The sequence below is a fragment of the Cynocephalus volans genome, chromosome 10 (assembly GCF_027409185.1).
Source record: "Cynocephalus volans isolate mCynVol1 chromosome 10, mCynVol1.pri, whole genome shotgun sequence".
In the NCBI taxonomy this organism is placed as follows: Eukaryota; Metazoa; Chordata; class Mammalia; order Dermoptera; family Cynocephalidae; genus Cynocephalus; species Cynocephalus volans.
In genome coordinates this window covers 102,835,851-102,894,531 of record NC_084469.1, presented here as the reverse complement: position 1 = coordinate 102,894,531, position 58,681 = coordinate 102,835,851, and the positions used below count along the sequence as shown (strand labels likewise).

The following is a 58,681-nucleotide window of genomic DNA, read 5'->3' as shown; positions in this document are numbered from 1 at the left end:
TAAGGCCACCAGAACCACTCCCATGATTCCAAGAATGGATCAATCCATTCACAAGGGTACAGTCCTCACAATCCAATCACCTCTTCAAGGCCCCACCTTTCAATTACCATAATTAGGACTTCCCAGCCTCTTAACAGTCACAGTGGGGGTCAAGCTTCTAATACATAAAAATTGGGGGACACAATTCAATCTTATCACCCAGAAACAAGGAAATCTAAATACATATGTTTTCCAATCTTGTGCAAAAATGCTCTATCATACAGACTTCTACTCTGTATCTTGCTTTTATTTTATTTTTCCCATAATAGGGCCTGGAGATGGTCTCATATATCAAGGCATACAGTTTCTTCGTTCTATTTTAGGTTGTGTTGTAGTCTATCATTTCAGTGATAGCCACACGCATTCCCAACTGGTGTTCCTGTAGTTGTTTCCAGTTCTTTGCCGTTTCCATGATGCTGTTGCAGTGAGCAGCCCTGAATATACACATTTCACTCACGTGCCAGGGCACCTGTAGGACAAATCCCCAGCAAGAGTAACTGGTTGCAGGATCTGGTCCCCCCCAACCTCTGACAACCACTGATCCTTCTACGGTCTCCATAGTTCTGTCTTTTCAAGAATGTCACAGAGTTGGGAACACACAGTGTTCAGTGACCCTTTCAGATTGGCTTCTTAGTAAATATCCATTTACGGTTTCTCCATGTCTTTCCATGGCTTGATAGCTCATTTCTTAGTGCTAAATAGTATCCCATTGTCGATGTGCGAGTTTATCCATTCACCTTCTGAAGGACATCTTGGTTGCTTCTAAGTTTTGGCAATTACAAATAAAGCTGCTAGAAACATCCATGTGCAGGTTTTTATGTGGGCATACATCAGTTACCTTTTTAATCCTTCTATTATGGATGATTTAAAGTATATTCAAAACTAGACGGACTGGGGCTGGCTGCTTGGCTCAGTTGGTTAGAGCGCGGTGTTGTAACCAAGGGTGTTATAACACAAAGCCTGGATCCTTGTATTGGCCAGCCACCAAAAAAAAAAAAAAAAAAAAAACCCAAAACCAAAACAAACAAACAAAAAAACCTAGAGAGTCTAATTCAACAAACCTGCACTTAACCACCAGACAGCATCAACAGCTTTTTGTGGGTTTTTTTGGTGGCTGGGCAGGTTTGGGGATCCGAACCCTTGACTTTGGTGTTACAACACCATACTCTAACCAACTGTGTCACCAACAGTTTTAAACACCCATGGCCATTCTTGTTTCAACTCTACCCCTGTCCCAATCCCTGCCACTCGATAATTTTGAAGCAAATCTTAGACCTCATATGGTTTAATCTGTAAAACCTTTACTACGTATCTCAAAAAGATATAGTCACAAACAAAAACCACGATGTTATCACACCAAAAAAGCTCAACAATAAATCCTCAGTGTCATTGTATAGCCTATGAGTGTTTAGATTTCTCCAGTTGACTCTTAAATATTTGTATTCTGTTACTTTGCTTATAGTTTTTTTAAATAAAAATACAAACAAGGTTCACAACTTCATTTAGTTGAGGGCAACTTCCTTTAAGCCTCAGTCTCTGGGTTCCTCTTCTGGTTTTTTTTTTGTTTTGTTTTCCCTTCTTGCAACATGTTGATAAAACTAGATGGTCCTGTAGACTTTACCAGTCTGATGTCATCTCTGTGGAATAGTTTTAGCTCATGCCTCTGTCCACTGAACTTGACTGACTGTAAATTGTCTGATTTCGGTTTTGATTTTTCAGAAAGATTCCTCCAACTGGAGGAATTGTGCTATCAGCAGGAGGCACCCAGGTCTGTCACTCCTTTCTTTTGTGACATCAGCAGCTGCCCACATCCAGCAGGGGTGCAGTTTTTATTTTCCAACATTTTATTTTGAAAGTTTTCAAACATACAGAAAGGTTGGAAACATAGTACGGTGAACACCCCTGGATTCTAAAATTAACATGTTACCACATCGGCTTTATCGCACTGTATCCATCCATACATCCATTCCTCTGCTTATCCGTCCATCCACCTCATACTTTGGATACAAATCAAAATAGGTGGATGTCTTTCTTTTTTTTTTTTTATTGTGGTAAAATATATAACATACATTTACCATTTTAACCATTTTTAAGTGGCATTAAATACATTCACATTGTTGTGTAACCAACACCACCATCATTTCCAGAAGCTTTTCATCTTTGCAAAAAGAAACTATTCCCACGAAACACTAACTCCTAATTCCCCTCTCTCCCCCAGTCCCTGGTAACCACCATTCTATTTTCTGTCTGTATGAATTTGCCTATTTTAGGTACTTCATCTAAGTGGAATCATAAAGTATTTGTCCTTTTGCATCTGGATTAATTCATTTAGCATGATGTTTTCAAGGTTCATCTATATTGTAGCATGTGTCAGAATTCCTACTTAAAGGTGAATAATATTCCATAGTATGAATCTATATATCCCATATTGTGTACCCATTCATCTGTCCATGGATGCTTGGGATGCTTCCACCTTTTTTATTTTTTTATTTTATTTATTTATTTATTTATTTATTTATTTATATTTTTTATTTTTATTATTTTTTTTAAAAGATGACCGGTAAGGGGATCTTAACCCTTGACTTGGTGTTGTGAGCACCACGCTCAGCCAGTGAGCGAACCGGCCATCCGTATATGGGATCCGAACCCGGGGCCTTGGTGTTCTCAGCACCGCACTCTCCCGAGTGAGCCACAGGCCGGCCCTTTTTTTTTTTTTTTTATTTTATTGGCAGCCGCATGGGGGATCCAAACTCTTGATCTTGGTGTTATCAGCGCCACACTCTAATTAACCAAGCTAATCAACCAGCCTACTTTGTTTAAATAATGGCCATCCTGATGGGTGTGAAGTAGTATCTCACTGTGGTTTTGATTTGCATTTCCCTAAAGACTTTGAGCATTTTTTCATATGCTTGTTAGCCATTAGTTTATCTTCTGCGGAGAAGTATCTATTCAAGTCTCTTGCCCATTTTTAAATTGGATTGTTTTTATTGTTGTTGAGTTGTAGGAATTTTTTATAATCTGGATGTTAATCCCTTATCAGCTATATTGTTCACAAGTACTTTTGATCTGGGTTTTAGTTGCTCTGTCAACACTGGGTGGGAGGGCTGGCTGGTTAACTCAGCTGGTTAGAGTGCAGCCTTGTAACACCAAAGTCACAGGTTCAGATCCGCCACCAAAAAAACCCAAACAAAATTAAGTGCATGAAAACTGGGTGGGAAATGGATTGATTGGGGGCAGAGCAGTAGAGCAGCTGAGCAGAGACCTGGTCAGGGAGGACACTGTAGGTGAAAGAGGAGATGGCATGACCTCAGGGATGGGCAGCTGGAGGAATGCTGGGTACCATCAAGGTCCTCAACAAGGTTCGTCTGTGGAGCTCAGATTAGAGGCCCAGGAGGCAGGTCAGAGACTGAGAGATGGGGAAGAGGGAGGTGGGAGTGCCCTCCTGCCCCCCAATCCCTTCTCTTGGAGGGAAGAGACCAGCTGCCTGGAGGGGGACAATGGGGGCAACAGGACATGGGCAAAGGCCACTTACAAGTAGCATCCTAGAGAGACAGTGGCTCAGGACTCAGCTGTCCCCAAAACACTCTGCCTCTGCACTGCATGCAGGGATTGGGGGGATCCCCAAGATCTTCAGAGGTAGGGGGGGTGTCCTCAAGATCCTCAAAGGGAAGGACCCTACATGAGCCCCTTGTTGATCAACACAGGTCCTGGCACACGTGCCCAGCAAGCGTGGGCTCAGTTCATCTTCATAGTTTCACTCATCTTAGGGCTCCCTCAGCATCACTTCCAAATCTCTCATTTGCCCCCTGGGAATGTGGAAACCTCACATAACGCCCTTGAGACTTTTCCAAGAAATCCCCCCATTGTTGTCCCAGTGAACTGTTGCCTTGAAATCCCACATGCTCACCTCAAGGACATTGCCTGGAGGTCCCCCATTAATTCCTCTCTGAGGACAGAACACCCCCACTACCTAAGTTCATCCGGAAGGAGGTTTCTCAGCAGCCCCCATCCCACACAACCCCAAGGCATCCTAGTGCTGAGAACAAAGGAAACCGGGTGTATGAGAGTTTCCTGTGAGTTCATTTGGGGGCTAGCAGTGTAACTGAGGCCAGGCCTGCCCCTGTTGGAGACTCCCAGTGCCAAGCCACCTTTCTGGGTACCACTTGGGCCCCTGACCCTTGGCCCCAGGGGCTAGAGCATCTTTTCCACCCCCCAGGCTGGGGCCAGGCGCAACCCCTGGATTTCTGCAATCTTAACCACGGCACTTCCGTCCCCTGGGTGCCCGCCTCCTCCCCTCCGCCCTATAGGGTGCCTTGTGAAGTCACCTTCCTCCCTGAGGCTAGCCACCATGGTGCCCTCCTGGCCGCTGCCCGGGGCCTGCTGGGCTCTGCTCACCTTCTGCTGTGTGCTGCCCTCAGGTGAGGCTGGTCAAGCAGGGGAGGGCTGGGGCTGGGGGACTGGTAGGATGGGGGGATGGAGCAAAGCTCCCCACATCCTGCTGCTTTAGCCACCGGAGCCCCTCCGTAAACTCAGATCTGACAGGGGGCACCCCAGTATCCTTGGGAGAAAGTTCTGGCTCCTTAACTCAGCCTTTGGGTGGTCAGGTCCCTGAATGTGACTTGCACTCTGTCCCCCAATACACACACACTCTCTCTGCTGCATCTGGACCCCCAATCTTTGCCTGTGAGGGTCCCCCTGCCAGGATCACTCCTCTCTTTCACCTGGCTAATTCCTACTTAGCCTTCAAAACTGGCCATAGTTGTCCTCTCCTCCAGGAAGCCTTCCCTGACTCCCCTCCTTCTATAGGCTGGGTCAGAGCCTCTCTTGGCCTCTGTCTGAGCTCTCCTCTGTTCCTCATCCATCTTCTGTCTTCCCTACTGGACTAGGGGCACCATGAGGGTGGGACCACTCTTTCTCAGCAGGAGGAGGTGTTGAATGGTGGGCTTGCTGATGGGTGGGTGGGAAACACTGAACAACAGCAGAACTTGCCCATGTTTCTGAAGGTACCCAGGGGCAGGAGTTCCTGCTGCGGGTGGAGCCCCAGGACCCAGTGCTTCCTGCTGGAGGGTCCCTCCTGGTAAACTGTAGTACCCGTTGCCCCCATGCTGAGCTCATCAGTCTGGAGACGTCTCTGTCAAAGGAATGGGCAGGTAATGGCCTGGGCTGGGCAGCCTTCTGGCTCAGCAACGTGACTGATGACAGCCGCGTCCTCTGCTCCAGCTTCTGCAATGGCTCCCAGATGATCAGCTCCTCTGGCATCACTGTGTACCGTGAGTGGACATGCCTGGAGGTGGGACTGGCCTCCCTAGGACAGTGGTGGGGTCAGGTGGCCAATGGCTCAGGGGAGTGGGCACCTGGAGTTTGCAGGAATGGACCAAGGTTCTGACCCAGAGCTCAGACCTGTACGTATGCGTGTAAGACAGCAAGAGACAGACACAGAGATAGACAAGATCCGTCTGAACCATATGCCAGGGCAGCAGTTATGAAATCAATTTATGTAGGTCCCAGGAAGCATTTTTAAAATGTTATCTCATGTCTTTTATTTATTACTTTTCTTTTTACGGCTGGTAATAAATGCATGTGGTTTAAAAATCAAAAAGTATGGGCCGGCCCGTGGCTCACTCGGTAGAGTGCGGTGCTGATAACACCAAGGCCATGGGTTCGGATCCTATATAGGGATGGCCAGTTTGCTCACTGGCTGAGCGTGGTGCTGACAACACCAAGCCAAGGGTTGAGATCCCCTTACCGGTCATCTTTTAAAAAAAAAAATCAAAAAGTATCAGAAGGTGTGAATGTAAACTCCACCTAATGTTGGTAGAGAGTGGGCAGTTTTAAGTGTTGACATACAGGGGCTGATTTGATCCTTACAAAAGCCCCAGTCTGGGGCAGGTACAGTATGAGCCTCACTTCACAGATAAGGAAACTGAGGCTCAGTGGATAAGGTCATTTATTAAGGTTCGCAGACCGTGAGTGGAGAAGCCGGCAGTCTGGCTCCCAAGTTCCTGCTTTTAACAGGTGAAATCTGGGGCTAGCTGTTTAGCTCAGTCAGTTACATCGCAGTGTTGTAACAGCAAGTTCAAGGGTTTAGATCCCCATCCTGGCCAGCCGCCAAAAGAAAACAGGTAAAATCTATGGAGGTCCTTCCAGAGTTTCTCCGCATGTAAACAAATAGAATGAACCATAAAACAGCAGAGTACATCACTCGTGGTGATTTCTGATTTGTGAAGCCTTAGTAGATAAGTGAAGGTTACGAGTGTGATTGCATGTATGCTGCTGTGCATGCTGCTGTGTGTGCGTCAGGGTCTAAAAGCATCTGCGTTTGTGTACCTGTGTGTGTCCGTGAGTGTATGTATCTCTGTACGTCATTCTGTATCAGTATGAGTGTGCCTGTGTGTTAGTGTCTGTGTGTGTTTATGTGTATGCCCATGTCTGTGCATATGTGTGTCTCTATATTTGTGTGTGGATGTCTGCATATGTCTGTGCCTGTGTCTTCGTGTGTTTATCTCTATGAGCATGTGCGTGTGTCCATGTCAGTATCTGTGTCTCTCAGTGTGTGAGTGTAGGTGGATGTCTGTGTCAGTGTGTCTCTGTACCTGTGTTTCTGGGTGAGTACTTCTGTGTGTATGTATCCTTTTGCCTGTGTGCATTTCCTTGTCTCTGTGTGTGCCTGTGCGATGTACCATGACCATGACCTGGGGGTGTACATGCCTGTGTAGCCCCCAGCTGATACTCAGTGGGATGCATTTGTCCAAGTGCTGTGTAGGAGCCTGCTTGTCTTGGCTTTTGAAAGTCAACGGTGCGGGCCGAGCCCGTGGCGCACTCGGGAGAGTGCGGCGCTGGGAGCGCGGCGACACTCCCGCCGCAGGTTCGGATCCTATATGGGAATGGCTGGTGCACTCACTGGCTGAGTGCCGGTCACGAAAAAGACAAAAAAAAAAAAAAAAAAAAAGTCAACGGTGCTCCCAACTCTGCATCACATTGGGTAGCTTAAAATTAGTCAGGGCTCCTCCTGCCCCAACCCTGAGATCCCAACTACTAGCATTACCAGCATACCACAGTCCCTGACCAGTGGTACCCAAGGTTAAGGTGGAGGCTTCCTCCTTGTTAAATATTCTGAACCACTAAGGGGACCCGAATTCTTGACTTTGGTGTTATCAGTACCACGCTTCACAGGGTGAGCTGACCGGCCAGCCCTGAATCTCTTTCATAGCAGCCAGTCTGTGGGCTTCTGTGTGACAGCTCAAGATCAAGGCTTGAGTTGTCAAGGGTGGGAAGTGCAGGGTTTTGTAGATATGCCTGTGATGGGCACTGTAGCTACAGCGAGTAGAGGACCCAGACTGGGGCACTGAGTTCCCTGTGACTGTCCCAGAGCACCAGATGAGGCTGTTGCTTGGCAGGTGGACCATGAAAGCCTTCAGTGCCTGGGACTGATTGGAGAGAGCTGAACCACTCTCTGGGAGAGGCCAAGGCAGGAGTCCAGGTCTGAAGCTGGGAGGTGGGGCCGAGGGAATCTGTAGACATGACATCAAGGAGGCAGGTCTGCAGTTTGGGAGACCCACATTCTAACTGGGGCTCTGCCACTTCCTGGCTGTGTGTCCTTGGGCAAATCACCTCACCTCTCTGGGCTATATGTTTCTTCATCTATACAAGAGAAAAATAATAGAGGAGATTTCACTAGGTTGCTGTGTGCATGAAAGTGGAAGACACTTGGAAAGTCTAAGGAAAGATCTAGATAAACAGGAACTTTTGTGATTAATATAAATGGTCATAAACGTTTGTCCCTTCCTTCATTTGTTTCCTCTGACTGTGATGTACTTGGAAACAGAAAATCTGCCTTTTATTTCAGTGCCTGGCAAGGTGTCTGACAGCACAGGAAATAAGAATCGTGATGCTAATGACAATAGCCCTCTAAGTTTATTAACTCAAAGTTCACGGTTCTGCCCAAGGCTGCCTTCTGTTTCCTCTCCAGTCCCTGAGGTGGGGGTTGCAGAGCGGCTGACAATGGCCATTCTCCCCCGCTCCCCCAGGGTTCCCGGAGTCCGTGGAGCTGGCGCCCCTGCCCCCCTGGCAGCCCGTGGGCAAGAACTTCACCCTGCACTGCCAGGTGGTGGGCGGGGAGCCCCGGGCCCACCTCACCGCAGTGCTGCTTCGCGGGGAAGAGGAGCTGAGCAGACAGCTGGTAGTGGGGAAGCCTGCCAATGTCACGGCCACGGTGCTGGCGAGCAGAGGTGATCACCGCGCCAATTTCTCTTGCCGCACAGAACTCGACCTGCGGCCCCTAGGACTGGTACTGTTCCAGAACACCTCGGCCCCCCGACGCCTCCGAACTTTCGGTGAGGGAAAGGGCTGCAGATGGTCGGTGAAGAGCTGAACTAGAGTAGGGGGTGCCCTAGCTGTGGGGTTTCTGAAAATGGGGTGGACTGGACCTCAAGGGCTTCTGGGAGGGCATGCACTTGGCCATTGGGCAGGGTGGCACCAGAAGGAAGCCCGAGGCCACGAGATCTTTTGAGAAGGCCGTGTTCATGGCCGTGCGGGTGTGTCCTGGGAAGAGGGGTGATCCAGATCACTTTGTATCCTTGGAAGAGGAGGTTCTTTGTGGGGGGATGAGGGTGTCCTAGGGCAAGCAGCGTCCGTGGCTGAGTCCTCCTGCTCACATATACTCTTCTCCCTAGTCCTGCCCGCGACCGCTCCACGCCTCGAGGTCCCCCAGTTCTTGGAAGTGGGAACATCATGGCAGGTGGACTGCACCCTGGAGGGGCTGTTCCCTGCCTCTGAGGCCCATGTCCAACTGGCGCTGGGGAACCAGATGCTGAAACCTGTAGTCAAAAGCCACGGGGACACGCTCATGGCCACGGCCATGGCGCGTGCCGATCAGGAGGGTGCCTGGGAGATTGTGTGCAACATGACCCTGGGGGGCGAGAGTCGCGAGGCCCACAGCTTGACAGTCTTTGGTAAGAAGGGGCGGGGCCACCACAGCCCGAGGGGCGTGGCAGGTAGGGGCGGAGACTAAACCGAAAAGCTGGGCCTGAGCTCCCCAAGTGGGAGAAGCAACGTAGGAGGGGCCTGAGCGCCCTAGAATTACAGTCTAAGCGCCCAAAGTCGCGCAGGGCCCGCAAGGAGGGCGGAGCTGGAAAAGTCGAAAGGCGCGGCGCAGGTGCATCAAGAGGTCCAGCGGCGTGCAGAGGGTGCGGCTTGACCCACCGGAGGGGTCGTGGTCAGTAAGCTCCTAGGCAATGCCCCACCTTTAGGTTTCCTAGGGCCCATTCTGAAGCTGAGTGAGCCCAACGTCACCGAGGGGTCCACAGTGAATGTAACTTTAGAGGCCGAGGCCCGAGTCTAGATCATGCTGGACGGGGTTCCACCCGCGAGGCCGGGGCAGCCCGCCCAGCTTCAGCTAAATGTCACCGAGAGCGCCGACGGGCGCAACTTCTTCTGTAATGCCACCCTCCAGGTGGACGGGGAGATCTTGCACAGGAACAGGAGCATTCAGCTGCGTGTCCTGTGTGAGTTAGTCACTCAGACCTTTAATCCCTCGCCCCCCTGACCTGGAAAGACTTGACTCGTCTTGGCCCCACTGTACTTCAGGTGTGTTGGGTGTCTAATCACATGGTGGTTCCACAGACGGTCCCAAGATTGACCAAGCCAAATGTCCCCAGCGCTTGGCGTGGAAAGATAAAACTACGCATGTCCTGCGTTGCTAGGCCCCGGGCAACCCGGTCCTCCAGTTACGGTGTTTGCAGGAAGGCTCCAGTCTTGAGTTGCCCGTCGGGATCCCATTCTTCGTCAGGCATTTATCACTGCTGGGCGGGCCGGGCCCGTGGGCACGTACACCCTGGTCGTGGTGACAGATGTTCAGGGTAAGCCAGCGCGGGGCCAGGACGCGTGTGTTTACTTCGCGCTTCTCTACCTAGATCGGAACTCTCGCTCCGTCAACGTCGTCATGGGGGTGTTGGTGATCCTGGGAGTGGTGGTTGTCACAGGGGCCTTAACGTACGTCTTCGGGATGAAGCGGAGCGGCATCTACCACGTGAAACAGGAGAGCACCTCGCTGCCCCTCACGTCTGTACAATCCAATGGGGTGGGGGGGGAAGAGCCGTCCTGAGCTGCGGGAAACCTGGGATCCTGAGCCAAAGAGGAGAGTACCTCGCTGCCCCTCATGTTTATTCAGGCCAACGAGGCGGTGGAGCTGCGGGACCCCTGGGATCCTGAGCCAAAGAGGACTGGGGTTTTGGCTGTATCCCCGGGTTCCGCATCAATAAAGCCTTTAGACTCCCTTGTCTGTGGCTTGATTCCACGCGCGTCCCGCGACAACCGCCCTGCGCGTGCACTGAATGGAACCGCTGAGGCGGAAGGGGGAGGAGCTTATAGCGCCCAGACGGGACTTGAACTCTGACAGGAGGTCTAGACCTCAGCCAATGGGCTGAGGGGGTCGGGAGGGAGGCGGAGCTGCTCTTGGCCAATAGGCAGGCGCGCCCTCGCCGCTCTATGCCGCTCCGCCCCGGCTCGTTGGTCCCAGAGGCGCCGGGTTTCCCAAGATGGCGGCCGACGTGTCCGTTACTCACCGGCCCCCACTGAGCCCGGAGGCTGGGGCCGAGGTTGAAGCCGGGGATGCCGCGGAGCGCCGGGCTCCCGAAGAAGAGTTGCCGCAGCTAGATCCAGAAGAGATCCTGAAACGCCTGGAACATACCGAGCGCCAGTTCCGTAACCGTCGCAAAATACTGATCCGGGGCCTCCCGGGGGACGTTACCAACCAGGTATGGGGGGGCGGTGTGTGAGCGTGGCGGGAAATACCACCGTGCACGGGGGGAAGTGGGCGACACCAACGTCGGCGTGCGAGGGGGGATGTTGGCGGGGGCGTCCAAGCGCGGGATCCACGCGGGGTCGGAAGAGACCAACAGGGGGATGTGGGGGGGCCGTGATGAAGGGAGAAACCAACTTTGGGCTGAGGGAGGACGTTGCTAGGGGCGACCACAGGCTTGGGCGCGACCAAATGACTTAAAGGGGCGGGTAATGGAAGGGGGCGGACAGTTTTACCCTGTTGGGGTGTTGTGAATGGGCCGCTAGATTGGGGCGCGTGGACATAGGGACGCCAGTTGCCCCCTACCCGGATTGTGCTTTTACCCACGGGGTGGCAGGACCTCATATCGAGAAGTTTCCGTTTTGGCTAGAGTACATCCCTCCATATCACGCGTTTATTCACTTCTCAGAGATAGATCCGGAAGTTATAGCAGCCCCTGGGGTCTCATCTCCAAAAGTCCCAGGATTTAATTTGGAAAAATGGGGTCTCCTGCCCCCAGCTCCCAGATCTACAGGAAGCGAGTAGGGGCTGGGTTCTCTGGAGCCCCCTTGGCTAATCTTCCCACCAGGAGTGCCCTTCTCTTGGGGCCTACATGGGGCAGGGCTTCCCAATGCTCTTTGGACCCTGGGAAATGACACCTGTACCGCCCCGCCTAGTGGCGGTGGGATGGGTTCTCTCTCCCCGCTCCTGAGAGTCCTTGCTCTCTGGTCCACCAGCACATCTGCCACGGTGCCTCCCCCCTACCCCCCATGGTTGGGCCCATGGCTAGTGGCGCCCCAGGAATGTTGGGAGGGGCATGGTTTGGGGAACAGACCTGGGTCAGGTGCCACGAAGCATGGTCTGGTTTGTTTCTGGAGCTGATTTTCCTCTGAGTCTCCACACTCTCTCAGCTGGGGAACACGTCCCTCCTGCAAAGTGCACAGCGTGCCTGGCACAAGTCAAAGCTGATTTGCGAGAGGGTGGTCCTGTCAGCAGGAGGGAATTGGGAGGCACATGAAGCCACACAATGTGGGCTTATGAAAATGTGGACTCCCTAGTCAGGTACCCCTGGGTGGCATTCCTGCTGCTGCCCTGGCCGACTGCACGATCTTCCGCAGATCCCTTCACCTCTCTGAGCCTCAGATTCCTCACGTACAAAATGGGTTTGTTAATACTTAACTTGGAGAGTTGGAAACAGTTTTGCAAACGGAGGTTCAGACAGTTTAAAAGACTTCTCTAAAGGCATACTGTCTAAGAGTGTGTTGTGTTGGTTAATAGCACAGGGTCTGCAGCCAGGCCATGAATCCCAGCTTTGCCAGGTATGGGCTCAATGGCCTTGGGCAAATAATTTCATTGAGTCTCAGTTTCCCCATTTGTTAAATGGGGTGGTAATTGACCTGCCTTCAGAGTTGGTCCACATGAAGGTGGCACTGAGTTTCTCCCTTCAGTTCCTGGTGACTCTCTGTCCTTTGGCTTCTGTCTCCACAGGAAGTGCATGACCTGCTCAGCGACTATGAACTCAAGTACTGTTTTGTGGACAAATACAAAGGGACAGGTTTGTGGGGTGATGGGGGTGGACCAGGGCAGGGGGTGACAGCCCCTGAAGATGGGAAGATCTTGGCCTAGCATCTTCTCTCCTGAACTTTGGGTGGAATATATCACGCCAGGCCAGTGCAGCAGGTTGCACTGTCCCTTGTCCTAGGTGTCCATCTTGGGGTAGCCTTGATGTTCTCTTCCTGGCTGCTCAGCCAGTGCTTTGGCATTGGGCTTACCCTCTGCCCACCTCCCTCCCCCAAACCAGCCAGTCAGTCACCCAGGCCTGTCTGGTCTTCTTCAAACCCTCAAAAATAATCGGTGCCCCTCCATTCCCTTGGCTTCCACCTGGGCCATGCTCCCTCTATCTCTGCCTAAATGGCAGCCTCCCTTCCCCTTCTCTGCCTCCATGATTTCGCACTCCTGTTTGTCCCCCTGCCTCCCAGAAAGCCAGCTCCCTATCCCTTTGCAAATCTTCTCAGACCTGATCCTAACCCATTCTTCTTTCTCCTCAAACCTGTCTGAGGCTCCTTTGATGCTACCTGCAAGGATGTGCCCCAGCTTCACCATTTTCCTGGGCCCCCTTTAGGTTCTGGGCTGTCCCTCTTCCATCCAGGTCCATCCAGGTGGAGTCAGGCAGCTCCCTGTCATAGCACTGACCACCCTGGGCTGTCGTTGTTGGCTCGCCCATCTGCTTCCTGCACCGAAGGGTCAGCTCCATGAGAACAGGGACAGGTCTTGTGAGCCTTGGCACCCATGCGGGAGGCCCTCAGTCGATGTCTGTACCTCCAGGCATTGTGCCAGGCGTTAGACCTCCCGGGGCCTCATTTGCAATCTGTAACATGGGTGGGAAGGAGCTGAGGACAGGTGCCTCTTAGAGACCCACCTGGTGGGCTACTGTAGTGGTTAAGATCTCGGGCCCCTTGCTGGCTGGTTAGCTCAGTCGGTTAGAATGTGGTGTTATAACACCAAGGTCAAAGGCTCTGCATCCCTTTACCAACCAGCTGCCCAAAAAAAAAAAAAAAAAAAAAAAGAATCCTGGTCTGTCCTGTCCTCACTCTCTGCAGCCACAAGCAAGAGATTTATTTACCCTTCCTGAGGCTCAGTTTTCTTACTAGCAAATTGAGCATGACCATAACATGTACCTTATCTGCTTGGCATGGCCATGGAACCAAACACATCAAAATACCTAATAGAGGGTTCAGTTCCAGCCACCAGGAAAAAAAAAAAAAAAGCACCTAAAGGCTGTGAGTGCTGGGCGCTTAGTGACAGTCAACAAGTCAGCTATTTACTGAGCACCTAGAGCATCAGGGATCCAGATATTGAGTGACACTTCTGTTCAAATGGTCTTTCAACAAATATTTATTGAGCACCTACTATGTGCTGCTTTGTGCCAGGGATATAGCTGTGAACCAAACATTCAGTCTAGTCCAGGGAGGAGGATGTTATTCAAACAACTCCAGATGCGAAGGGGAAATGGTCTTGGGGACTAAAAGCTACTGGGCACTGTGAGACAGCCGGGATCTAAAACAGGAGCAGTTGGGGTAGGCTTCACGGGGGAAGAGCTGTTTGCACTCAGACCTGAAGAGAGGGTTGGGGCTAACCAGGTGAATAGGTGAGGCTCAGTGTTCCACACTCAGGGAATGGCAGCTGCAAAAGCCCCAGGCAGAGTGTGCCTGGCATGTTGCAGGGAGCAGCTACGAGAGATGGGTGAGGAGGCCATGAGCCTGGGCCATGCACGCTCCAGTGGACCCTGTGATGAGAAGTCACTGGACAGGGGCATGGCACGACCTGATTATCATTTTGAACAAAGCTTCCTGCAGCTGCTGGGTGGATTGTGAATCAGGAGTGGCAGGGGCAGCAGGGCCGAGGCGCATTGGTGTCCTGGAAAGGCGGTGAGGGAGGCATGCAGAGAGGGGCCCTGGAGCCAGACTGCTGGGCTTCAAGTTCTGGCTCCTCCACTTGGGCAGAGGGTGCTGCTCTGGGCCCGTTTCCTCGCTGTCAAAACGGTGGTTATGAGGATTAAGCTCTTCCCAGATGACAGATGAGGAAACTGAGACCCCAAAGCCACGTAGTGTTTGGGAATTAACCACTACCCTATGAATCACCCGAGTTTCACTCGTAGGTCTTAGGACAAAGCTGGGTGCACAGTGAGTGAGTGCTGCTGTGGATTGCAGGTAGACACAGGAGACAGCAGGGAGCTGGCCTCATAGAGCCCCTGAGGGTCACCTGTGCCAGTTGATCAACAGTCACCTGAGGTGACTGTTCCAATCGGCTGGTTCCTGAGATATCCTGGTGGTTCCTTATTCTGAGATCTCACATGGGGTGGAGGGGCAGGCCCTCGGGGCTCCTGCTGACCTCACACCCCTCCTGCCACCGTAGCCTTCGTGACCCTTCTGAACGGGGAGCAGGCTGAGGCAGCCATCAGCACCTTCCACCAGAGCCGCCTGCGGGAGCGGGAGCTGTCGGTGCAGCTGCAGCCCACGGATGCCCTGCTGTGCGTGGCCAACCTGCCCCCTAGCCTCACTCAGCAGCAGTTCGAGGAGCTGGTGCGGCCCTTCGGGAGCCTGGAGCGCTGCTTCCTGGTCTACAGTGAGCACACCGGCCACTCCAAGGGCTACGGCTTTGCCGAGTACATGAAGAAGGACTCGGCTGCCCGCGCCAAGTCAGATCTGCTGGGCAAGCCGCTGGGCCCACGCACTCTTTACGTGCACTGGATGGATGCTGGGCAGCTGACGCCCGCCCTGCTGCACTCCCGCTGCCTCTGTGTCGACCACTTGCCTCCTGGCTTCAGCGATGTAGACGCCCTACGCCGGGCGCTGTCGGCCGTCCACACTCCCACCTTCTGCCAGGTGAGCCTTGTGCCTGGTGAGGGGATGTTGGGGCACATTGCCAGGTCCAGAACACCTAACAGGTCCTTTGGAGTAACCTGCCTTCTCTAATCTCCTAGTTCCCTTTGCAGTAAAGCAGCACCGATGCAGCTTTGAATGAATGAGTCTCTTATTGGAGAGGCCACGAGGTGCTGCTGGTGAGAGCCCAGATGGGAGCTAGGGTTCCCTGTGCAACCCCAGGCCTCGGTTTACTGTCAAATACCGGCAAGGCTGCCTCTGTAACTGCTGGTGCTGAGGCTCACACACCCCATCATTTTGCACACTGATTGGGTATCTGTTGAGCACCTGTGGAGTGCCAGCCTTGATCTAGCACTGAGGTCCATCTAAGCTTTGAGGTCAGAAAGTTGGGCTTGGCGGGCCAACCCCGTGGCGTACTCGGGAGAGTGCGGTGCTGGAAGCGCAGCAGCGCTCCCGCCGCGGGTTCGGATCCTATATAGGGATGGCCGGTGTGCTCACTAGCTGAGCACGGTGCGGCCGTTCACAAAAAAGCCAAAAAAAAAAGAAAAAAAAAGTTGGGCTTGGCCAGATCCCAGCCCTGCTCTGTACCCTGAAAAAGTTGCTCACTCTTGAAGCCTCAGTTTCCCTTCTCTGTAAGTGGGGATTCAGTGCTCACACATTGGGTTGACAAAACAATGCCTTGCTCATTCAAGTGAACAGAATGTGCCTGGCACTTCTGTGTGTACTTCACCCATGACTGGTGCAGGGGGGCAAAAACAGGCTGGGCCCAGCTCTCTGAGGGACCCCAAAGGCCTAGTCCACAGATTCCCAAAGGGGACATTCCTCCAGCACTCCCTATGAGTTTTGAGTATGTTACCTGTAAATGCTTCATTCCATAACAACCCAGAAAGGCAGGTGTCATCCCTCCACCTGTTTTCAGGTGAGGACACCAAGGCACAGAGGGGTCAAGTGACATGCCTAGGGTTATACTCTTAGGGCCTTGCTCCAAAGCCCTGGGTCAGCCCAGAAGAGGCCAGTGTGTGGGCTCAGATGGGATCATCCTGGGCTCAGACCCCAGTTCTGCGACCTTGAGGGGGTCCCTGTCCCCTCCTATAAATGGGGTCTTGGTGCCCCATTGAAATCGGGCATCTGTAGGAGCCCCTCTCTTTATCCACTTATCACCCATTCATTCTGGGGCACACTTTCTATTTGCTGGACCCTATGCAGGGCTCAGGACACAAGGTGAATTATCTCAGTGGCCACATCCTCTCCCATGGAAAATGAGGACTGCAGGGTCATGACCAACTACGGTTTTCTCTTGAGCCTCAGTTTCCCCATCTGGAAATGGTGCTAGCAGTGCATCGTGATCAGGTTGTTGTGAATGGCTGCTCATTCTTTTCTCCTCTTATGCATTCACCAGACATTTATCAAGTACCTGTTGAGTACCAGGTGCTGAGGCCTCTGAGAAGCTCACCGTCACGTTAGGTGTCCTGGTTGAATGGAGGATGGGCTTGGGAGTTAGGCTGGTCAAAGTTCGAGCCTCCATCTTCCTATTTAGGGACCATGTGGCCTTGGTCACCCTTTGACCCCTCCAAGTCTCTATTCATCCCTACGATAGGCATGATTATGAGAAGATGTGCATCCAGGCACCTCTGTGTTAAAAATTCTTGAGTTAAAAGTATAAAAAAGTATTTACCATAAATTTAAGTAAATGTATTTACTGCATGTAATGTAAACAAAGTTTTTATATCAATAGGTGTTCTTTTCACAAGCTCCTTATTATCTTTATGTATTTTTTTGTGACTGGCTTATACGGGGATCCAAACCCTTGACCTTGGTGCTGGTCTAATTATTTCAGATGAAGACAGGATTTCTTATATAAAGCAATTTCTTTGAATGGAATTTTGTTTTTTTTCCAGACCTCACATCATTTTCTTCTAATGGGGTATTGTGTATTTCTGCCTGTTGTCCAAGTCCTTTATTTTCTTATCCAGCTGTTTCTTATTCTTTTCTAGTTGCGAAGTCTCTTGCTCTAATGAGTTATTTTCTTTATCTAGCTTTTCTATTCTTTGCTGGATATTTTTAACTTTCACAATGTTTGATTTCCATCTCTAAGTCTTATAGTTCAGTCCAGAATTGTTTTGTTTTGTTTTTCCCCTTTTTTCTATTGCTGTTCTCTAGGGCTTTCCATAGCCTTGATTTTCTGTACCTGCATTCTGGTAGCTAACTTCGTTTTTTTTTTTTTTTGGCAGTTGGCTGGTACAGGGATCCAAACCCTGGACCTTGGTGTTATCGGCACTACGCTCTGACCAACTGAGCTAACCAGCCAGCCCCCACTGGTAGCTAACTTCTGAGCATTCTGTTTTCCTGAAAGATGCTTTGGTGAACTCTAAACTCTTCTAAAGTTGCTATTTTTTCCTTTCCAATTCTTTATTTTCTAGTTGTAGCTGATCACAATTTTTTTTTTTTTTTTTTTGGTAGCTGATGACTACACTCGTAACTGGGCACTCCTGCATCCCAAGAAAGCCAGATGGCAAGCTAGGAGTTTGTTGTCCTCACGGGGGGCACTTATTTTCTACATAATCAAGATGAGAATGCCAAGGAAATCCATAGACACCCCCTCCAGTGCATTTTGCCATTTATTTACAGGCAAATGTATGCATCTTAATTGCTTTATTTTATGTCAAAGTTGCTTAAAGACATTTGCTATAGAAATGTGTAAATTAGGAATCACAAGACCTTAGTGTCAATAAAAAGTCTATTTTAGGGCTGGCCAGTTAGCTCAGTTGGTTAGAGTGTGGCCTGGTAACACCAAGGTCATAGGTTGGGATCCCTGTACCAATCAGCTACCAAAAGAAAAAAAATAAAATCTTTTTTTTTTTTTTTTTTAAATTTTTTTGTAGGGCCCAGCCCGTGGCTCACTTGGGAGAGTGTGGTGCTGATAACACCAAGGCCATGGGTTCAGATCCCATATAGGGATGGCCGGTTAGCTCACTTGGGAGAGTGTGGTGCTGACAACACCAAATCAAGGGTCAAGATCCCCTTGTTAGACGTCTTTAAAAAAAAATTTTTTTTTTATGATTGGGCAGTCCAGTCCCACTTCAAAATTCAGCATATCCAGAAAGGTCAGTGGGAAAGGCTCCATCCAGTCCCCGGCACCTTCTCTAGCTGTCCTGCTCATATCAGTTGTGTCTCATTTCATCGAGATTGTATTATGCATTTCAAAATATGTTCTTGCTTTCCCCTTTTCTTGACGCCATATTGCTGTGCCTAGTTTGGTTTTGTTTCTCCATTGGCTTTGTCTCTGGCATCTTTCTGTGTTTGGACGCAAGATCTTTCGTGTTCCTTTTGCGGCTGCACTGTGTTCCATCTTATGGACACTGTGCTAGTGCTAAACCATGACACAGTGATCAGTGTGTCATTTGGGACCAGGAGGTGGCTGGTTCCATGAAGGGCATCTGCGTAGCCTCTTCTGATCCCAGTTCTAGCTCTGTGGCCTGGACAGAGTACTGCCCCTCTCTGAGCCTCATTTTCTTTGTCTGCAAACAGGGGGTGCTCTCGGTGCCTTTGCAGTGCAGCAACACGACGCCAGTGGTATCCAACCTGCAGGTGTGAAGGGTGATCCCTCTATATCAGGCAGGGCAGGGGCTGGGTGCCCTCACAGTACCCACCCACAGTTTCAGCACCTGAAATGCCCTGAAGACAAGGAGGTTTGTTCCTTGAGTCTGTGGCAGGCCCATTTGGTGGCAAAGCCTGCTCTGAGATGATGTAGGCTGTTAGTGGCTTTTGTCTTCACATCTTGCTGCAGAGCTATTCATTTGTTTGAGGTACAGGGAGCTGCCCAGACCCTGCTGGGGGTGACTGATATGTGGTGTATAGTATGTGCAACATTCCACTTCCTGATCTCCATTCTTCTCCATTTCTGATCTCCAAACTTCTCAATTCTGGAACACATCTGGCCCCAAGGATCAGGAGAAGGGGCTGTGGACCTGAAGAACCAAATGGCTGCTGGCAAGGGCAGAAGGACCTCCTTGGCCTGGCCATACCTCTGTTCTTGCTTCATGTCCTCCCACCCACCTGGCACCGTCAGCCTCAAACCTGAGCTTGGAGGCCTCCTGCCTCACCCACAGGCTGTGCAACCTTCCCAACCCCAGCTGCAGTGTCCCCAGCCAGAGGCTTGTCGTTGGGTTGTGCTCCAGAGCCACCACCTCTTCCCCACATTGTGCCGTGGTGTGCTCGGGAATCCCAATTGAAGTCCTTTTTTGTGGCACTGGCATGAGGCCCAGAGGAGTTGACCCCAAGTGTGAGGTGGGTCCCAGCTCTGCCCTTCTGCCAGCTGTGTGGCCTGGGCCACGCCAACCTCTCAGTTGCCTCCTCTGAAAAATGGAGACGATGCAGCCTCCCAGGGCCGTTGAGAAGATTGGATGAGTGGATGCAGGAACAGGGCTCAGGACGGTGCCCAGCTTGGAGTCCACCCTCTCTGGGGCATGTCACTATCATGATCGGGAGCCATTTCTGGTCACTGTGGTCACTTCATGTGAGGGCTGTGACCCTGGCACTCACGCCTGCCCCCTCTCCCCAGCTGGCGTGCGGCCAGGACGGGCAGCTGAAGGGCTTCGCTGTGCTGGAGTATGAGACAGCCGAGATGGCAGAGGAGGCGCAGCAGCGGGCGGACGGCCTGGCCCTGGGGGGCAGCCACCTGCGCGTCTCCTTCTGCGCCCCTGGGCCCCCTGGCCGCAGCATGCTGGCCGCGCTCATCGCTGCCCAGGCAACTGTGAGTGTGTGCGGGAGGTGGGTCAGTGGGGATGGGGGAGCTCCCTCAAGATGCCAGGACCCCTGGCAGAACCCACTGTGGCCGGGGGCACTCTGACTCTGAGCTGTCCCTCCATTCCGTTCCTCCCCTCAGGCCCTCAATCGAGGCAAGGGGCTCCTGCCTGAGCCCAACATCCTACAGCTGCTCAACCACCTGGGGCCATCTGCCCCCCTGCACCTGCTCCTCAACCCCCTGCTGCATGGCAACGCAGGGGGCAAGCAGGGTAAGGAAACCCTTCTCACCTGAGAAGGAGAGTGAGGTCACTGGAGGGAGCTGCTGGTGGCACGAGGCGATTGGTCCTCCCTGGGGTGGACCCTGCCCTTCCAGCACAGCAGCTGCCCTCTGAGTGCTTCAGTCTCCTGCTTCCTCAATAGGCTCGGGGCTGTCTTAGTGGTGGGGAGGACACTGGGGGTGCCCATCCAAGGACCACTATCCACCTCCCTGTGTCTCCCCCTAGGCCTGCTGGGCGCCCCCCCGGCCGTGCCACTGCTCAATGGGCCCGCCCTGTCCACAGCACTGCTGCAGCTTGCCCTGCAGACCCAGAGCCAGAAGGTAATGACCATGCCTGTGGCCGCCGGGCTCCCTCCTGATCCGCACACACACCGCAGCCCCTTGACTTCCCTTCCAAGCACTGCTCATTCTGCCAGTAGCTCATGGGATGTCTGGCTATGTCCCTGGGGCCCAGGACTCGCCACCTCCACCCCACACAGCAGGCTTTGCCTTTCCCTCTGCTCTGGAGAAGTCACCTGGCCTTGCTGGCTGGGGTGGCGTCAGGGGACCTGGACACACCCATTTATAGCCTGAAACTGGGTGTGGGCTGGAACACTGCTAGGCACCAGGTTGTGAACAGACCATGCCCAGCAGCAATTCTGTGGGAGAAGGTCCAGGCCACACCCACTCAGTGCTCATGCACAGACACATACACACAGGCTCTCAGACATACACATAGATTCCAGACACACAGGCTGTCAGACAAACACACACACAGACTCACAGACACACAGACATAGACTCAGACACATACACAGAAACACAGAAATAGACACAAACAGCCAAGCAGACTCAGACAGAGACATACAGGCTCTCACACACACACACAGACTCAGACACACACAAACTCTTGGACACACAGGCTGTCAGACAAATGCACACACAGACATAGACACAAACACACGCAGACTCAGACACAGAGACATACACACATAGGCTCTCAGACACACAGATTCAGACACACACACAGACACACAGATATAGACTCAGACAGACATAAAGATTCAGACACACACACACAGATACACAGACATACATATAGACACACACATGCACACATCACCCTGTCTGGTTTGGCTCATGGGGGCCTAGTCAGTGACATGGGGGTGTCTGATAGTAACTGACAGTGTGAACTTGTGGGCTTGGGCCCCTGTGTGACTGAGCATGACTGAAACCCTGTGTGGCTGTCACACGCTGTGTGGCTGCAGTTGGCACTGTGCTGTGTGTTTTGGGCACTGCTCCATGATAATCAGCAAGGGGGCTAGGTGTTGGATGGTGAGTGTCTAAGAAGGTCTGTTACCATGTGTGGGGGGTGGCAGGCCCTGACACTTTGAGTGGTCTGTGTTTCCTGCGTTTCCCCAGCACCTAGGATGTGGCCTGGCGTACAGGAGACCCTCGGTCACCATTGGCTGACCAGATGGGTGGTGGATGAGGTGTCGCAGGCACTGGGGGACATTATGCATGTCTGCTAAGGGCTGGAGTGTGGGTGTGCTGGGTGATGTGACCACTGAGACTCTGGGCCACTTCATCACCGTTCTCCAGCTGCCTGTGCTCTGTTCCTAGAAGCCTGGGATCCTGGGAGACTCACCCCTGGGCGCCCTGCAGCCTGGGGCCCAGCCGGCTAACCCCCTTCTCGGGGAGCTGTCCGCAGGTAACACAGACCCCAGCCAGCCCATGTCTCTCTGGGCACCAGCCCACTTCCCCCTCCAAGCCCCTTTTCTTAACTGGGAGTGGCAAGTTCCCAGTTGTGTGGCCTGGGGCAAGTGACCCAGCCTCTCTGGGGCTCAGTGTCCTTGTCTGTAACGTGGGTTCCCAGCTCACGGGGTGGCCATGAGCGTCCTAGGAGTTGATGCCCTTAGAGGGCTTTGTAGTTGGCCTTGGCTACTGGGCCCTGGGAGGAAGGGTCCTGCCTGGCTGCTGATAGCCTCCTTCTCTCTGTAGGGGGGGGCCTGCCCCCGGAGCTGCCGCACCGGCGAGGGAAGCCACCGCCCCTGCTGCCACCTCTGCTTGGCCCCTCTGGGGGTGACCGGGAGGCCATGGGACTGGGTCCCCCAGCAGCCCAGCTCACTCCACCCCCTGCCCCCATGGGGCTCCGAGGCAGTGGCCTCAGAGGCCTCCAGAAAGACAGCGGGCCTCTGCCCATGCCCCCTGGAGTAAGGCCCCACCCTGCACCCAGCACCCTGCCAGCCTCCCACCCGGCCAGGTCCCCTCTGCCTGGGGCCCTTGCAAATCCAGCCCTCCCATTACAGGTGTCGCTGCTGGGGGAGCCCCCCAAGGACTACCGGATCCCTCTGAACCCCTACCTGAACCTACACAGCCTGCTCCCAGCCAGCAACCTGGTGGGTAAGGAGGCCAGGGGCTGGGGAGGCACCGGGAGAAGCCGCCACCCAGCTGACGGCCCCCTGCCTAACCCCCCGGCCCCCGGTGGTGGTGGTGGAGGTGGCAGTGGCAGCAGCAAAGCCTTCCAGCTCAAGTCCCACCTGCTCAGCCCCCTCACCAGTGCCCGCCTGCCCCCTGAACCAGGGCTGCCCGACAGCTACAGCTTCGACTACCCCTCGGTGAGTACCTGGCTGCCCTGTGGTCAGCCAGCTGCTGGGGCGCTTTGTCCCCTGAGGGCAAGTCATTCTCCAAACTGATGTTTCCCTGGTACCGACTGTGCCAGGCCAAGCACTAGGGAGGCCATGGGGAACATGCCAGGCACAGTCTCTACCCTTAAGTCTACTATCTGTCTCTGCACATCAGACCTTGCTGCTTGTCTGTCTGTCATTCCCAAGACCTGGATGATCTCACCCTGCATCTGTCTGTCAGTTTGCCTTTCTTTCCAAAGAGGCCTTAGGCCACACCCTTTTTCTCTCTAGAGACGGAGCTCAGTATCCTGTCTGTCCTGTCTGTCCATCTTTCTTGGCTTTGATCCTGTCTCTGTCTCTGGAGAGTTGGTCCTTCTATGATCCCAGCTTCCTCCAGGTCAAAAATTGCAAACTGGCTGCGCACGTGCCTGTGTCCCAGCTACTCAGAAGGCTGAGGAAGGAGGATCACTTGAGCCCAGAGTTCTGGACTGTAGTGTGTGCTGTGCCGATCAGGTGTTCCCACTAATTTCGGCATCAGTGTGACCAGGGAGTGTGGGATCCCCTGGTTTCCTAAGGAAGGGCGAAGTGGCCTAGGTTGGAAACGGAGCAGGTCAAAACTCCCATGCTGATCAGTAGCAGGATCGTGCCTGTGAATAGCTGCTGCATTCCAGCCTGATCAACACAACTCTTGAAAAGAAAAAAAAATGCAGACTGGTCCTCCGCAGGCCACCTGTGTTGTTTGGCCTACACTGGGTTTAAAATAACAACAGAAATAAATGCCAACATGTAAAAATTGTGAGAGTACACCCAGCTGGGATTCCTAGCTTGCCTTGGAAACTCCGCACACCTGGTCCCATGAGGGCCACACTCCTCAGCAGCCATCATTGGGGCCGAGGGGTAGCCACCCCCTGGGACGGGGCCCACATCTGGTCTCCTTTCAGCTGCTCCATTCTCTTGTGGCCCCTGCAGGCTGAGTCTGCCCCCTCCTGGGCCCAGAGTGGAGGGGACAGACTTCCCTGATGACACCATGCCCTGGAGTTCAGCCAGGGGCAAGCTTGGTAGAGACCCCAACCCAGCATGCTTCTCCTGCTTCCTCTCAGGAAATGGGACCTCGGCAGCTCTTCTCCCACCCACGGGAGCCAGCCCTCGGGCCTCACGGAGCCAACCGCCACAAGGTGAGAGCTACCTTGTGCACCCACCTCCTGGGGCCGGTGATTAGCTTTTGCTGTGGAACAAGCCATCCTGTCATTTAGTCATTCTGGGGGCACTGAGCAGTTCCCTGTAGCCACCTGGCAGCTTGATGGGACTCCTGGGTCCACAATGGCTTCTCTCACATGGCTGGGGGTCAGCAGGCTGTGTAGGGACTTGGGCTGGGGCAGGTTGTCTCTGCTCCACATGGAGATGGCTCATCTTCCAGCAGCCAGAAAGCCCAGAATTGTTTGGGGGGATCCTACGCACGTGGGTGGACACTACTTTTTTTTGTTTTTGGCGGCTGGGTGGTACAGGGATCCAAACCCTTGACCTTGATGTTGTAACACTGCACTTGAACCTACTGAGCTAACTGGCCAGCTCAGTACGGTTGTCTGCATTGTTCAGCCAGCCCCTTCCCTGCAGATGTCCCCCCCACCCAGTGGCTTCAGCGAGCGGAGTGGTGGGGGCAGTGGGGGGCCCATGTCTCACTTCTATTCGGGCTCCCCCACTTCCTACTTCACCAGCGGCCTGCAGGCTGGCCTCAAGCAGAGCCACCTCAACAAGGTGAGGAGCTCCCTGCCCCAAGACAGATCCCCAGGGACAGGCAGGATGTGGGGGGTGGGGAGCTGACATCATAGCTCTGTGACGCTCAGTGCCTGGGCCAAGGCTGGGGTGGTGGCAGGGGTCAGACTTGCTCAGTGCGGAGTGGAAACAGCCCATTGTCCTCCCCCTGAGTGTGTGTATCAAGCACCTGGCACCGCCTAGTCTTCCAGGTGGGCAGCCCAGAGTGTGGGTGGGATTTGCCCCATTTGACAGATGAGGAAACCAAGGCTCAGAGAAATGGAGTATTCTGCCTCAGGTCTCATAGTCCCTTGAGGGGATAGTGCGGACACTTCCTCTCACCCCAGGAAGTCACCTATCCCACCTCTCTCCCATTTCTCCTAGGCAGTCGGCTCCTCCCCACTGGGCTCTGGTGAAGGGCTCCTGGGCCTCGGCCCTGGGCCCAATGGTCACAGCCACCTACTGAAGGTACAGGCAGGGGGTGGGGACATGCAGGGCTGGGGAGCCCCAGCCCTTAGGTGGCCCCTAACCCAGCCCCCCCACCCTCTGTCTTCAGACCCCACTGGGCGGCCAGAAACGCAGCTTCGCCCACCTGCTGCCCTCACCTGAGCCCAGCCCGGAAGGCAGCTACGTGGGCCAGCACTCCCAGGGCCTCGGCGGCCACTACGCAGACTCCTACCTGAAGCGGAAGAGGATTTTCTAGGCGCCAGCGCCAGAGATGCTCAAGGGCCCACACCAACCAAATCTCTTCTGGGTTTTCTGCTGTTTTGTGTTTTTGTTTTTTTTCCTTTCTTTCGGTGATAGAAAAATCTCTGAAAGACTTTGCTGACCAACCAGCCAGAGCCCGAGGAGTGTGGGGGAGTCTGGGGGCCTCACTGCACCTCTGGCCTGCTCCCGGCACTGGCCCTGCAGCCTTAAGAGAGAGGGGCCCCGGCCTGCTCCCTCTCCCGCCCCGTCTCCTATCCTCCGCCTGTGCCCATCTTTTCTGGGAGTCCCCTCCTGCCTCATCACTCCTGTATTTTGGCCTTTCGAGTGCCTTGGAGGTTTCCCTGACCTCCTGTGAGGATCAGAGACTGTGCCCTTTTTTTAACTTTGACAATTGACTTTTATTTCCTTTTCTAATTTTTATTACTTTTTAAACTGTCCAGGGCGACCCCAGCTCTGATTCCGTCAAGGTCTGGTCTGTCTGGGCCTGCATTCCACATTTTTGTTTTGAAACAGCTCAGCCCTTTTCTATTTCCCATGTCTGCTGTAGGCGTGGCTGTCTCCTGCCCCTGCCTGCCCACTCTGGCCTGAACCCCAGCCTTGGGTCCCCGGCTCCCTGCCACAGTCCCCTCACTTTCTGATGCCTTAAAGCTGGGCCCCAGGCCCGGCTGGCCAGAGCCTTTCAAACACCAAGCTCTGGAAGCTTGACTAAGGACCAAACAGCTCTGGCCTAGGGATTGGGCCCCTCTACCCAGAATCTTCACCCTGGGGACAGTAGAAGGCCAAAGTCTTGGCCTTGGCAAACCAATCCCACCATCCTTTCTGCCCAAGCCTAGGTGCGGAGACGGGCCTTCTCTGCCAGCTTAAACCAGTTCCCTTGCTGTCTGTGGGAGCCAGGCATGGTGCCCATCTCAATGAGCCTCTGCCGTGCCCACCTTGTTGAAGATGAGCTCCACCTCTCCATCCCCAGGCCAGATCACTGGGAGCGGGCCTCCTTTTGGCCCAGTGCTAGGAATGACAACTCCATGCAGATAAGCTCTGCACTTGCCCACCAGCAGGACCTGTCGACCTGAGGTGCGCCTAGGCCTTGCCCCGGGCCAACTGGGCCACCAGCTTCCCTCTCCTGACTCGCCCGCATTCACTCCAGAGGGTATCCTATCCCTGATCTTCCCACACAGACCTTTGCTGAATTAAAGTTTGTAAGTAAATGGTTTTAAAGAAATCAGAACTGGCTGGTTCTTGGGACAAACAATGGGCCTAGGTGGGAGGTTTGGGAAGGCCCCGCAGGTTTCTGTGCACCGGACCTTTCACCGAGCTCTCCCACTCGAAGTTCCCAGTGGACTCCTTACAGCCTTAGGCCCCATGAATAGAGGGCGCTTATATTCGAGTATTTACGCTTTGCTCCCGTGGCCGGCAAGGCGCATGCTCGGTCGCCGGGTCACGTGGTGCCTGTCATGGCCGCTTCCGTGTCCCGGAGCGGCGTGAAAGCCAGGGTCCTGTTGCAGGCTGCTAGGGGCGCCTGGTGGAGCAGACCAGGGGGTTGTTCGGGGTCCGAGGAGGCAGCGGCGCCAGCGACAACGAGGAAATTCCGGACGACAGGTACCCGGGATGGCTGGGGTGGGCATCATTAACCCGTCGAACGCCGGCAGGGCGAGGTGCAGCCGCTCACCGAACCGTGTTTTCCAGGCTCACGCCCGGCGGGAGAAGAGGAGGCCGGGGGCCCTGAGCGGCCCGAGGATGTGTGAGTGCAGGAGGCTAAGTCCCCCGTTCCTCGTCCCACGAGGTTGCTCCTTTCTCCGCCTTGCCTTGCAGCCACATCCCGAGGTCCCCTTTCTGTCTCGCCCTATTCAACCCCTGTCCGTTAAGCCCCAACCGCGACTTCCTGACCCTAGATTCTACCTGGCTCCTGCACCTGTCCAGTTCGGCATCCTTACCTCCATCTGTCCCTAGGGTGAATGTAGTGTTCGTAGACCGGTCTGGCCAGCGGATCCCAGTGAGCGGCAGAGTTGGGGACAATGTTCTCCACCTGGCCCAGCGCCATGGGGTGGACCTGGAAGGTAGGAGCTGGACACAGGGAACTGGGGAGGCCCTTATCCATTCGTCCAAAAAAACACAAACTAGATAAGTCTCTGCACTGCTTAACCCACTCATGGCTTCCCACTAAATATGGACTAAAATCCAAACTCCTCACCCTGGTCTCATCCCTTGCTCAGCTCTTACTGAGAATTAATCCTGCCCTCCTTCCCCTTTCCTCTCTCTATTCTAGCCACACTGGCTCTCTTGCTGTTCCTCAAATATCCAAAGGCTCATTCTTGCCTCAGGACCTTTGCATTTGCTGATCCTTCTGTCTGATGTGCTTGCCCAGCAAATACTCTATCTCCTCCTCAATGTATGTCAGTCTCTCTGACAGTCCCTTCCCCCTCTAACCAACCAGCTAAATCCCCCACACCCCAGTCCCTCTGTCATATCAGTGTGTGTTATTGTCTTCATCACACTTCTCCATGTTTTGTTTCCTTCTTTGTCATTTGTACCCCAGTGAGATCAGAGACCCTTGTTCACCTGTTCACCTGTCTGTTGCCTATGATGGTACTTAGATGTAACAGGCATTATGTCAATGTTTGTTGAAGGAAAGATAATAATTTTAAATTTAGCAGAGCTTAATTTTTTTAGAAAAATAATAATAGCAGAAATTACTTTAAGCATGTTAATACATATTAACTGATTGAATCTTCATGACAACTTTATTCAGTAGGGGAGACTGTTATTCCATTTCATAGATGAGGAAACTAAACCCCAGGTTAAGTAGAACTGAACTATAAAGGCAAGGGCCTTATGTTCAAATTTTGCCTCTTACCAGCTGTGTGACCCTGAATAAGGTACTTAGCTTTTCTGGGCCTCTGTTTCCTCATCTATAAAATAGGAATAATTTAGTTCCTGTATCACTGGGTTGCTGTAAGGATTAAACAGTGTTTAGTAGTGCCTAGTGTCTGGCAGGTGGTTAGTGAATAGTTGGGATTATTATACTGGATGATCTCAGTCTTTCTTTTGTTTGTTCTTTTGTGTGTTTGGTTTCTTTTGTTGTTGTTGTTTTTGGTGGGGTTTTTTTGGGCAGCTGGCTGGTATGGGGGTCTGAACCATTGATCTTGATTTTATCAGCACCACATTCTAACCAAGGTTAGAATTGAGGTCATCTCAATCTTTTTTTTTTTTTTTTGGTGGCTGGTCAGTATGGGGAACCAAGCCCTTGACCTTGGTGTTATAAGGCTTCACTCTGATCAAATGAGCTAATGGGCCAGGCTGATCATCTCATTCTTACATGATAAAGATGCTAAGAAGGTGGGAAACAGCACGAGGAAGAGATGCCTAGGGCCTACAGTATTTGGAGTTTCAAGGCCCAGACTGTTTCTCCTCAGGAGCTAGCATAGGCAGATCACAGAGACATTTGAAGGCAAACGGGGCTGCTGGGTCAGGAGGCTGCCTTTCAGCTCCACCCTCACTGTCCAACATATCTGGAAGAGGGAGGAGAATTCTGAGCTTAACATCCTCCTGTGCACTTATGACATGTTTCTTGAGCATCTACAACATGCCAGGCTGAGTGCAGAGAGAGGAAGGCAGCTTGCCAGGGAACAGGTAAACCCAGAGATTAAGATGGTTGCTTCACAGTTGGTTAGAGCACAGTGTTATAACACCAAGGTCAAGGATTCAGTTCCCTGTACCAACCAGCTGCCAAAAAAAAAAAGGCTGCTTCAGGCTGTATAAATGCTATACAAAAATTATTATTATTATTTTTTAAAAAGATGACCGGTAAGGGGATCTTAACCCTTGACTTGGTGTTGTCAGTACCATGCTCACCCAGTGAGCGAACCGGCCATCCCTATATGGGATCCGAACCCATGGCCTTGGTGTTATGAGCACCACACTCTCCCGAGTGAGCCACAGCCAGCCTCAGCTATACAAAAATTAAAGGTGGGAGGAGATAACAAGGGGGCAAGGAAGAAGAGGTGGGGGGATCAGCGGACAGTTGAGTTGAGTCCCAAAGATGAAAAGGATCCAGCTGTGGATTGAGTGGAGAAATCATTCCAGGCCATGGGTACAGCAAGTGCAAAGGGCCCGTGGTGGGGCCAGTGTGGCTGAAATGGAGTGAATGAGGCAGGGGGGAATCTCAACGACTGAGTGGAGGAGTTTGGGTTTTATTCCAGGTGTGAAAATCCTTTGGAAAGTTTTAGGCCAGGAGGGACACCAAGATCACCAAGAACTTCTACAGTAGTCAATCAGAGGGTTTGGGAATGTGTCCAAGGGCAAATGGTCAACAGAAAACCCCAGGTTCTGTATCATTCTTTTTGGGAGGGGTTGAGAGGGTCGGTGTCTGGCCAGTAAGGGAATCCGAACTCTTGACTTTGGTGTTATAACACCGTGCTCTAACCAACTGAGCTAACCGGCCATTCCGTCTGTATCTTTCAACCCTGATTCCCCTACTACCCTGGGTCCTGAATCAGCCAGCCCCTCCTTCAGGAGCAGCAGGGAGGTGAGAACACATTTGCCCAGCACAGTGATAGGGTTGCAGCAAGGGCTCACAGGCTACAGGGAACCTGGCTGGCCTTTCTCCTGTCAGCGACCCTGAAGCCAAGTCCATGCTCGTTAATGGTTCCACGTACCCATCCAGGTCCTTGGGCTGGTGGGGAGTCCTTGGGAAATGGGCCACTCTGGACAACTCTTTGTAAAGCCTGTATGCAGCTCGGGAACAGCTAGCTGAGTAAATGACAGGGTGCAGAATGGACACGGGGTGTGCAGGCCTGGGAGGGAGGACAGAGGCACATAGTGAGACAAAAGGCTTCTTCTTTTCACGCTTTGCCGCATGGCACCTGCCTGGCTGTGCCCCTCAGCGAGACTCCACTTCCTGCCCGCAGGGGCCTGTGAAGCCTCCCTGGCGTGCTCCACCTGCCACGTGTACGTGAGCGAAGACCACCTGGACCTCCTACCCCCTCCTGAGGAGAGGTGAGTGGGGCAGCTCCAGCCAGCTCTGAATGGCAGGGCTTGGCCACTGAACTTCTGGACTCCCACTGTACAGAGGGCCACCTGGATGGCAGGGGAGGGCTGCCCAACTCTCCATCAGCCGGGCCAGTGTGCCCGCTGCTCACTACCACCCTCGTTGCCCCAGGGAAGACGACATGCTGGACATGGCTCCCCTCCTCCAGGAGAACTCGCGATTGGGCTGCCAGATCGTGCTGACGCCAGAGCTGGAAGGGGCTGAATTCACCCTGCCCAAGATCACCAGGAACTTCTACGTGGACGGCCATGTCCCCAAGCCCCATTGACATGGGCAGCTGGACTGTAAGGGACTGCCATGGCCCCAGAGCCAGGACTGAAGGAATAGCCAAGCTGCCAGCCCCGCCCAGAGCACGGGCAAGCCCGAGAGAGACGGAGAAGCACCTGCGCAGGCCAAAGCCCCTGCTTGGGAGAGATCCGTGTCCAGGCTCTGGTGGGGACAGGGCCCCTACTGGGGTGGCCTCCCCCAAGACCCTGGGAGTCAGGATGTGAATAGAGATGGATGGACCTTAAATCAGATCTGCAATAAAGCTGTGTTACAGACCTCCTGCATGTCGAGTGTCCTTGGGGGGCAGACCTCGGGCTTACCACCACCTCTGCTGGGGCCCCAACTCTCCACCCACTGCAGTGATGGGGTGCTGGGGAGCTGAGGCAGAGGCTAGGAACGCACCTTCCTAGGGAAGTTGGCCAGAGAGACAAGGCCCCGCCCCCGCAGCTGCGGAGGGATTTTGGAGGGGTCGAGCCGTGGTGTGCAGGGGACCTAAATAGAGTCCGAGAGCAGGAAGGAAACGAGGCTGGCGTGGGTGCTGCGACCCCGCTGGCCCCGCCCAGCGCAGGTGGGGCTCATTGCACCCTCTGGATCAGCACCGCCCCCTCCCCAGGTGGGGCTCATCGGTGGGCCGCGGGGGTGGGGCCAGGTGAAATCAGGGAGGGCGCTGGGCGGGGGCGCCATGGAGGCCGAGCCGACTCCAGACTCTTCGGATTCCTCCTCGATGCTGCCAGATCTGCTGGCGCCACCTTGGCTGGACCCTGAGCTGCCCGCGGGACTCCCCGCCCGGCAGGAGACGAGGACCCCGGAGTGCCTTAGACCCGGTAGCAGGTGCGTAATGCGCGGCCTCTCCTCCCAGGCCTTCTGACACTTAACCTGGCCTGGTGGTCAAGGGGTCATGATCTCTGGTTCCTGGGGTTACCCAGGGGTCGCAATGTTAGTTACTGGTATTTACAGAGAAGAGGTTCTGGCCCTTAGGGACACTTGGGGTCATCTAGGGGTCAGAGGCCATGCAGTTCCACACTGCCCCATGTCTCTGAGGTCATGTAGGCACCATCCAGGGGTCATCCAGGGGTTATGGGTAATAATAATGATAATGATAGCAAGCCATTCCTTGACCCAGCAGCCAGAGGCTTGAAATCTTGACTTGGTCACCTGGGGCAATCCTTGCCTGGGTAAGCTGCTGGGTGGATTAGTGATTAATCAATGTGGAGGGCTGAGAAGGAGGCCTGGCACGACGCACACAGTAGGCAATTACATTTTTGCAACTTTTAAACCTTCAAACAACCCAGCATCAGGAGTGATTCTGAGCCCCAGGCAGACATGTAACCTACCTGAGGACACACAGCTGTAACAGAACAGCCACAGGTTGGAGCCTTCCCCCTGGGCCTGCTGGACCCAGGAGTCACCCAGGGAAGAGGGTGACCACACTGCCTCTTGTCCACCAGGTCCTTCTGGTCCTCATACCAGGACTCAGTCACTGCCCTGTGCTTCCTCCAAGAGAGAGCAGACAGGCTGGCTGAGCCCCCCGCCCAGGACACCCAGGCCTGGGAGCCCTGCTGGGAGCCCATGGCCCTGGGGACTCTAGGCCCCCTGCCTCGGGCCAGGGATTGCAAGAATATGCAGACCCCAATCAGCCAGAAGTGCCACAGCCTGGAGCCCCCGGAGACTCCCCCAACCCCACACCAGAGAAGGCCCCGGAAGCAGCTGAACCCCTGCCAAGGCAGCGAGAAAGTGGACCCCAGGTTTGAGGGGGTGACTCTGAAGTTTCATATAAAGCCGGATTCCAGCCTACAGATCATACCCATATACAGGTAGGGGCTGGATGGGATGAGGGCACCCTTTACACAAGTAATAATGAGAACACCACTGGTGGGGGACAGAGGCCTGGGGATGGGCACTCCCAGGCATCCGCTCACGGACTCCCACAGCAGCCCCACATTACAGATGGCCCAGTCTCTGATGGGGACCTCAGCCCCGTGCTACTGAGTTGGTCACCTCCCAGTCTGAGACTTGGTTTCCTCTTTATGAATCAGGCCTGACCATACTGAGGGCTGCTGCTCCTGTTATTTTTGCCAAAAATGATGATAGCTACCATTTATCAGTAAGGATGACAACAATAAAAGGTAGCAGACAGCTCTTCATGTGTATAGGCTCATTGAAGCCTTGTGAGGCCCATTTTAAAGATGAGGAAACTGAGGCCCAGAGGATGTGATAACTTGTCCAGGGTTGCACAGCAAAGACATGAGAGCACTGGGATTTGAACCTGGCAGGCTGGCTGGCCCCAGGCCTTCTTAAAATAATAATAATATTATTACTGATGAGAGGCCTTTCAGACATTCAGAGCTGCCTCCTCAGGGGGATGCCTGATCCTTGATAGTAAATCTTCATTTTGGGGGGCTCTCAGGGACAAGATACAGATCCCCCAATGCTAACACCTTGTCTACTCTCCAGCCTGGCCAGTAGCAGCCGTTCTCAGACACCTCCTGCAGGCCCTGCCGGGGACCCTGCAGCCCATCCTGAAGGCAGCGAGGCTCTGGGTGAGTCCTGAAGACCTGAGAGTTATAAATATTTGGGGGAGCCAATTTCCTGTCGTCTCTATCTTTCTCCCTGTCCCCTTTTCCCCATCCTCCTTCCCCATTTAGACTCGTCCAGGAGGAGTCATGGCACCCCCCTTCCACTCGGGCTTAGTCACGCCCACCCCCAGCTTCCTCCTCTGCCAAGTTTGCCATCTGTTTCCCTTCCTAGCTTTCCCTCTGTCTTAGATCTGGCAACACCCAGGGCTGGCCCAGAGCCAGGTGGGGACTTCACAGAGACCTCCCCTCAAAAAAAACGCCCCACCCCACACAGGCCTCCTGAGCTCAGACTTGGCCTCTGACCCCTGCCTTTTTTTTTTTTTTGGCGACTGGCTGGTACAGAATCTGAACCCTTGACCTTGTTGTTATAACACTGTGCTCTAACTGGGTTAACCAGCCAGCCCTGACCCCTGCCTTTTGACCTCTGATGCTTCAGGGCCCCGGCGCTGTGCCTCCTGTAGGACCCAGAGAACCCCACTCTGGAGAGATGCTGAAGATGGGACCCCTCTCTGCAATGCCTGTGGTATCAGGTCCTTAGAATGGAGGAGGGAGTGTGGGTGGAGGTCCTCAAATCAGTCCGTGCTTAGCCAGTGTGGGGTATTGGGGAGGAAAAACTCCCACCTCTTGCAGAAAGTGGTTTTCTCATGGCGGTTTCTGGGCCTCTCTTGCATCCTGAATTGTGGTTTCTTGTACCCCCACCCCAGGTACAAGAAATACGGCACCCGCTGCTCCAGCTGCTGGCTGGTGCCCAGGAAAAGTGTCCAGCCCAAGAGACTTTGTGGCAGATGCGGGTTGTCCCTGGATCCCCACCAAGGCCCAGCTCAGGAAGGGTAAGCCCTTCTTCACCGAGCCAAACCAGTTCTGCCTCAGTTGCTCCAGGCAGAGAACGGACAGAAGCCCTCCTAGGAAGAGTGGGAATCAGCCTGCCTCCTCTCTCCCACATCCCCATTTAGGGGTCCCAGCTTGGAGACCCAGCTCTCAGGCCCCAGAACCCCTGTCTCGGGGGCTCACCAGCCCCCTGCTTGGCCCCTTCTTCAGTCAGGCTTAGCTGAACCCCCTCCCGGAAATGCTCTCAGAAGTGGTAAACGTATTGTAACAACAATAACAATAAAGAACCGCCCAGAGAGAAAGAGTAGTGTGGTTTGGGGGATCCCATCTCGTGCACCCCTACCCCAGCCTGGGAAGGTGGGGGCAGGTGTTTTCTCATTGGGGTTAGGAGGGGCACACACAGACACAGTCATATGTACAGGCGACAGTCGGACACCCAGGGAATTAGCCACATTTAGCCCAGTGTCCCACAGAGAGAAACAGCCACCACCCGCAGTGACAGAAACACGCATAGAAAGACAGACATGTGTGCAGACAGACAACCATGCATGCTGACAGACACAGGCAACCCTAGGCAGCCGAGACACACAGGCCACCTGCATTCACTGGTGGGTGGAGAACCAAGAATGGTTGGGGGCTGGCCGGTTAGCTCACTTGAGACAGTGTGGTACTGATAACACCAAGGTCAAGTGTTTGGATCCCCAAACTAGCCGTCCACCAAAAACTAAAAAAAAAAGAACAGATGGGATGCAGTGAGGGTGGGGATGGGACCTGCTGTGGGGGAGAGAGCTACATGCCCCTGTGAGACCCTCCTTGTCTCTCCTGGGTGAACTTGTAGGGGAAAGAAGTCCTGGGGTCCAGATTCCTCACACTGGAAGATCCCTGAATCATTCAGTCTCACCCTTCTTCTGCCAGAACACTCTCCCCTACATCTCCCATGGCTGCCGCCTTCTTGTCATTTGGGGAGGTTCAACCCCAACATCATCTCTTCAGAGAAGCCTTCCTTGACCACCCAGCCTAAAATAGACATCCTCATGAGCTGGCCGGTTAGCTCAGTTGGTTAAAGCATGGTGCCGATAACACCAAGGTCAAGGGTTTGATCCCGAGACTGGCCAGCCACCAAAAGAAAAGGAAATAGACACCCTCACTCCCACCCCATGTCAGGCTCTAGTTCAGCTCCTTGTTGGTCTCTCTCTTAGAACCTACCAGAGCTGACCGGTTAGCTCAGTTGGTTAGAGTGCAGCCTTATAACACGAAGGTCATGGCTTCAGATGCCTGCACTGACCAGCCAAAAAAAATAAATAAATAAATAAAAAGAAAGAAACTACCAGAATTGTCAATTCTCTATTTGGCCCCTGGTTTCTTCATATTTATCTCTCCCACTGGATTATGACTCCTCAGGTCCTAGGTGGCCAGTCTATGGCCTTGACCATGATAGGTCTCCCCAGTGCCCAGCATGGAGAAGCTCTTTGGGGATACACACTGACCCCATGAAGGTCTGGGACTGTGTATCTGCAAACTCGTGGCTGTTTTTATCCATTTATTCACTTATTGAACAACTACTATGTGCCAGACCTCAAGGGGACCCTTGGTGGTGAGTAGAACAAAGATCCCTGCTCTATTGGGGATGACATTCTAGACTGACAATAAAGAAATAAAGAATTAAATGTCTAATAGAATATTAAGTAGTGATCTAGGCTACAGAGAAAAATTAAAGAGTATTTAAGGAGATAAAGATTTGGGGGTGGGCTGGCCAGGTAGCTCAGCTGGTCAGAGCGCAGTGTTATAACACCAAGGTCAAGGGTTCAGATCCACCTACTGGCCAGCTGCAAAAAAGAACAGTTGGGGGGCAACCTTAGCCATGGGACTGAAGGTGACATTTTCCTAAGAGGGTGACATTTGCATAGAGACCAGGATTTTGTGGGCTTCAAGAAATCTCAAGGATAGTGGGAGTGGAGAGAGATGATTAAGGGGGTAGGAGATGGGCGGAAAAGATGTGGGGTGGGCATCAGGGTCTGCATCTTGCTTGTACCTTGTCACCGTTTGTACCTGGCACCCAGCACCGGCTTGCCTTCCTGTGCCCTGTTTCCTGTTCTCATCTTTCCTCATTAAGTGTTTGCATGGGACAGCCAATGGAGCTTGGAGCTGTCCAGGCTGACTTCCTTCTCTAGGGCTCTGTGTTCCTGCTTTTGAGGGAGGAGGAGGCTGGGGGGAGGACGCCCAGCTGTTCTCTCCTTATGCTGCTGGGGGGTGCGGGGAATGGTGACGTGCTGCTGATTATCCTGTGTGTCTGTTCTGAATCACGATGCACCGAGTCAGAAGGCAGATTGGGGGTAAACTGAGGCATGGTGGGGGGTACCAGATTGAGGAGATATTGAGGGTGGGGAAGGGGTGCACCCTTTACCAGGAGGGACATTCTGAGGGTTGACACCTGTAGCTGCAGCCACTGACCTCCTTTAACCCACCCTTGCGAGGTCTCAGGGCAGGGCCCAAGGCTCAGCCCCCCACTGCCCATCCTGGCAAGACAGCTCAGGCTCTGCCAGTAACCAGGCTTGGGGGAAGCACCTAGCTCCCACCTCTAAGAGTTAGGCGGTCAGAGGGCAGCAATGGGCGGAAGAGATAAGAGTCAGGGAGAAGGAAGGCTTCTGGTCCCCACCCCTGCCCAAGGGGAGAGCAGGAAACAGGGCACCAGAAGGCAAACTCCAGGTCACACCAAGAGGTCGGGATTCGAACCCTGGGCTTGTTCCACATCGCAGAGACAGGGAATCCTTTATAAAAACTTTATTGGGGGGGTAAAAAATAGGGGTGACGACCCTGGAGTTGAATAAATAAATGAATAAATAGAGCAATAAATAAGCCCCCCTGTGCGTCTGGGGGTGTCCCCGGGCCCGCGGGGAGCGGGCTCAGGCTGATGTCAGCTGAATGGCGAAGACCTCATCTCCCGCCGGCGACTCGGCCGCGCCCACTGCCTCGGGTCCGCCTTCTGCTCCCGTGTCCCCACCGGCGCCACCTCCCGCGCCGTTGAGACACACGGCCTCGCCCGAGCTCTCGGCCTCTTGCACGTTGTATTCGCCCTTCTTGCAGGCGGTGGACTGCACGTAGAAGGCCAGGCCGGCCCCAGCGGCCAGTAGCGCCGCGCCCCCCGCAGCGCCGCCCACGGCGACCCACAGCCACGGACCTGCGGGGTGGAGGTCCTCACGGAGGGTAGACAAGCTCGGGGCTCCCCTCACCCCGAGCCATCCCTGTCCCCTCCCCACAGACACCGAGTCAGTCCTCATGCTCCTGGCACAGGAGAAGGGAGAGACCCCAGCAAGACCACTCCCAGCGCGGTGCGACCCCAGACCCAATTCACACCCCATGTCAGCCCATGAGGATATGAGCCATGACCATCCCTAGACCCAGAGAAACCCTGGTGACAGTCAGCTCTCCCCAGCCCCAAAAAGATCAGGATCGGAGGAACCAGGTCAGGCTCTCTCCAGGCTAAGAAGACCTCGGCCCCAGGAGCAGCACGAAGTGGGAGGGGGAGATCTAGTTGCCCTTCCCCATCATCTTCTGTCCTTGGTCCCTCTCCAACCCCCTTTCCCCAGAGCTACACAATGGAGGGTGAACTGGGTCGTCTCCCCCACGCAGAGCCCACCCCAAGTTAATAAGTCCCTCCCCACAGCGGTCATAGCCCTGAACCGTCCCTCCCCTTAAGCTCCAGGCAGGCCCCTCTGCCTCCACCTCCCACCCCCACCCAACCTGCCATCAACAACCCCACCCATCAGGCACCCTTGACTTCTACACTGACCCACTTTGGTCTCATCTGTGTGGGCCGAGAGGGAGGCAGAGACCCGTCAGGCGCCCCAAGACCCAGCTCACGCCCCCCTGCAGGACCCTCTACCCCCCCTCCAGCTGCCACTTACCGGCCACGCGCACCGTGATGCGCCGCGCGTGGCGCCCGTGCGCGTTGGTGGCTGCGCACTCGTACTCGCCGCCGTGGCTCCCCATGGCACCCGCCACGCTCAGAGTGCTGTTGTTGCTCGACAAGCCGATGTTGAGGGCCCCCGGGGGCGCACGCCAGCTGATCTGGGCTGGAGGCCATGCCTCGGCGCGGCAGGTCAATGTGAAATTCCCGCCTGGCCGCACGCCTCCAGGAGGCGAGGCGGCCAGCTCGGCCACCACTGGCCTGTCTGCAGGGGACAGGGTGTCAAGGAGGGCTTAGCGCCGGCCCAGCCGCTGACCAGTGCCCTCAGGCTCACCCACCACTAATTTGAGACCACCCCTTCTAGGATGTGCAGGAGAGCCCCCTCCCCCCACAATCTGGCTGTTGCTGGGACTAAAATTCTGGGCCCTTCTTCACTGAATGGGGGGTGGGGTGGGGTGGGGAGGAGGGACCACGCCAGTGTCCTTCTGATCCAGGATTTGAGAGGGACCAGGCTCCTGTTACCTAGAATTGTCATTGCCCCCAGTTAGGCCAGGATTCCCTGCCCCTGAATGTGACTGGGAGAGGTGACCCTGAACTCCCGAGGGCTCTCCCACAGCTGCAAGTCATTTTTCCGGGGACTGAGTCCCCTCAATTTGGTGCTGCCCCACTCACATTCCACGCCCACGGTGACGGTCCGAGAGTCTGTGCCGTGCGCGTTGGTGGCCACGCAGACATAGGTGCCCGCGTCCTCTCGGGATATGCGCTGCCGCTTAGGCCGGGGTGCGCCCTCCCGGGAACAGCGCACTCCTGGGAAGGGGCGACCCCGGGCGGCGCAGGCCAGCGCAGCAGCCTCAGCCCCTTCCAGCCACGTCTGGTGACTTGGGCAGGTGGACTCATCCATCTGCGGCGGTGCTGCAAAGCAGCCACGGGGGGCGTGAGGGAGGGACCCCGACTGTGGGACACCTCTACTTCCCACCCGCCTGGGCCCCGCTCACACTCCGCGCTCACGACGACTGTTTTAACCATGGAGCCGTGCGCGTTGGTGGCATTGCAGATGTAGATACCGGGTGTCAGGTCACTAGAGATGCTGGGGACGCTGGGACTAGGGTCTGGGGGTGCCAGAGGCAGCAACACCCCCTCATTGGCGCCCTCAGATCCCATGCACTCCACGCTTGGCTCTGGCTTCCCATCGACCTCACAGGAGAAAAGTTGTCCAGATCCTTCCACCCAAGTCCAGTTGCTGGGGCAGCTTGGCTCTTCAAATCTGGGGCCATCTGGGGAGCAGAAGAACAGGGGTTCACACAAGGGACAAAAAGTCCAGCCGGGGTCCTGACAGACCCTTACCCCGTGCTGCCCCCCACTCACATTCCACCGTGACAGCCACATTTTTGGCTGCAGAGCCTCGAGCGTTGGTGGCTTCGCAGCGGTAAGTGCCCGCATGCTCCCGGGCCACACGCAGCAGTCCCTCGACGAAGACCCCAGCCTCCCCAGAGCGCACACAGCTCACGGTGGGCGGCGGGACCCCATGCGCCACGCAGCTCAGCGAGGCCTCGGTTCCCTCCAGCCAAGTAATGCGTTCAGGGCAACCCACGCTGTCCAGCGCTGGCGCATCTGTTGTGTTGGGGGGTGTGTGTATATTATTGGCTTTTGGATTTTTGGACCAGTCTAACGTCCCTAGACCCTCTTTCGCGACTCAGGGTCGCCATGAAGTGTTGGGCAGGCTATGCCCCGTCCAGGGACACCAAGCCAAGGGTGTGTCACGCTAGTCAAGCCATGCGCTCTGTTTTGGAGATCTGTGAGCCCCGATGGGAGCCTTTTTCTGATTTTCCCAATGCACCCACAGGACCTTCCCCAGTCTCCAGTCCAAAAGATTGCTGGACTGCCTCAACCGCCCACCTTTGCAAGACTCCACCCAAACGGCACGCCCCAGCCTATGGACACACCTACCCCTTCCCCACCATCCTTCTCCAAGGTCTTTCCCCGTCCTGCTCACCATCCACTTCCTTTCCCTAAAATCCCGCCCAAAGTCACACCTCAGACCCTGTTTCTACTCTTTCCAAATAGTCTGGGCATCCCCAGACCCGGAGAACCAGTCCCCGTGCACCCCCACTCACACTCCACCGTCAGCGTCACGTCCTTGACCGCCTGGCCCTGGACGTTGGTCGCCCTGCAGCGGTAAGTGCCAGCGAGCGCGCGAGTTACCGGACCCAGCAAGCCCAGAGCCAGCACGGCCCCGCCGTCGGGCCGCGCGCAGTGCACCGAGGGCTCTGGGTTTCCGCGGGCCTCGCAGCGCAGCGTCTGCTCTGGGCCCTCGGGCCACGTCCAGGTCCTGGGACAGTCCGCATCGTCCAGCCGGGGGGCATCTGTGGGCAGGGGCGTGGAATACAGAGGCTGGACGTGGAGCGTGAGGAAGAGTCCCACCTCCACGACACGGCCAGGGACCAGGCAGGTCCTTGAAGATCACGAGGAGGGGGATGTGGGGCTGACACCAACTCACATAGGACGCGAAGCTCGGCGCTCGCGTTCTTGCTCAGGGTCTCCCCGTCCACCTCGAGGGTGGCGTCACAGAAGAAACCCCGCCTGTCGTCATTTTCGGTGGCGTTTAGCTGGAGCTGGGTAGGCTGCCCCGGGACCGCGGCTGGAACTCCCTCCAGTGTGACCAGGGCTCGGGCCCCGGCTGTACAGGTTACTGTCACCATCTCCCCCTCGGGAGGGCTGGGCTCACTCAGGGTCAGGAGGGGCGGTGGGAAGCCTGGGGGCGGAGCATTGGCCGGAGTCCACTGACCACGCCCCTCCCGCCGGCTAAGGCCCGCCCCTTGTCCCCGGACCCTCCGAGCGATGCTGCCAAACCGAGGGTACCGCGCTCTCCGCCTTTCAGGCTGCTCAGGCTCTACCTCTCCAGCTATTCGGTGTCCTTTCTCCATCTGTCCCGCCCCTCCGAGTCCTCTGGGGTCACGCCTGTTCCGGTACTGAGATCCCGCCCACTCTTCGCCCCGCCTTCGCGTTCCTCTGGCCCCAACCCCGAACCGCCGGGGTCCCGTCTCGCTCCTTCTTACTGTAGATGGTCACGTTCTCCCGGGTCTCGCGGCTTTCGCCCCCCAACGTCACGTTGCAGACCAGCTGCCTGGCGCCCTCCTGTTCTGCGCTAGCTGTGGCTGTGGCAGTGGCCATGAGTGCGTCCCCCTCGATGGTGACATTGAGATTCAGCCTCTGGTCCCCCAACGCGAGATAGACCTCGGCCTCCGAGGCAGGAAACAGTCCGTCCAGGTGGCAGCTCAAGGGCTTTTCTGAGCCCACTTCCAGGAGCTGGGGAGCAGTGAGGCGCGGGGGGTCCGGAGACAGGGCTAGGGGCCGACAAACGGAGCTTGAACTTATGCAGACTAAGCACTCACTATGTACTAAGCAAAACAGGTCCGTGTTGAAGTAAGGTTTAGCATTCAGATGTATCTGCCTTTAAACTTCTTATACACCGGCCCGAACCCACTAGATCCCCCTTCTCCTTCCCAACCCACTCACCGAAGATTCGGAGCTCTCTGGGCGCCGAGCTGTTTTCAAACAGTCCCAGGCCTTGCGGCCGCAGGTCCAGCTCCGCACGGCACGAGAAATTGGCCCCATGGTCCTCCCTGCGCGCCAGTACCGTAGCTGTGAGCACCGCGCCCCGCGCTCGGGGTGGCTCGCCGGCGAAGCTGCGGCGGATCAGCTCCTGAGCACCCCGCAGCAGGGTCAGCGTGAGGCTCCCACGGGGCCCGGCGCCAGGAACCCTACAGCTCAGGGTGAAGTTCTCTCCCACGGGCTGCCAGGGAGGCAGCGGCACCAGCTCTACGCGATCCGGACGCTCTGCAAGTGGGGGACCGCGGCTCATGGAAACGCCGGGGCTTAGAAGTACACGGCGTGGAACTCAGGGGAGCCCGGGTCAAGAGGGGAGGGCGTTGGGATCCGGAGGGTGAGTCCTGAAGTGGGGTCGACCCAGGAGGCGGGGTCTGGCAGGACTGGAAGTGGAGTACCAGGGCGGCCACCCAGAACTCACGGAAAGTGCGAATGAGCCCACGCGCCTGTAGTGTGCGCCGCGCGCAGCGGAAGAAGCAGATAGGTTGGGTCTCCGGTTCGCGGATGTCCACCAGCTGCCGCGCCAGCCAGCGCAACCCCCTCTGGGTCCCGTTTCTGCGCAGCGAGGTCTCCAGGCCACCGCGTTCCGGCCGAGGGCAGTTGGTGCTGCAATTCAGCCACAGCGAGCCCCCGCGCTCCACCAGCGCCACGCGGGGCTGCAGGTCCGCCCAGAAGGGCTCCTGCGCGACCGCTGCCCGGGGAAAGGCAGGCTCAGCCTGGGGACCCAACTCCTGGAGATCTTAGTGCCCCCACGACGAGTCAGGAGTTACCGGGGGGACGAGCAGAGGCCACAACCAGAAAAGAACCCAGGAGTCCCGCGTCCTGCCCAGGTCTCCGGGTCGGAGACGCGCTCCCAGAATCTAAACCTCGAGGGTGTCTCTGGGACATGGCAGCAGAGAGCCCTGGTCTCCAAGGCGCCGATGGAGCGATGGGAAAGCACGGGGGGAGGTGGGAGATGAGAGGAAAGATGGGGTCTTCGATGCACACAGCAACACTGGGAGGGAGGGACCCCGGGTGGGGGGATGGGAAACGAACCGGTTCTCAGGATCTTGGCAGATCGCCGGGAGAGGGGGAGACTGAGGTTGGGACGAGGGCAAAAGAGAGGTGAGACTGGGGTCAAGGATAAAGGAGGACCCCAAACCTCCTTTAGAAGAACAGGGAAGGAGGATGCGGGGCTGAGCTCCTGGAAGGAACCGCAGGGAACAGGCGGGAGACGCGGTTGCCAGGGTTCCCGGTGGAGCGGGAACAGCGCCTCTGAGTCACGGTAGTTGGGGAGATGGAGTCTTCGCGGGCCGCGAGTGGGGAAGATGCCAGCCCGTGGACCGTGGTGCACGCGCAGAGCGTGAGGAGGTACCCGGGGAGGGGACAGGAGAGACACGGGGTCTCCAGGGCGCGGGGTGGAGTGCGGAAGAGCTCCCAGGATCTCGACGAGGGCAGGGTAGAGACCTGGGCGCGCGAGGAGTCAGAGGCTGGGTCTCCGGTGTGTGTTTGCGGGGTGGGGTGGGAGTGGGGATGGGAGAAGACCCGGGCTCAAGGTGGGGGCAGAAGCGTGGGAGCGAGGCGAGGGCGGAGCCGGGAGGGGCGAGCGGCCGCCTCCCAGGTCCTCGAACTCCGCCTCCGCCCTGTCCACCCCGAGCCCGGGCGGGCTCTTACCTGAGAAGCCGAAGAGCCCCAGGCCCAGGGCAGTCCAGAGGCCGAGTAGCGCCCGGCGCAGCCCCGGCGAAGGCCCTGGCATCGCCGCCGCGGGGGAAGCGCAGGAGGCGAGGGGAGCGCGAGCGAAGAGCCGAGCTAGAGGACGGCGCGGCGCGGCGGGTGGGGTGTGGGGGAGGCAGAGTTGCGCTCGGGGATTGGTTTAACGTTGGTAACTTGGTTTCCAAGGAGGGGGCGGTGGCAGAGGCGGCTGGGGGACCGGAGGCGAGCGTGCGCTAGGCTCCTGGCCTTGGTGAAGGCGAGCTGGCAAGGAGAGAGCGACCCCCGGGGTCTGCGTGGAGGCCGCCCCGATCGCCCGGAGCCTTCTGGGGGCGAACGCGCTCTCCCGCGTCATCCCCGGCGGCGACGCGGAGGTCGGGGGACGCTGGGTTGCCCATTCCGAACCCCCACCCCATCCCTGGCTTAGGTGCTATATAATAATGAGCCGGACTGCGAGTTCCGCCCCCATGTTTAGCCCCTCCCACCAGCCCCCCTTAGGGCGAGGATTGAAGTGGGGACTAGGGAGAGGTTTGGGGAAGCGCAGGATGGGGAAGGGGCAGTTCTAGGGGAGGATGTGGAGCTGACTCCCTCGCTGATCCTTCTCCTGTTCACCCAGGGGAGCTGAGGGTTACAGCCACGCCCCTAGTCCCCCTCCCTTTCGGCTCCGGCACGCGACAGAGAGGGCGGGGACAAAAGTGCCAGCGAGTCGGGGACACGTGTGCGTGCGCGCAGCGTTCGCGGGCGTCTAAATTAGAGTCGGCGCGGCTCGGGCTGTATTTACCCAGTGTGCAGCGGGCACGTGTCTACTCGGCGTGGGGAAGCGCAAGCCGCGGTGGAGCGCCCCTGAATCCGCCTTCCGCGCGGCCGGTAGGGGCCCTGGACCACGCCGGCTCTGCTAGGCACCCAGTGCGGGCACGGATCCTGCGTCCGCGCGGGACCGAGAGACCAACTGTGGCGCTTCTGATCCTGCATCCAGGCCTCAAGCTTTGACCCCCACCCCCCACCCACCATGTGCCAACCTGGCCCGGTGACTACCAGGACGTTGCCAGGACGCGAGTCTGTGACACCCCATGTGGACCACCTGGTTATCCCTTCCCTGCTGTCACTACATGGATACTTCTGTTTATCCACGACCCTCGGTTTGTCCAGACGACCCCGCCCATTTGTGGTCTCACCCGCGGTGTTGATGTTGAGTTCAAGGGGTGAGTTCTAGCTCCGCGGTTGCAAAGCGCAAGGTGTGATGTGGAGGTGGGGGTGGGAAAGGAAACTTAACATCCAATTAGAGCTGCTGCGTGGTAGAAGCGGAGCCAATCAGGAAAGGCCATACTGTGAACCCGCCCCCCCCCCCCCCCCCCGCCAATGGCCCTCCAGGGCCTCTGCTTAGCCCATCTGCACCGCATTGATAGTGCCAGCAGAGGAGAGGTTTTTTGGGTTTTGTTTTAAAGATGACCGGTAAGGGGATCTTAACCCTTGACTTGGTGTTGTCAGCACCATGCTCACCCATTGAGCTAACCGGCCATCCCTATATGGGATCCGAACCCGTGGCCTTGGGGTTCTCAGCACCACACTCTCCCGAGTGAGCCACGAGGTAGCCCTGAGTAGAGGTTTTTACTACACTGGCTGGGAATGCAGAGGGATTGGGGCTCCGGGACTCCAGGTGGGTCTTGAGTGAGAAAACCTCAGGTGCTCTCAGGGAGACAAGGAACTTGGAGAAAGTGATTGAAGCCCAGCTAATAAAGAAGACCATTTCCTACAGGAGGGTAGTGATGGAGACCCGTAGGCCGTGGGACAGAGGCTGGCAGAGGAAGGCTTTATTGATCTGGGAGGGTTCCCAAGTTGTTCCAGATTGCTTTTTACTCCTTCTAAGCCTGGGAATGCATCGCTTGGCGCTTTTGCAGGTAGACAGCCCCCACGGCGAGAGGGATCCCCACAACCACTGCGATGGAGGTGGAGGCCAAAGCTTTAGACGCGGGTCTCCAAGCTAGGAACAGGAGGTGAGAGTTAGGAACGGAGCACCTGGAGGTTTGACTGCTCGCGGGGAGCTCGCGCTCGGTCTGTGCGCCTTCCTGTGGTCATAACTTTTCCCCCCTCCCCAAGTCCCCAGGATTACAGGGCTACCTACCGGGCGTCAGCATAACGGGTGCCGAGTTGCTGCGGACCACCAGGCCGTCGAGATTGAGGCGCGCGTGGCAGGTCACGGGCTGCCAGAGGTTGCAGGGCCTAGCCCGCAACACGTGGGTCAGCGTCACATTCGCCAGATGCAGGTCCGTGTAGCGCTCCAGGCTTTCGGAATAGATGACCTTGCCGCCGCTCCTCAAGGTCACCACCAAGAAGCCCACGGGAAACACGTGCGTCACGTGGCAGCGCAGAGTGTACTCATTGCCCTCTAAGACCGGAGGCTCCAGGACCACACTGTGCGGCCGTTCTAAGGCAAGAGGAGGCCCAGAGTAAGGTCTGCGGGCACCCCCTAGTGCGACTGTCAACTATTCCCTCTTCCGCCCCGCTCACCTCACCCAGCCAGTCCTAAGCCCCTGTCCCTCACTGTAGGCGGTGATCCTGGCGGTGGCCGTGAGCGTTTTCCCCGCGCAGGTGACGGAGCAGTACACGTGGGAGCTCCAGGCCCTCACGTTGAGCAGCTGGTAGTATACCCAACCAGGCCCACTCAGCGTCTTGCCTCGCTGCAGCTGGGTGTAGAGGCTTGAACCCTCGGGCAGGGGACAGTTGTTACTGCAGTTGAGCCACACTGAGCTTCCCGGAGGAACGGCCACCAACTCTGGGCTTATGCCTATCCAGAACGGTGCTGAGGTCCCCGAGGGTGCAGGAGGGCTGGAGCCTTGCACCCGCTCCTCAGAATTTTGCCCCTGTGGGCTCCCACCTCCCAGGTTGTCTGCCACCAGCAAAAGCAGCAGTGACAGAAGGAACAGAGACCCCATGGCAAACAGCCTGAACTGAGGGGCCCTGTGCCAGGAAGCCACAGTTGACTCTGGAGATAAGGAGGCCTGCAGACCTGCCTCCTCAGCCCTGCCCCAGAGAGGAACCGACTGGGGGGAGCCTAGAGGGCCCAAGAGCCCTGCAGAAGATACCCCCTCCCTCGGCTCAAGAATGGGATTCCAGACCCTATTGCAAACCATATGACATTGTGTTTTTCTGGAGAGGGGTCTTTGGCTTTTACTAGAGTCCCAGAAGGTCATAAAAAGCCTCAGATTTGGACCAGAGTCACAAGGTTGGGCCTTGAACTGGCAGCCTTTTCTTGGGAGAGGAAGTTGGGGGACAGGGCTGTGGTGGAGCTGCTTAGAAAGGACTCCAGCTGGACATGACACCTCCCTTCAACTCACACAAGACTGAAGCAGATGAAAAAGCTTTATTAGCGCAAATGAGGGGCTTTCAGAGCGGGCAGGGAGTCCTCCAAGGCCTTGGCCCCCCTCTCCACTGCTTGCAGGGCCCTGATCACTGCAGGAATTTGGAGTTGCAGTGTTCTGTTCCTGCATGGTCCCACTGAGATGGCAACAGGTAGGATAAGACAGGGGCACACAGGGGTTGGGCATGGTTTCACAGGACTCCATAGTTTAACTGCCAAAAAGTAGGCACCCATATTTAGGCATGGTCACTGACTCTCATTTCAAACACTGGCAGAGATGCATGTGGGTGGAGAGATAGCTAAGGAATGACAGCACCAGTGCTGGCAGAGTGAGGGTAAGCACCCAGTGGGTCGTCTCTGAGCATGTAACCATTGCTAGTCCATACAGTGCCTTTGTGTCAGATAGAAAAAACACACCTTCTGGGGGAAAGCAATTTGGCCAATGGAGTGAGAAATTCCAGTCCCACTTGATCTTTTTTGCCAGGCACTGTTGTGCAGTGCCCAACCAGTACAACTGTACCTGGCAACACTGAATGAGATTAGACCAAGAGCTCCATGAGGGCAGGGACCTATGTTCACCTTGTTCACCATTCTCACCTCATAAAAGGTGCTCAATAAATAGGTAGTAAAATAACAAATGAATAAATATTTGATTATCAAGAATTGGGGACATTCAGTAGACAGACAGCAGTGCTGGAGCTGGCAGTTGTCAGAGGAAGTATGGGCATTTGTGTTTCGATGCTGCATGTGTCTGTGCAGGGCCACTTCTTCCTCAGGACTGTGGGGCCTCAGCCCACACAGTAGGGAGCAAGTTTGAATATTTCCTGGCTGCATGTCCCCATGTCAGGGGTATGTGTCTCTTGGCACTCCCCCTCTGGCCGGTCAGCCTTTGATATCCCTCACAGTCATGCCCAGAATCTTGCCCATTCCTCTTGGCTCAGCCCTGCAGCTACAGATCGGTGCGAGGCCTGGAAGGATCCTAGATGTGCAGGTGCCAGGACCCCAAATGCTGTCTGCATCCTGACTGAGGCCACTGTCCTGTCCTCTGGTGTCCAGGGGAGGTGGGTGTGGCTGAATAGCATTTGTCCACCACTCTGTTCAGTGTGGCACCACTGCCACCATGTGGGGGTCAAGGAGGTGGCTATGTCTTAGGACAGGCTCAGGGTGGTGTGGCTTGTGTGTTCAGTTTCTTCATGGTGGTCCCCTTCTCAGCCTCTTGGAGCTTGTACTTTCTGATCTTCCGCTGGCGGTTATAGAGGAAAATGGCTGTGGTCACAGTGGCTACAATGACTATGGATGCCACCACAGTTATGATGACTATGTTGTTCTGCTGGTCTGCAGGGAAGACACAGGGGATGGTGAGGATTGAGCCGGGCTCACTGTCCCCACCACACCCAGCCCTGCACACGGCCACACTCACAGAGTACGTTGATGAACACATCGCGGGTGACCTCCCCACGAGTGCTCACAGCCCGACAGCGGTAGGTGCCCACAAGATCTCGTTTGACAAGGATCGGGTCCCAGATGCGCAGCAAAGCTCCATCCCTTTTCCGTTGACAGTTCAGCTGGGGGGACGGGTTCCCCCAAGCCTTGCATTTCAGAGTCTGCTGGGAGCCTTCCTGCCATGTCCAGTTTCCCTGGCAGTCTCTCTCGTCCAGTCGGGGACCATCTGGAGAAACACAGCAAGATGAGGGACGGAGGTCAGGGACCAGGATGCTCCTTACCAACTAGGACTGGAGGACCTAAGCAGGAGTCTGGGGAGGGGGGCTTCTCTAGAGGTGGGGGCAGGGCTTGGAGGGCAAGAGCGTTCATGCGGACTTAGGGGTTGGGTCTGGAGGGCAGGGGTCACTGTCCAGCAGCTCCACTCACACAGGACACTGAGCCCTCGAGTCTGGTTCTTGTGCAGCACCTGCCCGGCCACCTCCAGTGCAGCAGAGCAGGAGAAGTTGCGCCCGTTGTCCTCGGCGGTGGCGTTCAGCAGCATTTGAGCCCGTGAAGACGGTGGCCCGGCTGGGGCCCCACTCAGTGTCACCACGGCTCCAGCGTGAGCCTCGCACTCCACCATCACTTCTGTCCCTTCAGAGACCTCGGGCTCGCTCAAAGTCAAGTTGGGCGCTGGGAAGCCTGGGGGCGGGGCACACGGTGAGCCCCGCCCCACCCAGGCCCCGCCCATTTGAAAAGCCCCGCCCCCGCCACTTACTGTAGATAGTCACAGGCTGCCCGGTCTGCTGGCTCTGGGTCCCCAGGGTTACCACACACTTCAGCTGCTGGTTGCCCTCGTCCTCCGCCTTCCCCTTGACCGAGGCCATAGCCACGAGGAAGTCCTTGTTGTATGTGATCTTGGGGTTCAGCCTCTGGTCCCCCAGCGCCAGGTGGACCTGGGCCTCGGAGGCCGGGAATAGTCCATCCAGGGAGCAGAGTACGGTCAACTTTGTGCCCACCTCCAGGACCCGGGCGGTGTCAAGGTGGGGTGGAGTCATTGGCAGGACTAGAGAGAGAGGATGGGAGTAAACAAAGAGGGGAAGACGTCCTGAAGCCCTTTCCCCCAGCTGGAACATCCTCTTCTTGGAAGACTGAGCTGCCTGGGTGACCCCTGTCCTAAGACACCCACCCCACTTAGCAGGGGTCATAGCCTTCTTAGAAAATTCTGCAGCCGCGGGCACCCCATCCTAGAACACCCCACCCCAGTCGCCAAGGACTCTTCCCAGAGTTTTTGCAATTTAGGTCACCATCTTCACAGTAACCCCATGGCCAGGGGCCCCTTCCTCCCAGGAATCCACACCCCACACGGGAACACCGCCTCCCTCAGCCCACCCTCCTTCTGCCAGCTCCCCAATGTCTCACCAAATGTTTGGAGCTGCCTGGGGGCCGAGGTGTTCTGGAACAGTTCCAGACCTAGGGGCTTCAGGTCCAGTTCCGTGCGGCATGAGAAATTGGCACCGTGGTCGCCTCTGCCTGCTAGCACTGTGGCCGTGACCGTGACATTGGTAGGCTTCCCCACCGCTGGCTGTCTACTCAGCTCCTCCTCCCCCCGGAGCAGCACCACGGTGAGGTGGGCCCGGGGCTCCCCACCTGCCACCTGGCAGCTCAGGGTGAAGTTCTCGCCAACGGGATGCCAGGAGGGCAGCGGCGCCAGCTCCACGGACTCAGGGAACCCTGGGGGGAGACAGGGGTTGAGTGACCCTTGAGCTGGACTGCCCCACACCTGCCTGGGGAGCTCACCACTTCACTGTCAGCCCCAAACACGCCCCACCACCTAAGCAGGCAAGAATGTCAAGTGCTTCAGGAGAAACTGGTGAGAAGACCCCAAGTGTTTGCAAAGGGGACCCAAAAATTCTTTATTCACTGTAGAAGCTCTTAGAGCAAAGAATGGAAAGAAACTTCAAAGTCTATCACCCGCCAGCCTAGAGTAGGTTATTTTATATGCTGGAAGGTAGGCTGGCCAGCTAGCTAAGTGGTTAGAACGAGGTGTCATAACGCCAAGGTCAGGGGTTTGGATCTTCATACTGGCTAGACGTTAAAAAAAAAAATAAATAAAGTAATCTACTCAGTTAGCTTGTATCCCTCCCAATAGAATATCGGCCTCAGGACGGGTGGGGATTTTTGTCTGCTGTGTTGTCTTGTGCCTGGCACACAGCAGGTCCTCAATATTTGTAGGAAGAATGAGGTAGATCATCCGCATTGTCATGAGCTGTAAAATGCGGCTGTTAGAGGTAGGAATATTAGTAACCCATTTAAGGGGTTGAGAGAGTGACTGTAAATGGCATAAAGTCCTTAAAATGCGGCTGTTAGAGGTAGGAATATTAGTAACCCATTTAAGGGGTTGAGAGAGTGACTGTAAATGGCATAAAGTTTCTTTTCTTTCTTTTTTTTTTCTTTTAAAAAGATGACTAGTAAGGGGATCTTCACCCTTGACTTGGTGTTGTCAGCACCACACTCTCCCAAGTGAGCGAACCGGCCATCCCTATATAGGGATCCGAACCCGTGGCCTTGGTGTTATCAGCACCGCACTCTCCCAAGTGAGCCATGGGCCAGCCTCAAAAGTTTATTTTTCAGGCTGATGAAAATGTTCTAAAATTAGATTGTGGGCTGGCCTGTTATCTCAGTGCTTAGTGAGGTGTCAAGGGTCAAGGGTTTGGAGCCCCGTACTGGCCAGCCGCCAAAAGAAAAAAGAAAAATTAGATTGTGGTGATGGTTGTACAATTCTGTAAATATACTAAAAAATTCACTTCAATTTTTTAAAGTACACTTAAAAGGGGTGAATTTATGGTATGCAAATTATATCTCAAGAAAGCTGATTAAAAAAAAAAAAAAAGGTTGAGAAAACCTCAGAGTTCCAGCTCTTACCTCTAACCACCTCCTAAAAATTCCAACTTGCAGAACTCGAGGTTCCCTCAATCCTCAGCTCTCAAATGGAACCCAGCAGCTTCCTGAGCTCAGCTCCTTACCTCGAAGGCCAGGACCTGGGGGAACGGAGTCTGTCCTGCCCTTATCCATCCTTGACCTCAACATCCTGATGACGGGGGCAGGAGGAGCTGAATATCAATAGGTTGGTGAGGGTCAGTCCCTCACCAGATCTTGATTACTCCGTTCTTCAAATATTTGTCTGTCCCTCCTTCTTGGCTATTGTCACTCTCAACAACATGTGCAGCCTGGACAAGGCCCACAGCCAACTGCTGTCTGGCTTTTTGGTAAGCTCAGACTTCTATCTATCTATCTATCTATCTATCTATCTATCTATCTATCTATCTATCTATCTATCTATCTATCGATCGATCGATCGATCGATTGATCGATCTATCTATCTATCTATCTATCCATCTAGATATCCGTCTATATGTATATATTTATCTCTATTTCTTGCAGCTGGCACTATGGGAATCCAAACCCATGCCCCTGGTGTTATAAGGCTGTGCTCTAACCAACTGAGCCAACCAGCCAGCCCATCTGCTATCTAGAGGCTGGACTGTTCACAAACCCTCCCTGGCTCCCTATTTCCCTGAGGAGGAGAAGGTCCTAGCACCTTGGCCTAGCATTTCAGGCCCTTCCAACCTCACCAACCTATTGATGTTCATCTCCTCCTGTCCCCATCATCAGGATGTTTCTCCACTCCCAACCTTTGCCCAGGCTGTTCCCTCTGCCCAGAATGTCTGTCACTATGAACTCCTACACATTCCTCAAGGCCCAGCTAGTGGTCACCTCCTCTAGGAATTATACCCCTTAACTCTTCTGGAGAAGGTTCAGCCAACCTGGGATGCTTCCTCATCTTTACACAAGGGGTGGGGCAGGACCAAGTTAAGTCTCCCCTAGGTGACCCCACTCACTGTTTACCCCCTTGTGACTGGGTGCCAGCCATCTGTTCCATTTCATTAAGGTGGCAACTAAAGCAGAGTAGGCAACCCAAAGTCATCGAGAGAGAAATGTGGCAGAACCAGGACTCGACCCTGGAGCATTGGGTTCTCAGCTATCAGGCAGAGAGGTGGAAAGTCCTTCTAAGAGGTTTCCTGGGGGTTTTCAGAGGCCACCAGCAATGTTTGGGGACTTCCCTCACCTTGGAGGGCAGTGGCTGACATCTGCTCAAACATCCTCTAGATCAGAAGCAACGCTGACATTTGCCCAAAGGCTTCCTTTGCCCAGGCACTGTGATGGTGGGACTTTCTGTCTCACTACATCATTTTACCCACTGGGGGAGGTCTCATGGGAAGGAAAAGGAAACCGAGAAGCCATGTCCCCCAAGGACACCCAGCTAGGAAGGGACTGATATCCAAGGCTGTCTAATTCCAAAGCCAGTTAGCCAATTCTTTCTTTCTTCTTGTTTTTGTTTTGTTTTGATTTGAATTAGATTTATTTATTTTTTGCCTTGGTAACATTATCATAATTCAAAATCCCAAAGAAGAACCTCCCCCCGCCTCCAGCCTCTTCCCAAGCCTCCCAACTCCTCTTCTTACAGCCAACTAATAGTCATTTCTTATATTTTCTCCTTCCAAAGCTCTTTTATACATAAATACAGCCTCCCCGCCCTGCCACTCCACTCCTTAACATGGACGGTGGCATGCCACTCATGCTTGGCATATTTGATTTCTTTTCAAGTTTACAATATACTTTGGAGTCCATTTTCTTTCTTTTCTTTTTTCTTAGAACCCTTGATCTTGGTGTTATAACGCCTCACTCTAATCAGCTATGGGTTTTGTTTTGTTTTGTTTTGTTTTGTCTGCTGGCTGGTTCGGGGATCCGAACCCTTGACCGCAACTGTCATTTTTTTTTTTTTTCTTTTTGATGACCGGTAAGGGGATCTTAACCCTTGACTTGGTGTTGTCAGGACCACGCTCTCCCAAGCGAGCGAACTGGCCATCCCTATATAGGGATCCGAACCCATGGCCTTGGTGTTGTCAGCACCACACTCTCCCAGGTGAGCCACGGGCGGTCCTCACAACTGTCATTTTGAGAACTGATGCCCAATCTTTCATCACAAGGTTGTGCTCCCATCAAGCACTGTCCCAGGGCTGCCTTCATCCCCACAGCCTTGCCAGCACAGCTTTTATGAAACATGCCATCTCAGGACTAGTATTTCATTTTGGGGGGGTTTTTTGTTTTGGCAGCTGGCTGGTATGGGGATCTGAACCAGTGGCCTTGGTGTTACAAGGCTGTGCTCTAACCCACTGAGCTCACTGGCCAGCCCCAGCTCAAGGCTAGTTTTAATTTGCATCTTCTTCTTCTCCTACTTCTTTTTTTTATTTTAATGTATTGGATCCAGGACCTTGTCATGTGTTTAATGAGTGAGGCACAGAGAGCTAGCATTCTCGAATGTGCTGGATTCCTGTCCACAATCTAAATGCACCCAAAGGAGTACGAAGAGGGGCTTCCAAACGACAAAAGGACTTTCCAACCCTGCCCATCAGTGAGCTCCTACTTGGCCCTACCACCAAGCAACAAAGGCTCTCCCAGCCTGCTGGGGAAGCCCCTCCCAATCTCCCCTCCCCAGTCTGCCCAGTTCAGGCTCCTGGGCCCAGCCACTCACCATACACGATGAGGGAGGTTGAAGCCATAGTTTGCTTATTGTGACAGGTTGAATAGCAGTGCAGAGTTGAATCTTCCTGCACATCGATCAGTTTATATAGCTTCCAGTTGTATCCCTGGTCCACCTCCTCTTTGGTCAATTCAGTCTCCAGGCCAAAGATGGCACTTTGGTTACAGGAGGCACTACAATTCACTTGCACGGAGCCTCCTCGGAGCAGGATGGCTTCTGGGGGGAATACCGACACTTGGGCACCTCCAGACACTGCAATAAAAGAGGGAGCAGGCATTACAAAACAGGCTCATCACAATTAACGTGCGCCCAGCCTGTGCTGGGTGCTGGGGACACAATCTTGAACAAGACAAAACTTTGCCTTCGGGGGCTGGCCATTAGCTCAGTCGGTGGGAGCGCGGTGTTTGGGTTTGGATCCCCAGCCAGCCAAACGAAACAAAACTAAACTCTGCTTTCAGTGTGGGAGACAAGAAAAACGCATGAGCAAACAAGAGCATGAGTAACTGATGTTAATAAGAGCTTTGAAGAAAACAAAACAGGGTGATAGAACAGACAGTGCCTTGGTGACAGGATAATATCTGAGCAGACATCTGAATGATGAAAAAGGGTTGACCATTCAGAGAAAAGAGAAGTGAATTCCAGCCAAAAGGAACAGCCAGCGCGAAGGTCCTGAGGCAGTAATCTGGGAGCTGGGTGAGCAAGCAAAGTGTGGGGGCTGGCTGATGAGCTCAGCTGGTTAGAGCACAGTCTTGTAACACCATGGTCATGCGTTCGGATCCCCACACCGGCCACTGCCCCCAAAAAGGGGGGGAGGAATGAGATCAGGGGAATCAAATGGACGGTGTAGGCCATGTTGAAGATGTGTTCTTTATTCTGAGGGCAAGGGGGAACTAGCAGAGGATTGTAGCAGAGCCAGATCTTAACGTGAAATCAGTGCCTTCCTCTGTCCCAAGAGGTCAGGTGGAGGGGGCCAGCCCTCCAGGAATCAGGCTGGTTTCTCTCTCCCTTGGACAAGTAGCTTCCCCTCTGGGCCTCAATTTCCCCATCTGTAAGGTGGATGAGTATAGTCACCCCACCCCCCACTAATACAAATAACTCAGCACAGGGCAGGTAGCAAGTGGCCACCTTGGAGGTGAGAGCAGTTAAGAAGGAAGGTGTTGTTTTAATAAGATCCCTGAGATTCTGGTGCTTCCAAAGTTGGAAAAATGTCTGTCTGATCCAACACCTCACACCCCCAAAAGATTCCTGCCCTCAGATTTGCTCTATCAGGGGTGTTCTATCCAGGGTGGAGGTGTGTGGACACAGTGGCTCTCTAAATTCTCCAAGGGTGATTCTGGGATCACTTCCATGTCACAGAGAGAAACAGTGAGGCTGGGAGAGGGGCAGTTCCTCAGCTAGAAAGCTGTAGAATCCGGGTAGGAGTCCAGATTAGAACCCTTGGTTGAACTGGTAACGAAGGTGTCAAATTCCACCCTCCTGGTCCCCAACATTCGCCACCACTGGAGACCCTCTGGCCCCCTGACTCCTTTCCTGGCTGGGCTGGAGTTGGGGGAGGAGAGTGCTGGGCGTCCCACTTCTCAGACGTTGGCCCCTGGTTAAGTCAGCTCTGGAATTCCCCTAAACAGAAGCAGCCCTGGACTTCCCCAAGGACAGACGATGAGGAACAGAATGTGTCTGGGACGGGAGGTCCCCCAAGACCATTCAAGTTGGCGTGGGGTCAAGTCCCCACACCATCTGACCGTATCCCGGGGCCAGGCGCTGTGCTGGGTTACCACACAAAGTGGCCGCTATAAGGTTCCCATTTTACAGCTGAAAAACTGATTCTCCAGAAGGCGCAGTCTCTAGCCCGAGGTCACAGACTGAGGTGACTGCAGGGCTGTTGGCTTTCAATTCGCGGCTGTAGCCCCACCTTTCCATAAACTGCTACCTAAGTACGAATGGCCTGATTTCCAGCCAGCGGGTGCCAGTCCTCCCACCGCGCCCAGGGCGCAGCCCCGATCCAAGGAAATACCCCCCACCCTAGACTCACCTGGGAGCAGAGCTCCGATCAGGACCAGGAGCGCGGGCAGCGAGCCGCTGGGGTCCATAGCCGGCCGGGACAGGGCGGAGGCGGCGGCGCAGAGCGGTTTGGCGCCGACTGGGACGCAGAGGAGCGCGCGGTCCTTTTATACCAGCTGGCCACGGGGGGCCGAGGGGAGGTGCTGCTTTCCCGGAAACCTCGCGCTTTCCCCTCCGGAACGAGGGCTGCGGCATTTCCGGACTGAGAGGGTGCCTGGCCCGAGCGCTGTCACCCTCGCTGGTCGCCCCAACGCCGGAATCTCCGAACTGAAGCTGTAAGGGCGGCGACCTGGGGGCTGCTCCCGACCCCCAGGTGTCCCGTTCCCTGGCCACGCTAACCTCGAGTCACGGTTTACGCTGTGCTAAGCGCTTTATTGAATACTGCCAACTACCCTGGACAGCGGGGAGTGTTATTGTGTCCATTTCACAGAGGGGTAAACTGAGGCTCCGAGCTGCGAAGAGATCCAAATTCAAATCTAGATTCCCCAGCTCATGGAGGCTTCTTTAACTGCGTGGATGAGCCCCTCGGTAGGGTGGAAGCCCGGGAATCCCCCAAGGGGCATGTCCCCGCCCAGCTGACACCGAGATGACTCGCGGAGCTGCCAGAGCAAGCCCAGACACGCCAGGCGCCCGCCAACCTGAGAATGAGGATGTGCGGCGTCCACGCATCCGCCACCCGCCGCCTATGGGTGCTCGCACCCCCGCGGCCTCGCTTCCCCTTTTCGGCCTCGGCCGCGGGGGCGTCTTTACAGCTCCCAGAAAAAGGAAGGAAGTCTCGTGGTCTTGCCCGCCGAGACGGTCCGCTGTCGTTCCAGACTTCGCGGGGAAACTGAGGCAGCCCCTAGGGTCCGAGGTGGGGCAGGGAGTGGGGGGCTCAGACCCCTGCCCTAGGCTCGCGGCTTCCAAAACTCAAACCCCGTGCGCCTGCACTAAATACGTGCGGGGTTTTGCCCGGTCACGACGTGAGCAGGTGACCTCAAGGCTCGACATCACCTCGTCGAGGTTGGGGACTTTGTGGTCTCCGAGCAGCGAGTCGCGCTGCCTAAGGCTTCCTGTTGTTGTGGGGCATGCACGACGTCGCCATGGAGACGTTCAAGGAGCCAGGGAGGTCGCTCCCAGAAGGGAAGGGAGGGACCTTTCCTCTGAGGGAAGGGGGCTGCGAGTCACATGCCATCCATCACCACGTCCCTCTCCCTTCCCTGGAATTTCCACGGGGATCTTGGAGGGTTGGGAGTACTGAATCTCCGCCCCGGAACGGCCTAGGCAAAGTCAGAGTGGGACCGGGGATGTCCCTGCGCCTCAGAAGATGTGGGAAAATCCTGCGCCGGGGTTATTTTCGGGGGGCGGGGTTCGTGGGCTCGCAGCACGTGGGTCTGTGACCCCGGCCCGGGATGCGCGGAAAGCGAGCTCCCCCGCGCGGCCCAAGTGCCACTTGCAGCCACAGAAATGTCCTGCCTTCTCAACACGCGTTGTTGCAGCGTTTGAGCGCCTACTGTGTGCCAGGCGTCCCTCCAGGTGCCGAGGACACAGCGATGAACAGAATAGACAATAATCCCTGCTATCGTGTGAGGATCGTCTTAACCGGGGCCACAGACAAGAAACAAAAATAATGGCTGGCTGGTTACTCGGCTAGAAGCGATGTTGTAACACCAAGGTCAAGGGTTCGGATCCCCCTACCCGCCAGGCGCCCCGCCCAAAATAATTAAATAAATAAAATATATGGAGTGTTAGTTTGTGATTATTACTAAGGGAAAATGAAGCAAGAAAGGGGATACGAAATGTAAGAATTAATGAACTTTTATTTATTTGTTTATTTTGGCTGGCTGGCCGGTATGGGGATCCAAACCCTTGACCTTGGGGTGATAACACTGCACTGGCCAGCCCAATGAACTTTCAAATAGAGTATTCTGGGGAGACTCAGTGAGGAGGTGACATTTGACAAAGACCACAGAAGGTGAGGAGGGAGCCAGGCCATTATCCTGGAGGAGTGATGTACCAAGCACAGGGCGCCGGAAGTGCAAAGGCCCTGAGGTAGGAACAGTCTCAGGGAACAGCCAGGAGGCCAGTGTGGCTGGAGCAGGGTGAGCAAAGAACAGAATTAGAGGACAGCAGGAGGTGACGGGGCAGATAGTGCAGGCACTTGTCACTCTGGAGGATTTGGGCTTTTTTTTCCCGCAGATGGCCGGTATGAGGATCCACATCCGTGACCTTGATGTTATAAGCCTGCGCTGTGACCAACTGAACTAACCAGCCAGTCCCGGATTTTGGCTTTTACTCCCAGGGAGGTGGGAGCCACGCAGGGTTCTGAGCAGAGGGAAGGACGTGCCCTGACGCTGGTGTTCACGGGCGCCCCCTTGAGGCTACAGGCGCTGCAGCCCGGAGCCCGGAGTGGATAATGGCATTGGAGAAGTGGTTGGATTTGCCATCTGTTTTGGAGGCTGGGCCAACTGAGCTTGCTGGGACATGGGGGAGGCAGGGCAGAGTCAAGGACGACTCCTCGGTGTGGGTCCGAGCCCCTGGGAGGATGGAGGGCCATTTCCTGAGTGGGCATGGGATGGAAATGGGGGTCAGGTTGGCAGCGGAGCATGTACCTCCCAGTCTTCCACTCCCTTTTCTCAAGAAAAAGGGAAGCAGATGTTCTCCAGCTGTTTGCTGCAGTCTCCAGGAAGGGCAAGGCTTCCTTCTGGGCGGCAGGCAGTCTCACAGGCTGAGAAATGAGCTCACTGCAGACCAGAGGCTGTAAACCCAGGACAGAAGTATCCAAACCCCACTCCATGGCATTATGTCTTCTCTCCCCCTAGTCTGAACTCTGGTGGGGCTTCCTTGCAGTTCCCTCTGCTTGGAATGCTCTTCCCCTCACCCTGACATGGCTGGCTACTCCTTCCTTGTGGCCTGAGCCTCTTCCTAAAACCTTTCCTGAATACCCTCCACTCCCTCCTGGGCCACACCCTTGTCACTCCCTATCAATTGCCCTAATAGTCTCACTACTGAACTCATCACTTGCTGAAATTCTTTTGATTGACTTGATTGTCTG

General features: G+C 55.1%; 7 protein-coding genes across 10 annotated transcripts; 4 read left to right on the top strand and 3 right to left on the bottom strand.

The window, feature by feature from the left end:
- Positions 1 to 4,381: 4,381 nt before the first annotated feature.
- ICAM3 (intercellular adhesion molecule 3) lies at positions 4,382 to 10,432 on the top strand. The gene is given in 10 exon segments (XM_063110016.1): positions 4,382 to 4,457; positions 5,043 to 5,309; positions 8,067 to 8,372; positions 8,712 to 8,990; positions 9,288 to 9,542; positions 9,661 to 9,823; positions 9,825 to 9,864; positions 9,866 to 9,896; positions 9,951 to 10,117; positions 10,208 to 10,432. Coding segments are annotated over 10 exon segments (1,803 nt in total). The 5' UTR covers positions 4,382 to 4,387.
- A 135-nt stretch (positions 10,433 to 10,567) lies between these two features.
- Positions 10,568 to 26,506, top strand: RAVER1 (ribonucleoprotein, PTB binding 1). 2 transcript variants are annotated; one of them, XM_063110947.1, is made up of 13 exons: positions 10,568 to 10,793; positions 12,305 to 12,371; positions 14,732 to 15,201; positions 19,760 to 19,951; positions 20,084 to 20,213; positions 20,448 to 20,542; positions 21,824 to 21,911; positions 22,202 to 22,413; positions 22,510 to 22,818; positions 23,928 to 24,002; positions 24,442 to 24,582; positions 24,964 to 25,047; positions 25,136 to 26,506. In XM_063110947.1, exons 1-13 carry the CDS (start codon positions 10,575 to 10,577, stop codon positions 25,280 to 25,282), a joined length of 2,229 nt encoding a protein of 742 aa, XP_062967017.1. In that variant the 5' UTR covers positions 10,568 to 10,574; the 3' UTR covers positions 25,283 to 26,506. The 2 variants fall into 2 exon arrangements, with proteins under 2 accessions (XP_062967017.1, XP_062967018.1); XM_063110948.1 differs by having other exon boundaries at positions 24,968 to 25,047; positions 25,136 to 25,216.
- Positions 26,507 to 26,726: 220 nt separating this feature from the next.
- Positions 26,727 to 30,876, top strand: FDX2 (ferredoxin 2). 3 transcript variants are annotated; one of them, XM_063112832.1, is made up of 5 exons: positions 26,727 to 26,883; positions 26,971 to 27,025; positions 27,235 to 27,341; positions 30,192 to 30,279; positions 30,443 to 30,876. In XM_063112832.1, the coding sequence occupies exons 1-5, from the start codon at positions 26,739 to 26,741 to the stop codon at positions 30,597 to 30,599; spliced, it is 552 nt and encodes a 183-aa protein (XP_062968902.1). In that variant the 5' UTR covers positions 26,727 to 26,738; the 3' UTR covers positions 30,600 to 30,876. The 3 variants fall into 3 exon arrangements, with proteins under 3 accessions (XP_062968902.1, XP_062968901.1, XP_062968903.1); XM_063112831.1 differs by having other exon boundaries at positions 30,168 to 30,279; XM_063112833.1 differs by having other exon boundaries at positions 30,168 to 30,279; positions 30,480 to 30,596.
- Positions 30,877 to 31,280: 404 nt separating this feature from the next.
- ZGLP1 (zinc finger GATA like protein 1) lies at positions 31,281 to 34,008 on the top strand. The gene is made up of 5 exons (XM_063110015.1): positions 31,281 to 31,429; positions 32,047 to 32,412; positions 33,053 to 33,138; positions 33,611 to 33,704; positions 33,879 to 34,008. The coding sequence occupies exons 1-5, from the start codon at positions 31,281 to 31,283 to the stop codon at positions 34,006 to 34,008; spliced, it is 825 nt and encodes a 274-aa protein (XP_062966085.1).
- A 2,897-nt stretch (positions 34,009 to 36,905) lies between these two features.
- Positions 36,906 to 43,250, bottom strand: ICAM5 (intercellular adhesion molecule 5). The gene is made up of 11 exons (XM_063112363.1): positions 43,169 to 43,250; positions 41,937 to 42,206; positions 41,426 to 41,746; positions 40,966 to 41,253; positions 40,407 to 40,661; positions 40,024 to 40,272; positions 39,275 to 39,520; positions 38,905 to 39,183; positions 38,582 to 38,821; positions 37,908 to 38,174; positions 36,906 to 37,180 (listed from the first exon to the last, which is right to left on the bottom strand). Exons 1-11 carry the CDS (start codon positions 43,248 to 43,250, stop codon positions 36,906 to 36,908), a joined length of 2,772 nt encoding a protein of 923 aa, XP_062968433.1.
- Positions 43,251 to 45,066: 1,816 nt separating this feature from the next.
- Positions 45,067 to 46,137, bottom strand: ICAM4 (intercellular adhesion molecule 4 (Landsteiner-Wiener blood group)). Its single transcript, XM_063113191.1, has 3 exons — positions 45,747 to 46,137; positions 45,327 to 45,629; positions 45,067 to 45,185 (listed from the first exon to the last, which is right to left on the bottom strand). The coding sequence occupies exons 1-3, from the start codon at positions 46,135 to 46,137 to the stop codon at positions 45,067 to 45,069; spliced, it is 813 nt and encodes a 270-aa protein (XP_062969261.1).
- Positions 46,138 to 46,546: 409 nt separating this feature from the next.
- Positions 46,547 to 55,712, bottom strand: ICAM1 (intercellular adhesion molecule 1). Its single transcript, XM_063111151.1, has 7 exons — positions 55,619 to 55,712; positions 53,581 to 53,841; positions 49,407 to 49,718; positions 48,763 to 49,050; positions 48,432 to 48,686; positions 47,983 to 48,231; positions 46,547 to 47,897 (listed from the first exon to the last, which is right to left on the bottom strand). The coding sequence occupies exons 1-7, from the start codon at positions 55,674 to 55,676 to the stop codon at positions 47,722 to 47,724; spliced, it is 1,599 nt and encodes a 532-aa protein (XP_062967221.1). The 5' UTR covers positions 55,677 to 55,712; the 3' UTR covers positions 46,547 to 47,721.
- Positions 55,713 to 58,681: the final 2,969 nt, after the last annotated feature.

Excerpts from the sequence above, each read along its gene's own strand:
- ICAM5 (XM_063112363.1), bottom strand. The coding sequence starts at position 43,250 with ATGCCAGGGCCTTCGCCGGGGCTGCGCCGGGCGCTACTCGGCCTCTGG. Across the intron at positions 42,207-43,168 it reads GGGGCTCTTCGGCTTCTCAG|CGGTCGCGCAGGAGCCCTTC; the intron begins GTAAGAGCCCGC and ends TTCCCCGGGCAG. Across the intron at positions 40,662-40,965 it reads GGAGAACGTGACCATCTACA|GCTTCCCACCGCCCCTCCTG; the intron begins GTAAGAAGGAGC and ends CTCCGCCCCCAG.
- RAVER1 (XM_063110947.1), top strand. The coding sequence starts at position 10,575 with ATGGCGGCCGACGTGTCCGTTACTCACCGGCCCCCACTGAGCCCGGAG. Across the intron at positions 21,912-22,201 it reads TCTCGGGGAGCTGTCCGCAG|GGGGGGGCCTGCCCCCGGAG; the intron begins GTAACACAGACC and ends TTCTCTCTGTAG. Across the intron at positions 22,414-22,509 it reads CTCTGCCCATGCCCCCTGGA|GTGTCGCTGCTGGGGGAGCC; the intron begins GTAAGGCCCCAC and ends CTCCCATTACAG.
- ZGLP1 (XM_063110015.1), top strand. The coding sequence starts at position 31,281 with ATGGAGGCCGAGCCGACTCCAGACTCTTCGGATTCCTCCTCGATGCTG. Across the intron at positions 33,139-33,610 it reads TGAAGGCAGCGAGGCTCTGG|GGCCCCGGCGCTGTGCCTCC; the intron begins GTGAGTCCTGAA and ends CTGATGCTTCAG. Across the intron at positions 33,705-33,878 it reads TGCAATGCCTGTGGTATCAG|GTACAAGAAATACGGCACCC; the intron begins GTCCTTAGAATG and ends CCCCCACCCCAG.
- ICAM1 (XM_063111151.1), bottom strand. The coding sequence starts at position 55,676 with ATGGACCCCAGCGGCTCGCTGCCCGCGCTCCTGGTCCTGATCGGAGCT. Across the intron at positions 53,842-55,618 it reads GATCGGAGCTCTGCTCCCAG|TGTCTGGAGGTGCCCAAGTG; the intron begins GTGAGTCTAGGG and ends CTTTTATTGCAG. Across the intron at positions 49,719-53,580 it reads AACCTCCCTCATCGTGTATG|GGTTCCCTGAGTCCGTGGAG; the intron begins GTGAGTGGCTGG and ends GTCTCCCCCCAG.
- FDX2 (XM_063112831.1), top strand. The coding sequence starts at position 26,739 with ATGGCCGCTTCCGTGTCCCGGAGCGGCGTGAAAGCCAGGGTCCTGTTG. Across the intron at positions 27,026-27,234 it reads CCTGAGCGGCCCGAGGATGT|GGTGAATGTAGTGTTCGTAG; the intron begins GTGAGTGCAGGA and ends ATCTGTCCCTAG. Across the intron at positions 30,280-30,442 it reads CTACCCCCTCCTGAGGAGAG|GGAAGACGACATGCTGGACA; the intron begins GTGAGTGGGGCA and ends TCGTTGCCCCAG.
- ICAM4 (XM_063113191.1), bottom strand. The coding sequence starts at position 46,137 with ATGGGGTCTCTGTTCCTTCTGTCACTGCTGCTTTTGCTGGTGGCAGAC. Across the intron at positions 45,630-45,746 it reads CGCCAGGATCACCGCCTACA|AACGGCCGCACAGTGTGGTC; the intron begins GTGAGGGACAGG and ends CTCTTGCCTTAG. Across the intron at positions 45,186-45,326 it reads ACCCGTTATGCTGACGCCCG|CTTGGAGACCCGCGTCTAAA; the intron begins GTAGGTAGCCCT and ends TCCTGTTCCTAG.